This window comes from Tiliqua scincoides, chromosome 14 (assembly GCF_035046505.1).
Source record: "Tiliqua scincoides isolate rTilSci1 chromosome 14, rTilSci1.hap2, whole genome shotgun sequence".
Taxonomy (NCBI): domain Eukaryota; kingdom Metazoa; phylum Chordata; class Lepidosauria; order Squamata; family Scincidae; genus Tiliqua; species Tiliqua scincoides.
Genome location: NC_089834.1, coordinates 13,487,922 through 13,558,617, shown reverse-complemented (window position 1 = coordinate 13,558,617; position 70,696 = coordinate 13,487,922). Strand labels below are relative to the sequence as shown.

General features: G+C 47.4%; 1 protein-coding gene across 1 annotated transcript; it reads left to right on the top strand.

Moving 5' to 3' along the window:
* The first annotated feature begins 17,750 nt into the window (after positions 1 to 17,750).
* Positions 17,751 to 65,631, top strand: CUX2 (cut like homeobox 2). Its single transcript, XM_066609837.1, has 21 exons — positions 17,751 to 17,798; positions 33,329 to 33,407; positions 44,438 to 44,564; positions 45,062 to 45,077; positions 45,575 to 45,696; positions 46,861 to 46,937; positions 48,766 to 48,832; positions 50,244 to 50,292; positions 50,410 to 50,514; positions 51,363 to 51,554; positions 52,110 to 52,168; positions 53,152 to 53,200; positions 53,315 to 53,414; positions 53,700 to 54,359; positions 55,142 to 55,243; positions 57,514 to 58,292; positions 59,234 to 59,403; positions 61,501 to 61,766; positions 63,009 to 63,197; positions 63,848 to 64,121; positions 64,730 to 65,631. Exons 1-21 carry the CDS (start codon positions 17,763 to 17,765, stop codon positions 65,538 to 65,540), a joined length of 4,329 nt encoding a protein of 1,442 aa, XP_066465934.1. The 5' UTR covers positions 17,751 to 17,762; the 3' UTR covers positions 65,541 to 65,631.
* The last annotated feature ends 5,065 nt before the right edge of the window (positions 65,632 to 70,696 follow it).

The following is a 70,696-nucleotide window of genomic DNA, read 5'->3' as shown; positions in this document are numbered from 1 at the left end:
AATAGCATGTTGCTGTCATACCTGACAACCACTGATAGATTTGTCTTCCACTTCTGTAGTACCAAGCTTGGGGGAGAGGTTGGGGCCTTCGTGCTTGCCAGAGGTCAGAGGTCCACTCGCTGTGGCAAGCGAAATGGCAGAACCCTGTATTCAACCCCTGACAGGCCTCTGCCCCTGCTCCCGAAGCTGTCAGTGCCTTTTAAAAGTCTCAGCCGGTGGCCATCATGTAAACTCTAAATAAAAAGAGTAAGTTGGAGCGAGAAGCGGTTAGGGCGCCTTTTCCCTCCCCCAGCAAATTCTCGGGTGCCATTAGCCAGTGAGTTAAGATGTAATCTAAATCGTGTCTGCTCTCTGGCTTCAAAATGCAGGGAAAGCAGCGAGATACCTTGCGGGGAATAGAGCATCTTAGAACAGGTCTATAATGCAATCAATTCTGTATATCCCAAGTGAAACAGCAACATTTATTTAACGTCTTTTATGGAGCAGCTGAGTTTTATCACAAATCACATTCCATTTCCATTCACCAGGGACCCCTTGAAGGCTAAAACGCACTTACTTTTCCTCCAAGGAAATTTACCAATTCCTCAATAAAGACCCATTTGCCTCCGTATGTAAAATTGACACATTTATTGAATATTAAACATTTGTTGGTTTCTGCCCTGTTCTTTTTCAACTTTATTGGGTTGCCCTTAAAAGTCATTAGGGGGAGGATATATCAAAGTTGTAATAAAGGTCTATTTATATATGGCAAAAGAACAGTATTGAACTGCCTCCTCTCCCCTCCCCCTTTCATTTGGAAATTGATGCATGCTCTCTGTACGTGTGCGTTTTCTTTCTGTGTGCACAATAAAACCACTAGAATTTATTTAAGATGCCTCTCCCTTAGGTGGGGGTCTGGCAGCTTTTGTCCTATTTTGATATCTTTATAACAAGATTTAAAAGATAGAGATAGGTGCTGTTTTTTTTATCTGCATGAAAATCCAAGGAATTTAATCATGGAATCGGCAATGATCTTGCTGTTTGTCAGCCGTCTCAAACATCTGAGCTCATGAAGCTGTCTTATACAGAGTGAGACCACTAGTTCACTGAGCCTGGGTGTGTCAGCTCTGAATGGCAGTAGCTCTCCAAGGCCCCAATCAGGGTCATTCCAAGATCCATTAATTGGAGATGTCAGGGACTAACCCCGGGACCCTCTGCATGAAAAGCAGCCTGCTCTGCCACTGAGCTCCAGGGTCTTCTAGCTATCATTTCTGTTCCCTGTTCTGCAATAAGCTCAGAATGTTGTATAAAAGGTTTATCCCCTAATTTGATTTTTTTTGCAACAACCCTGCAAGATAGGCTTGAAGGGGTGTGACTGACCCAGTGAGGCTTTATTGCAAAGCAGGGGATTTGAAGGCTGACCTTTCACTCGCTGTCATTGCATGGGCACATGGTTGGCAACCTTCAGTCTCGAAAGACTATGGTAGAAGCCTACAGTAGCACCCGGTATTCCCAGGCGGTCTCCCATCCAAGTACTAACCAGGCCTGACCCTGCTTAGCTTCCAAGATCAGGCATGTGCAGGGTAGCAGTTGCAAGTTACACTAAAGTGGATGACCAGCAAAAGAGGGGGGTGTGAGTGGCTGCAGGGCAGAATGAGTTGCGTGAGTGCTCCCCCTCCAGCTGGAGCTTGGTCTGCGTTTTCTCATTGATCTGTGACTTTTGCTGCCTTGAGCTCAGGCTGATTTGCCAGCCTCCCTTTTTCTTATTGACTATCAGCCTCTTTGTGGCCAAACAATTGGTCTGAGCAACAAAGAGGTTGCAAAGCACTTGATATACATCTGGAGGCTTTTCCCAGGTAAAATGGAGGGGGGGCAGGTGCGAGGCAGAGATGGATGCGCCTGTTTTGGAAACCCCCAAGGGTTCAGATGAGGGGGTGGGTTGAAAGCAGGTGGAACAGTGTTTAAATTCTTAACGTGCCTTGTAATTGTGCACTCTCTGACCTGAAAGGTGTCTCATTAACATCTTAGGGGGGAGACCTGGTTGGTCCTGTTCCCCACAATGCAAAATTGACATCAGTGGAACTCACTGCCACAAGACGGGGTTCAGTGGCTACTGACTGTGAACTCACTTTCCAGAAATGACTCTAGCAAAGCTGTGAAGGAGGAGAGGTCTTTTGACAGCTTTTAGCCATGATAGCTAAATGGAACCTCCATAGTCAAAGGCAGCCTGTATCTCTGTTTATCAAACACTGAGAAGTGGCACTTGGTCTCCCCACCTGCAAGTGGATATGGCTGGGGCTGTGCTGCGCCAGTGGGCATGATGGGGTTGTACTACTCCCTGGCTTCTCCACAGAAGCACATCTTGGGGGAGGAGGGTGTAGAGCACAGCCCCACCTGGGGGGGCAAGGCCACCCACCCCTCTACAGAGACAGTGGTGGCACCTGTAAAAGCAGATCTTGCACCAAATTCAAGGTTAAAAATCCTTGATTGTCTTTGGTTTGCCTCTAGTATGTATCGCTTGTAGGTGATTTCTAAATAATACAGAAAAGCAGTAAATATAAATTTTAAAAAACATTCATGTCATTCTTATAAGAACATAAGAACAGCCCCACTGGATCAGGCCATAGGCCCATCTAGTCCAGCTTCCTGTATCTCACAGCAGCCCCACCAAATGCCCCAGGGAGCACACCAGGTAACAAGAGACCTGCATCCTGGTGTCCTCCCTTGCATCTGGCATTCTGACATAACCCATTTCTAAAATCAGGAGGTTGCGCATACACATCATGGCTTGTACCCCATAATGGATTTTTCCTCCAGAAACTTGTCCAATCCCCTTTTAAAGGCGTCCAGGCCAGTCGCCAGCACCACATCCTGTGGCAAGGAGTTCCACAGACCAACCACACACTGAGTTAAGTAATATTTTCCTTTGTCTGCCCTAACTCTCCCAACACTCAATTTTAGTGGCTGTCCCCTGGTTCTGGTGTTATGTGAGAGTGTAAAGAGCACCTCTCTATCCACTCTGTCCATCCCCTGCATAATTTTGTATGTCTCAATCATGTCCCCCCCTCAGGCGTCTCTTTTCTAGGCTGAAGAGGCCCAAACGCCGTAGCCTTTCCTCATAATCAACGAGGGGGAAAGCACTCTGTGTATGCTCAAGTATGCTCTCTCTCACCCATGGCCAGTATGAAGTGGGTTCAAACTTAGTAGGCTCTGGCTCTAGGCTGTGCCACCTAATCCAAGGAGGGGAGTGAGCTGTGGCCTGCCCTCCCTGCCCCACCCATGCCCTTCACCTCTGCCGAATCCAGTCTCCCTTTTCTGGCCATGGGAAGCGCTTGGCGAGGCTTCAAAGGGAATAAACAGCTTTTAATGAAGTTACAGTGCTTCGTAATGGGCTCTCATAAAATTGCCTTCATAGCGGAGGGTCCCAGGATGGCTTTTACTATCGACTGCCAGCAAGATGCAGTCCATGCACCTCCCTGCTGGTAGCTGCAGCCAAGGAAGGTGGCCTGCCTGGCCGGCTTGGTGGAAGGAGCTGGTGTGACCCCCCCGGGCGCCCCCCTCGCTCGCAGGCCACCAGCTGTTCTCCTGGTTCCTGGCTGGGCTGTTAGCTATGCAATTGATGGCTCTGGGCTGCTGGACCTGGGCGGTGGAGCCTGGGAGGCCCAAGCAAGAGCTGGCCGGGTGCCAGGGCTGCGCCGGCTGGGCTGCAGAGGCGCCAGCAGTGATGCAGCGGCCAGACGCTTCTGATTGGGCCATTGATCCGGCCCGGATTGCATTGATTGATTGAGAAAAAACAGGGCCCAGAAGGGGGCGCCGGGAAAACCAAGCTGGGGGGCTCATGGTCCACACGCAGGCAGGCAGCCAGGCAGCCCAGCCCTTGCCCCCTCCCCACACTGCCAGCAGACAATCGCCAGGCGCAGAGCGGGGACAGATCCATACATTGATGGCATTCAAAGCCTCCAGCATCGATTACCGTTATAGCCAAGAGGGGAGGGAGGAGAAGGCCTCTCGCAGCAGGGCGGATTATTTTTAGACCAAGATTTCTGCACCTCTCAGCACCAATTTTTAGTTTTTATATTTTGTGCTGAGCCCGTCACTTGCGTCAGATGCCTGCTCTTGATTGCAATTAGATTCAAGGGATGTGTGTGTGCATGCGCCCCTTTGGGGGGATAAAAGGGAAAAGAAATGCATGTAACACTCTCGGCTGATGGGTTATGTGATTCCACCCCCCCATGCACACACACTTTCCGCTTATTAAATCTCTTTTGTCTGTCCCTGTCTCTCACTACCTCCCCTCCCTTTACAGCTGGCTGGATGAAAGATTGCGTTCCCGCTAGAAGTCCTCTCTCTGCGCCTGGATGTAATCGCGTTACAGATCATTGGATTAAAGTTGATATGCTTCAGATAATCCCTGGGAAATATGGAGCCTTGGCTTGGCCTCCTCCCCCCCTCAAAAAACCCTCCAAGAGAACAAGAAAGCCCTGTCTCGTGTCCCCAAAGCACCACTGCTCCAGCACTGCCCCTGTGTAATGCAGAAGGATGCCCCTGGGGTGGCTTTTCCCAAGACCAGTGTGGCTCCAGGAGGGAGTAGCGCTGGCATGCAGTTGTGCCACAGGATGTGCTCCTATAGTGGGACCTGGGGCTTCTGGGGCAGTGTGGGATGGAGCCACATCATGGTGGTTCTCGAGCTGTGCAAATGTTGGCACACTGGAGGAAAGGGCAACTGCAGGTTCCAAGTCACGATGACTGTATGCAACCTTCAGGTTTTAGAGGCAGCCCATCTCTGAATACCAGGTGCAGGGGAGTGGCGACAGGATGCAGGCATCTTGTCGTCTTGTCTGCTCCTGGAGGCATCTGGTGGGCCACTGTGAGATCCAGGAAACTGGATTAGATGGGCTTTTGGCCGGATCCAGCAGGGCTCTTCTTATGCCTCCTGCAAGGCCCGGCCTAGACATGGAGCAGACTGAGACGGTAGGATCCTCCTGAGGAGTCGGAATGGATTGTGCAGCTTGTAGTTCCCAATTTTGAATGCCCTTCCACGTATTTGAGGAAGGGGGAGAAAAAAAACACCTGACACTCCTTGCAAACATCAGGAAGAAAGGTTTCTTTGTCAGCTGTTCAGGTTTTCTGTTTGCAGGGAGTTCTTCATGTAAGAAAATGTAAAAAAACGCCACCTCCCCACTTGGTACCCCTGAAGTGGTACAGTCTCCTTTTCTACCACCTCATTCTGCAGAGGGACCCCACGTGTATCTGTCTGAGGAGCGTGTTCTCAAACCTGCAGGCAAGGGGTGCCCCCTGGAACAAAGTTACTTGACCAAAGACTGGCAGTGCCGTCCTCTGCCCATATGCTTGGAAGAGCCCCAGTAGGGCTTACTCCAGGTATGCATGCCTAGAATTGCAGCTTGAACTGGAGAGGATGCCTGTCAAAGCTCTAGCCCACCATTCTTCCCTCCACACTTCCCCTTCTGCTTCCTTCTGCTCTTTCGAAATCTGGGAAGCAAGAGGAGAAATGATGCTGAAGGATGAGCTTCCCCTTCTAATCTGCTGCCTGAGGTGACTGGGCAGGAAAGCTCCATCTTGGGCTCTTCTGGGTGTCTTTTTCGAGAGTTGCCCCAGCTGGGGCTGGATGCAGAGCCAGGGAATTCACAGAACAGAGAGATCCTCCAGCTTCCTAACAATGACCTCAGCCTGTGCTTGTTGAAAGCTCTCAGAGCCCAGTGGAAAAAAAGAAAAAAAAGCCCAAACTCTTTGGTGGCGGCTGCTTTCTTTCTTTGGGAAATCTAATATATTGATTAGCTTTCTTCGGAACAGCATCAATAAGTATATAATGGCATGGCTGAGCCCCATGGCGTCTTCCTCGGCTGCTTTGAAAGCCCCCCTCCCAGGCAGGAAGCCGATGTCAGCTCTTACCTTGATGGCTGTGACTGGGCATGGCTCCTCCTGGTCTGACCGGCCTTGGCATTTTCCAAGCAGGCGCTGTCAGCAATTTATTTAGCGAAACCTCAACTGTAGGGCTTGGCAGCTGGCTGCCTCTGTGCCTAGCCTGCCAGGCTGATGAATGTGTTCTTGCCCCCAGATTGCCAAGCCAGGAAGAAGAAGGGTGAGCAGAGGGAATGGAAATGTGGCTATGGACCTCTCTAGTAGTGCACTTTAATGGGGGGGGGGTGCAACTCTGGCTGCCCCCCCTCCTTAGCACAGCTCTGTAGAAAACATAATTGCAAACCAAGGCTGTATTGCAAGACTGACGGGAAGTGTCTTCATGATCTGAATAGGAGCTTACTTCTGAGGAGATCTATGCATGTCTGTGGGCTTGCAATGCATGTGATTGGGCATTAACTCTCTTCAAAGAGTGAGTCTTCTGTCTCCTCCTCTGTTTAGCAGAACTGGTAAAACAGTTAAGTCTAAAAAATAGTTTAACTGAAAAACTTTTTTCTTCTGTCTGATTTGCCACGTTGAAGATCAGTGTTGTCAGTGGGACCTGTCACCCAAAGAAGGTGATTAACACAGAAGGCTCTATTGGTTTCGGCCTGTGCTCAAGCAAAGTATCTTTTTTGCTTGTCTAGCTAGTAAAATGCTTTCATGCCGAAATGGGCATTTAACTTGTAAATGACAAAGCTATAGCCCAAGCCTTTGACACAAGCACATTCTGTTCTCTTTGCTGTTTTCAGAGCTTTGAATGAAATAATTCTGCAGCTCATAGAGGCAGCTTGCAGAGTTCCCTCTCTCTGCCTGCTTGTGTTTGATTCCCCTGGGTCGGGCTGATCTTAAGCCCGGGGTGATGCAGGGGATAGACCACCTTCTGTCTTGTAGTAGAGGTTTTTAATGAGCATGCTTGACCCATAGAGGGAGTTACAAAAGTCCCATTGTAGTTGGCAACCTTCAGTCTCGAAAGACTATGGTATCGCGCTCTGAAAGGTGGTTCTGGAACAGCGTCTAGTGTGGCTGAAAAGGCCGATTCGGGAGTGACAATCCCTTCCACGCCGGGAGCAAGTGCAGTCTGTCCCTGGTCTGTCTCCCTGGCTATGGGCCTTCCTTCTTTGCCTCTTTGCCTCAGACTGTTGGCAAAGTGTCTCTTCAAACTGGGAAAGGCCATGCTGCACAGCCTGCCTCCAAGCGGGCCGCTCAGAGGCCAGGGTTTCCCACTTGTTGAGGTCCATCCTTAAGGCCTTCAGATCCCTCTTGCAGATGTCCTTGTATCGCAGCTGTGGTCTACCTGTAGGGCGCTTTCCTTGCATGAGTTCTCCATAGAGGAGATCCTTTGGGATCTGGCCATCATCCATTCTCACGACATGACCGAGCCAACGCAGGCGTCTCTGTTTCAGTAGAGCATACATGCTAGGGATTCCAGCACGTTCCAGGACTGTGTTGTTTGGAACTTTGTCCTGCCAGGTGATGCCGAGAATACGTCGGAGGCAGCGCATGTGGAAAGCATTCAGTTTCCTCTCCTGTTGTGTACTGCATGACTCGCTGCAGTACAGAAGTGTACTCAGGACGCAAGCTCTGTAGACCTGGATCTTGGTATGTTCCATCAGCTTCTTGTTGGACCAGACTATCTTTGTGAGTCTGGAAAACATGGTAGCTGCTTTACCAATACAGACGTAACAAATGTGTATAGAAGAATGTGTAGAGGCTTTCTGGGATTGCACCAGAAACCAAAGACAAAGAAAGCTAGCTAGTAAGCAAGGCAGCCTGAAAAAAAGGCATTAAGACTCATCTGGTATGCTGGCAGGGAGAGTACCAGCTGCACCTCACAAGAGAGAGAATTCCAGATGGAGGGAGCCACCACTAAGAAGGTCCTTATCCCCATCAGCTGTCCCTCAGAGTGAGCCTTTGCAAGGTCACAAATGGTCTTAGGGAATGGGAAGCAGTCCTTAAGTTCCCTCTTCCCCAAGCCAAACTGTTTAATGCTTTTAAGGTCATAACCAGCACTTTGAATTGTGCCCAGAAATGACCTGGCAACCAGTACAACTGGAACAGCCAAGAGTTTGCATGATTGTGATAACCAGCTGAAAAAAAAAGAATAAAAGCTAGCTACTTCCAATAGTTTTTAGTCATTGTGCCTTCATGTTTTCAAATCTTCTTCTGTTCTGAGGGCTAGAAGCTTGGGTTTTTATGTTAAGCGCAGAAGTTTCTTTGCAAGGTCTGTTTGAATCCTAAAGCCTGTCTGTCATTGTGGCTCACGGCCTTCCCACCAGGACTTGTCTCCCCTCCCGTCCCACAAATGGTAGAGCAACATCCTCCCATTAACTCGTTTCTGACGGATTTATTTCTTGCACAGCTTGATGGATGAAGGAGCACACTGAGATGTTTTCAGAGCGAAAGAACAATTTGGCCATAATTAGAAATTTATAAAAATGCCTTGAAATGCAGGAGCAAAGCTGGGTAAGGAAGTGCCGCCTGCCTGCTGCCTCTGCGCAATCAGCTATTAGCAGATGATCAGCTATCTTGGTGGATCATTGCTGCCGGCGCATGAAGCATGCAATAATAGGCCTCTTGATTAACGGATTTACATATCTTTTGAGGAGCCACATTCTGAATTCTCTCTTCTTCTCTGCCATTGTCACAGAGCGTGTACATCTGTGAGATCAGTGCACAGTGGCTACAGCCGCGCAGGTTGCTCTTCAAATGTGCAGTGCCATCGCAGCCATGAAAACATCCTCCCCAAGAGTCAAGGAAACAGGAGTGGGGGAATATGTGTTGCGTGTTAAGGGCCTGGGAGCAGCATCACCATGCAATGGGCGCTTGCCAGAGCCAGGAGAGTGTTAGCATCCTACCTGACACAGGAAGACAGCAGGGGAAAGAGAGGGAGGTGAAGGCCGTGGGGCCCATAATTCATTGGGAGGTCCCAGCTGCTCCCAGAGCAATGTTGATTTGCAATTCCTGCTCAGCTCAATCCATTTTGCAAGGACTTCCCTGTTGGGCTGGGAAGGTCCTTCGGGTGCATGGCTGGGTCATCAGAATTGATGACGGTGTCATAAAGTGATGTCTGAGATTGCAGGTGGTAGAGACAGGAAATGAAAAGGATCCCAAGGTCTCAACGAGCATCATGGTGGTCCGGCTCCCAATCAAGCCGGTGTCAAAGGTCTTCTAGATTTTGGAGCATATGTTTGGTTTAGCTTTGTTATTAATCTGTTTAATTACTCTCATATCATCTGTTTGCATGGCACTTTACAAAGGACAGCAGGACAAGTCCCTGCCCCAGGGGCTTACAATCTAAAATCTGACACAGGGAGACAGCGGGGGGGGGGAGGTGAAGGCAAAAGAAGAGGGTGCAATTGTTTTAGTTCCACATACTGAGACTTGATTTTGCAGTTCAATTTGAGGACTGAGGGATTGTGCTAAAGGCTTTGTAGAAAACATGGACTTTGAGGAAGAAGGAAGTCAGTTAGGAAAGTGGAGCAACATGGCAGTGGGAGTCATGAGTAGGAAGGGTGGAGTTGTTTAAGGGATCAGGACAGGAGGGAGGTGAGGGAAGGACAAGGTCATAGATGGCTTTGAGAGTAAGGAGAAGGAGTCTGGGCAGGTTCCAGGACAGGAGCAAGTGAAAGGACTGAAAGAATTGTCAGAGGAACAAGAGAGGGGAGTGATTTTGAAAGCAGACGCTGGATGGAGGTTCTCCTGGAGAACGCTCCAGGATAACGCACACCTGGAGACCAAGGTGTGACAGTCTGGACCCAGAGAAGAGAAGGCTGCAGTTAGGATCACTGATGGGAGAATGTTCTCTCTGCCTGGATGTGAGCCTCAAATTCCTTCTTGCAGAGATGCAAAACCTTGGCAGTTCCTGACAGTCCTTTTATTTCCCTACCTGGAATCAACAACCCAAATCGGAGCAAGTCAAATTGGATCACCTTTCTGTGCCTGATGACTTCTCTATTCACATCCAGGAGAGGTGAGGAGAACACGGGGCATCACTAAGGCAGATGAGGAGTCCTTGTGGAATGCTGGGGCTTTAATATGGATGCCCTGTTGGGCATCTTGCCCAGAATGCCAGGTTGCAGCATTGATGGAGATCAGGAAGGAAAAGGATGGATTTTGTACATGTGTACACACACACACACAGAAGCCCACTTTGTGTCAAACTGGCCGGGCCTATAGCTGGCACTCAGCCCTTCGTAAATGCCTTTGACGTAGGTTGTTAGCCAATTAATCTGGGATGTTGTCACTGTTCCTACTCACTTTTAGTTTGGGAACTTAATAAAAGTAAAATGCCAGTACAAATATGGGGCAAATTTTTGATAATTGGGCTAGGATGCTGTGGGGAAAATCTGGATTTCTGCACATTTTAGACTCCAGCCTTGCAAGCCAGAAATTGGCCTCTCAAAAGTCAGTTACAATTTTTGTTTCCCAGATATGCTTCTCCCTCCCCAAATTAAAATTTGGGCAATGTTTTGTTTCTACTCCCGGAAAGGTTTGCTTTGGAGAATAGAAGTACCAAACTAGAGGTGAGAGTTAGAGGCTGCCTAAGGAACTCTGGGTAAGCTGCCTGGGGCTCCTGGGAGAAAGAATGTAGTATAAGTGTAGGACAAGCAGTCCTTACAACAGCCCTTTAAGGGAGGCAGATCAATATTGTCTCTATGTTGGAGATGGGGAGGGAGGACTGGGGTGAGGAACCCCAGGAAATTGACTTGCCCAGGGCCATTTTGTGCTGTGCTACAGCTTTTGATGGTTCAGCCTGATGGAGTAAACACTCTGCACGTTCACAAAGACCTTCTGTCTCCTAATGATTTAATATGATCTGGAGCTAAGCCTCAGTGCACTTCGGCTCCATAAAAATCCCTGTTTGTATCTCATCTTGGAATTGGTGGGCCACAAATGTTGGGCCTTTGGAGACAATCCTGCACACTCTCACCATCATCTATGATCTCCCCTAATCTAAAATGGAATCTCTGCCTTCTGGTTCTTTATCAAAACAGTTGTAATGGGATCTCAGGAAGGACAGCGATTTTCAGAAGCGTGTTAGATGTTCATTCCAGAGGAAGATATGAAAGTTGATTTTTGCGGGGGGGGGGGGGGAGAGGAAGCTGGGGAACAAGAGATGCTATCTTTATTTCTTGTAAAATAGCTGTATGTACTCAGGAGCTCAGAGAGAGACAGGGCAACCTCCACAAACACAAAACCTTATTTACCCACTCCAGTGGCTCTCTCGGCCCTCAATGCCACATTAGTAAGACTCCATTCCAGACATAGTGCTGCCCAGTCTCAGCAACTATTGTTAGACCATTGAGAGTACCATTTTGTCTCTTGCCCTCCCTTTCTCCTGCTCTTTCATATACTCTTACGTGGATGTTTCCCTCCTCGCTTTCAGTTTCAGAGTGAACCATGGTTAGTGTTCGGTCTGCACCAACATTGTAATGAACCATGGTTAGGTCTTCAAACTACAGTTTGCAACCATGGGCAGAAGCAGGTTTTTTTTTTCTTCCTTACATCTGCTCTCACATGGGCATTACTCTCCTCCCTGCCAGTTTCAGAACTAACCATGGTTTGCATTACTGAAAGTGTTTTTTACCTGAGATTCTTTTTGGTTTGGTCTTCCCCCGATTTTACGCTGCTGCCTCCTTTGTGTTATTTCCTAGTTATTAGAATTTTTAGTTGTTTCCATGAAATTACGATAGCTGTTTTGGTAATTATATGAAGAGCAGGATGCATGTTTGGCAAATATTTCAATGGAGCAGTTCCCAATCTTCTTGGCACCGTGACCCACCTCATCCTCCGTAGTGGGTCGCTACACGGGAATGACTTACTGAGAGAGTGGGGAGGTGTTTGGAAGCAAACCGGAAGTGCCTCCACTGCTGTTGTTGGAGTCCAGGCAGCCAAAGTGGTGAGGCTGCCCGTTGCACTCTGTCCCGTTGGCCACAACCCCCGCGCTGAAGCCCCTCCTCTCAACTGCACTGTTTCTGAAATGTGCCGCAAGGCCGTTAAAAAGCTGCTGACTCCTGTTTCTTTACCCCTTTTCCCGTATACACACTGGGACCTGGTTTTATCTGCTTCTTCTCCAATATTTTTTTATATCTAACGGTGAAATATTTATATGGTCCAATAAAAGGCAGAAAGCTTGCAATCTCTCTCAAATTCATTGGAGGCCGAGAGGAGCTTCATTGTGCGGATTTAACACCCAGCCGTGACCCCTGGTAATTGACTCCATACATCTTTAGCATCCGGAATTTACATAATACGCAGGAAAATGATTGATAGCTCCTGGAAAACGGCTTGTCTACCAAGAGGCCATGTGCCTGGCAATCTGTCTTGTGTGCCACGGCCTGTCTCACCCTGCCCTGCATTGCAAACGTGGCCGTGACACTTTGCCGCCTACGTGTCACCTTCCCTCGCGTCCCTGCCACGGAGGGAAGCCATTTTCCCCCTTTTTTTCCCCAGCAGTTGGGGGCTGGTGCCAAACCAACAGCACTTGTGACAACACACAGCTCAGGCTTGGGGCAGGAACCAGCCGCTACACACTGAGGTGTCAAATCGAGAACTTGATTGAGAATGATAACAAGTGCTTTGTCCTGGAATTTTCTCCTTTGGTGTTTCTGTTTGGCCTGGTGGTGGGGGCCTCTCAAGGTGTATATTTTGAAGCGGCTGTGATGTGCCCCATGTCTGATAGTGGGAAGAGAGTGACCCTGGGATTTTCCATCTCATGCACCAGAACGCTTGTATGTGCTCTGTCCACATCCAGAACTGCACATCGGCCTTGGCCTCACTTCAGGCAAGGAGCCTCTTTCTCCCTTGACACCTCTAGTGCAAGGATGACCATTTCTCCCAAGGTGACTTGCTGGGCATCCAGGGAGGGGCCATCGGTCCCTGCTTTGGCAGAATCTGCAGGCAGGGCTGGGAAAGACCCCTCTCTGTCTGCAACCCTGGAGAGCTGCTGACAGTCAGGGCAGTCAGTGGTAAAGGAAAGGAACCAGGCCGCAGACTCGGGGACTGGCGACTTCACACGTCCTCTGTTGTCTCTGCAGCCCCAGGTGCAGGCCTGTTTACTTTGGACACTCTCATTGTGCTTTTGAACATGCTTTTGTCGTTGATTCAGTGTGTTGTTTTTATTCACATCTCTGCAAAGCTGAACATCAGATCCTCGGTCAGGACTGTACCCCTGTTTTCTTCACTGTTTGCTTCTATGATAAAACTGTCTCGACTTCTGGTGCCTTTTCTGGGAATGTACCTTGCTGTAAGTCTGAGGAGCACCTGATTGAGAAGTGATGTGACAACAGATAAGGAGTGTGCAGCTGTGCTTGCAAGCCTGTGTCTGGCATTCATATGAACATGAGAAGTTACCTTATTCTGGGTCAGATCAGTCTATCTAGGACAGCATTTTTCAGCACTGCTCCCCTGACTTACCACTTGCTGGCGCGCAGTCCTCAGAGGTACTACCGGAAGTAACTGGCCATGACATCATCACCAGTTATTTCTGGGTCTGGAGACCGTGACAGGAGCTTCCAAGATCAGTAAGAGGCTCAGGTCAGGCGGGAGAGCTTTTTCTTGCGCTCAAAACCATCCGCTAGCGCCTGGCCTGCCAGCTCTAGCTACCTATCTCTATTGGAAGCTTCCGTTGCAATCTCACTGCCGGGTGGAGGGGGCTGTGTGTACCACCAAGCACCTTCTGGGGTACCATTGGTGGTATGTGTACCACCGGCTGAGAACCATTGATCTAGGGCAATGTTGTCTGCGCTGACTGGTAGCAGTTTTCTGGGGTGAGGGTCTTTCCCAGCCCTGCCTGGGAAAGAATTGAACCCAGGACCTGTTGTAGACAGAGCAGGGGCTCTGCCACTGAGCTGAGACCTAACTCCCTTAAAAAGATAGATTTAGCCAGTATCTATCATGCCAGTGTGTTTTAAAAAAATCTTTCCCTTTTTTTATTTATTTATCAAGGATAAACTTCCCCATCTCCTGAATGGGTTTCATGCATGCAGCTTTGTGTCCTCCAAGCCAGCATGCCACGAATCTATAATTCGCACTTGAAGTGAACTGTGCTTGATTTACAGCCCTGTACACTAAAGGTCAGTTTACTTAATCCCCACACTTTCCTTTCACCCCCCTCCAAATTCCACTGAAATTAAAAAGCCATACAGATCTTTAAAAGCTTATTTATGAACACTTAAAAGCATAAGTAAGTTACAGTCTGGACGTCTTCCGTCTCCACTGATAGACCTCAGCTACTGGCATGGACGGCGTTTTTTAAAAAAGCATCTCACACAGTACAATATGTTACTCTTTTACTATTTTGACACTATCTCTGTGTTTTTCTGACAGTTACTGGGGGGAAAGGAAGGGAGGGTTATTAAGAATATTGATCAACCAAATGCTCCATTAATTTGAACCCTTCCCATCTGTATTTGTTTACACGAAAGCCTCTCTAATCGGGATTCTTTTTTTTCAGCCATGTAACATATTCTCCTTTGTTCAAAATAATTGGGCACGCTAGAGTCAGCTGGCACTATAATTCAGACCATGGCTTACAGGTGGGGGGGGGGATTCAGGGGAGGTGAATTTGGCTCCCAGAGAGCCAGCCCTATGCCCCACTGAGTGGACCAAGTGCTTGGCCATTGCCCTTATTAGTTGTGGAAGCATTTGCACCATGCAGAATTTTATTTTTATTTTATTTTCACATTTTCATGCTGCCCTTCCTGCAATGAGCTCAGGGCCTTGGTTACCAGTGAATGGTTACCAGTGACCCTCCCCATAAGGTGGAGGTAGGTGGGGTTGCCAGGATGGTGCCTAAAAACCTGAAATTCAAGAGGTAGGCCCTGGTGTTATTGCATGGTTGCCAGTGTTTGATTATCACACACACAACATTTGCCTCCTTCCAGCTAAATTGGAGGAGATGGATGCAGGTTCCATTCAGTTTGGAGGAGGGGAAGTGAGAAACAGCAGCGCAGAACCTGTGGCTGCCCTCCAGAACCAAAGCATTGAGCCAAAGACCTGAGAGCTGGCAACCTCAGGTGGACAAAAGGAGCTGGTGTTCTCATGATGACATGCCTGGAACTGAATGGGAAGCCCATATGCTTCTTCACAGAATCACCCGTCTACCAAAGCGGCAGGAAGTGACCCACACCCCCCAGGGTCAGTCCTGGGCACCTCCACGTAAAGGTGCTAGCAGGAGGTGATGACCTCGTTCTGCCTGAGATCCTGGAGAACGGCTGTCAGTACCATCGCTTAAGTACTACCTTTTGAGAATCCCACTTTTGCAGCTGTGCACAGGAATTGGGGCACCACTGGGGCCCTGCTCTGCATTGTTCCTTCCCTAACCATGCCTCTTTTGGAAGGCCAAACAGTTGCACAGCTGCATGTTGCCTGCCTGTGCGCCACCTTCACTTCCAGCAGGATCAGGCCAGGCGGGGCAATGAGGCCAAGTATCCCCTGCCATACTGTGGAGTATCACTGGCAGTCCTGGTACCCCTGGCTGGAAAACACCGAGGGGACCAGCAGTCTGGTTTGATATGAGAGATGTTTACAGGTCTCAGGCGCGTGTCTTCCGTGATTCTGGAATTTGTCACTGTTGTGTATGGCTGGGCACCTTCACTGATTAGCGCAGCAACCCGTCGTAAGCCACAGTGCCCGTCTTTGATGGAGATCTCTCCTTGGAAAATGTGATGCATGAGAGCTGGAAAATGCCCTTTTATTTTATCCTCTCTCTCTCTCTCTCTCTCTCTCCCTTCTTGTGTGTGTTCTGTTTTGGTTTTGTTTTCTTCCAGAAGGAGCTTAATTCCATTGCTTCTGAACTAGCAGCACGGCAGGAAGAAAGCGAACAGTCTCATAAACATTTAATTGAACTCAGCCGGGAATTTAAGAAAAATGTACCTGAGGTACAGTATACTTGCTATTATAGAATTAACTCGGTGGGTAAGCTCCTTTTTTCCCCTCCCTCTTGCTCAAACGGGTTGATTTTTTTATATATTATAAAAACAAACTCAAGACATTTGAATGACTAACAAGAGAAGAAGGTAATTAGCCCCAAAGACAAATAGCTCTGAAAATGTCCAATTATTGCTGATTACCAGTGGCCCTGGTGGCGCCATTGTGACTTCCGAGTCCTGATCCTAAATTGTGCTGAGGGGTACATGGGGAGGGTGTCGGCGGAGGGAGCGCACACAACCATCCAGCCCTCTTGGAGCTGTGGAGTGTATGGCAGCTCAGTACTAAGTATCCCAGCCCCAGTAAATGTGTTTGTGTTTTGTTGTGTGCCTGCCTGGGTGGTGTTTGGTGTTCCTTCCTCAAGTAGTTTATAAAAAGCAAATGTTTTTAGACCTTGTTGCAGAAATCCTGGCACTTGCTAGTCTGAGCAGATGGAGAGTTGCTTTCCTGTTGCTGTTTCATTGCTGTTCTTCTCTCTTTTCTGCCCCCAAATACATTTTGTTTGGTTTGGTTTCACAGTGGAGGGTTTCCCTTCCACAACACCCACCATGCGCCAGTCTCTAATATATGTTCCTTGCTTGCAAGTACAAGACCAGGCTGGGGCGGGACATCAAGGTAGCAAAATGACTGATACAAAACAGAGTTTCTGGCTCTTTTGTCCGAAGTACCTGAGAACGGATTCTGTCATGCCTCCTGAGAGGTCGGCATCTGGCATCAGGAGGGTAGGTCCAGCTCTCAGGATGTGGCCCCTGTCTGTTTAGTAGGGACCATCTCAGAGCCAGTTCCCAACTTTGTGGAGAGGCTCTCCAGCATGCCGTTGGTGAGCCCCAGTCCTCTCTTCCTCACCACCAGCAGCTCCAGTCCTCTTTGCCAGATCTCTACCAGGGAGAGAGCAAACATGCCAACAGAAGTAGCAGTAATATGGTCTGGGGCACATCCTTCCAAAATTGACAAAGCCTCCTGGGGACCAGTTTTCTCTCCTGGTAGTTGCTTTTCAGTAGAACGTCGTTGAGAGTTGGTGCCAGGGACCCTCCTTAGGTGCTAGGGCCTCAGCTGCTACCCCATGCTACTGACCACTGATGGCAACCCTGGACAGTCCCTATTTTTTTCCTGATAAAGCATTCTCCCCAACTTGTCTCCTAGTTCTGCTTTGGGGATGGCCTTGTTTAAATGTATGTTAGCAGTGCGCTTTCTTCAGCTCTCAAGTTGCATCTCCAAATAAATAGAGATTTGCTTATTTCCTCTCATGGAAGCTGTACATTCAGGAAGGGACTCTGGATTATCCTAACAGCAGGAGCCTTTATGCCTTATCACAAACTGCATTTAGAGCCCTCTTAATTCCCACCCAGTGTTATCGGGGAGATGTTGTTTGAGGAGTGCAACTCCAAAGCCCCCTTGCACTCATGGAATTGGTTCTGTGGCTGTTCAGATGCAGTTGTGGTGTCTGAAAATTCATCCCTGACCCAGGGCAATGCGAAACAGCCTGAATATTAGGGTCACAAATGATTGGTTAAATGAATTGACAAAAACCTCTTGGTAGATTAAAAAAAGAGACTCTACACTGGGTAGCTGTTGTGAGTGTGTGTTTTAAAGGTTTAATTATTCCTAATTCAAAAAGTATGGCAAGCACCATCTTCAAGAGGAGAGAGAAGGTCTTCTTACACAGGAGGGAATTCCTCTTCTGAAATGTCACCTGTTGTGATCTGTGTATGCAACATCTAAAACCCAGAGAAAGTTTTTTTTAAAAACTTAATTAGTATGCAAATATAATTGATTAATTAAAACTCCTATAGTTAAGTCTGCTAAGATATTCCTTTGATTAGGTGAAAGTCTTAATATAGGTTAGAAACTTGTCCAGATTTTGAGAAGTGCCAGTCTTTGGCCTTGTTCTAATCAAGAGCTTCTGCCCTTTTTTCTTTCAGGAAGTCCGAGATATGGTGGCTCCTGTCTTAAAAAGCTTCCAAGCAGAGGTAAGAAGCTGTCTATGCCCAAGGTGCTTTCTGGCCACTGCAGAGGCATCTGTGAGCCACTCAGCCAAAATACAAAGGAACCACAACAAAGTCTAAACCTGACTGCAGCTCTTGAGTCAGGTTATGTTTCTATTACAGCAACAGAAATAGTATTTTTTTTCTGGATCAGACTAAAGACTCATCTAGCCTAACATCCTGCCTTCAGCATTAGCTGGACATAATGGGAGTTGCACTGAGGCAACTACTGAAACTTCTTCTAACAGGCCTTGTACTTCAGTGTAGGCCCCAATTCTGGAAGCACAAGTCTTTCCTTATCCTGAAGAGTGGAGCTTGTGGAAGGAAAGCACTCCACCATCTGATGATGGCTTCTATCTAGGTTTGCCTCTGTCCTTGAGGCCCAGGAGGTGATCATAGGGAGTACTGTGGCATATTGGGAGTCCAGGTCTGGGGCAGTGTCCAAGTAGCTGTATTTAGTGGGGTCCAAGAGAGGACATTCTTCCAGGAATTCCCATTGGGGGTGTGTGCAACTAGTCACAGAAGGTTTGAGCAGTTCTGACTCGAGTCCCAGGAGGTGGCCACAGCTGTCAACTCTTTTCTGGGGCGTGGAGGTATAAGAACTGTTCCAGCTTCAGGTATTGCCAGCATTCTGGGAGGTTTAAATTCTTCCACAGCGGGGTGGGAAGCAGGCCTGGGAGAAAAATCAGGCTTTGGAATGTTCCTAAAACGATCGCTTTTCTTAGGGGGGAAGACAAGGTGTTCTACCTTCTGCTCTGCTTTTTCTCTATCCTGCTTAGCTGGAAACCCCCAGAGAGACGTTGGCACTTGGAAACGCATATTAGGGGCTGTCATCTTGCAAGCTTTGCGTTACTTTTAAATCTGTCTCTTTGGAACGACGTAATGGCACAAGGAAAAAAAATTAAAGTAAACAATAACTGGATTTACACAAATGTGGGCTGATTTCCATATTTTTCATCACTTCATTTTATTACCCAGTTTTTTTACTGGTATGCTTATTTATTTATAGGGCAATCTGGTATTGATTCATTCTGAAATGCTCGGCATAAACACATAAAAGAGAATGATAACAAAAGGCATATATTTCCAGTGTTGTTTAAATACTGCCTCTTTTCCCAATAGGTTTCATGAGATCCTCTGGGAGAGTGTGAGGGACAGGCTAAATAATAGCAAGTGGGGGCAGACTGTAGTATATTCTGCTGGGTTAGGGAGAGAGCCCATGATCCTGACTGATGGTCAAGATTTTGGCAGGGCTTGGCTGGGTTCGCAGGCGCCATCTGGCTGGGTTCACTGGTGCCATGTCTGAATCTGGAATCTTAGCCTTTGGGCCTCTGAGGCCAGTTACAAACATGAAAAGAGCCTGGCTACTGGACCAGTCAAAAGCTCAGTCTAGTCCTGCTAACCAGAAGCTGCCAGGAAACCCTGAAGCAGGGCACAATGCAGGCAATAGTTTGTCCCCTCTTGTTTAACCTGGTAAAGGTACAGTGCCTCTGAACATGGAGGTTCCACCTGGCCATCATGAGAAATAGGCATTCAATAGACCTTTACTGGTAGGCCAGAGTAGAGTGTCCTTGTGCCATGAATGGTTGGCTCAAATGGAAGAGTAGGCTCTTGAGGCCAAGGCTTTATAGGAGCTGCTGGGCAGGGATTGGCTCCTGGGGGTCAGCTGATGGAATGCTCAGGGAGTCTGGTATGGCAGCCTAGCTAGTGTCTTTGAGCGACAGGATAGCCATGGGCACAGGGCTTGGGTGCAGTGCTTGACTGCTGGGGGTCATGGTTTGAAGGACATCCAGCAAGGGAATTTGGTTCAGTGGGTCCCTTTTTAACTTCTGGGTCTCAGAAGGAGTTCAGAGCAGCTCCTGGTGCTGCCTGGGGACAAGGACATTCCCATTGCGGAGGAAGTGGAAGATGAGAAATGGGGGGAGGGGTTTCTTTTGTAACCCGATTAAATAAATAAAAACCCAAATCTAATTTTCTTTGGCAAAGAAGACAAAAGGCTGCCCGTGACAGGAGCGAAGCAGTGACAGCTTGAAATGGCCAAAGTTTTTGAGTCTCCTTGCAGACGGGGAAAAGAGCAAAGCCAGAACCCCGCTAATTACAAAAGTTGCTTTATGAAAGATAATTCAAAGCAATAATTTAGCAAACATAATCAAGTAGCACAGATGGGGATTCTGATGAATAGTTTGCAACATGCAATTAGCAGCTCTTGCAGTTACATATCATTAACCCTCAGAGCACAAAAATTATTTTCTCATTATTAGATGAAAAGGTAAAATTAAGCTGACTAGACAGTTAAGGAACAAACTACAATTAATTACCTTCATTTATTACAGTCATTATTCGAAACTTTATTTTTTTCCCTTCATTTTCTTCTCCTTTTTTCTTCTGTTGGGTGGCTGAAATTGTGCATTTGGGTACATTGAAATTAAGGTGAAACATTCCACAAGCCTGAGCATCTCAATGTGGGAGGAGGTGGAATAGTGAGGGCTGGAGTGTCCCGGCCGTCCTATCTGTGCTCCCAAAGCGTCTAGGTTTGAGCATCCATGTGACTGACTGCGCGTGACCAAACTGCAGTGACAAATTGGTGGACAAAGGGAGAGGCAAAGATAACATTTAAAGAGTCCCTTCTTTGCTACTTAAGCCTGCCTCCTTCCCAACTTTGTTGCGTGCTTGAGGATACTGAGGTCACTTCTGAGCTATTGCCCTTGAGTGACACCAAGGCATCCCTCTTCTGTCATACTTAGAAACAGAATTAAAACAGAGGTTCCACACAGCACTTAATATTGCATGATTTTATCCAGTTGTGCCTTGCTCCATAGCCAAGAGCCTTCCATAATGTTTACTCTCAAGTAAGTACTGCTCATTCAAGGTCCCTCCCAATATTAATTAGAAGTTTCCTGTTTGCAGATCCTGTCCATTTCATTGCTTCCTGTTGTTTACAACTGAAGGATTTGTGATAAATGGGCTCTGAATTGTCCCAATGAAAGTTTTTGTCCCCACAGAGGGAGGGGGAGGTTTTAATTATTGGTTTCCTTGCATTATATTTTTCTTTTCATTTTTTATTGCTAAATAGTGCTATTCTACTAATTAAAGGGTCTCCTTCTACTCCATGAGAACAAAAACTTACATTTGGGGACAATTAATAAATCTATTCAAGGGACAACTGCATAGTTATATTTTACCCATCACTAGTCCCTGAAATGTGACTAATAGGAAGCAATAAAACAGGAAGCATCTGCAAAGAGAGAACCTGCAGTTAAAGGTGCAGGAACCTGAAATGCCTCAATAGTTCACATAGGAAAAGCTGGTGCTGCAATTATTGCCTCCTCTCCCATGAAGAGATCCGTCTGATCTGGTCCGGAGATAGATGCCTTCTGTTGCAGTTCCAAAGGCCTGCTTCAGCAGGACAGCGAAGAAAATCCCAAACAAGGTTGGTGCAAGAACACAGCCCTGCTTCACTCCGCTTCGGATGTCAAAAGGGTCTGATGTGGAGCCATCGAAGACAACAGTGCCCTTCATGTTCTTGTGGAAAGATCTGATGATGCTGAGGAGCCTGGGTGGACATCCAATCTTGGGGAGAATCTTGAAGAGGCCGTCTCTGCTGACCAGGTCGAAAGCCTTTGTGAGATCTATGAAGGCTATAAAGAGTGGCTGTCGTTGTTCCCTGCATTTCTCCTGCAGTTGTCTAAGGGAGAATACCATATCAGTGGTGGACCTGTTGGCTCGGAATCCACACTGCGATTCTGGATAGACGCTCTCTGCAAGTACCTGGAGCCTCTTTAGTACAACTCGGGCAAACAGCTTTCCTACAACGCTAAGGAGAGAGATGCCGCGGTAGTTGTTGCAGTCACATTACAATCTCTGAGCATGAACTGGAGGTTGTCCATGACTTTGTGTACCTTGGCTCAACGATCTCCAACACTCATTCTCTCGATACCGAGCTAAACAAGCGCATCGGTAAAGCAGCTACCACGTTTTCCAGACTCACAAAGAGAGTCTGGTCCAACAAGAAGCTGACGGAACATACCAAGATCCAGGTCTACAGAGCTTGCGTCCTGAGTACACTTCTGTACTGCAGCGAGTCATGGACTCTTCACTCACAACAGGAGAGGAAACTGAGCACTTTCCACATGCGCTGCCTCCGACGCATCCTCGGCATCACCTGGCAGGACAAAGTTCCAAACAACACAGTCCTGGAACGTGCTGGAATCCCTAGCATGTATTCACTGCTGAAACAGAGACGCCTGCGTTGGCTTGGTCATGTCGTGAGAATGGATGATGGCCGGATCCCAAAGGATCTCCTCTATGGAGAACTCGTGCAAGGAAAGCGCCCTACAGGTAGACCACAGCTGCGATACAAGGACATCTGCAAGAGGGATCTGAAGGCCTTAAGGATGGACCTCAACAAGTGGGAAACCCTGGCCTCTGAGCGGCCCGCTTGGAGGCAGGCTGTGCAGCATGGCCTTTCCCAGTTTGAAGAGACACTTTGCCAACAGTCTGAGGCTAAGAGGCAAAGAAGGAAGGCCCATAGCCAGGGAGACAGACCAGGGAAAGACTGCACTTGCTCCCGGTGTGGAAGGGATTGTCACTCCCGGATTGGCCTTTTCAGTCACACCAGACGCTGTGCCAGAACCACCTTTCAGAGCGCGATACCATAGTCTTTCGAGACTGAAGGTTGCCAATACCAATACCTCCCATGAAAAATCTGGCCATTATATTCTCTCAGAGTCTGACTTCCAAAGCAGTCCATTAATTCTGGAGAGAAGAATGCATCCCAAGCTCCTCCTGAACCCTTCTCCAAATTTTTCATCTTCCATGAATTATGTTTTTCTCGGTTTTCTCTCAGGACCCTCTCTGTTTCTCTGTTCCACCCTCTTTCCCCACCACCCCCACCTGCCTCGAAGGCTGTAAAACTGTTCAAAAAGGATACAGTAGAGCAACCGGCCTCCAAACTGACCTTTCCTTGGCCCCAGCCATCCAAAATCAATCTCCTGCTCTTCTGCCCAAGGAGGCTTCCTTGGGAGCATTTTGACTTCAGGTAGGGCATCTGCACAGGAGGCCTGCAGTGGCAAGTTGTTGGTGGATATGCTGATTGCTGGAGGAAATGTTTTTAAACTAATGCTTCTGTTAAGAACTATCTTTTCCATGGAGCCATTTAGTATAACCCCTCAGTCCCCCGATCTACTACTACTACCAAGCCAAAGTACATGTAATGAAACAGATGAGTGTTCCTCCTCTGTTTACCCCATCTCCATTGCCTTCCTCTTCCTCTGTTGACTCCCTTGGGTCCAGTTTATAGACTGTAAGCCTCTTGGGGCAAGGACCCGGCCTCCTTATATCTCCTAAAGTGCCTAGCTTAATTGTTTTAAAGTTTTTCTCCTTTGCCTACTTTCAGCGCTCATCAAGTTCCTCATTGCTAAGACAAACTTATTTTATATCTTAGACTGGAAGCGCCTTGGGGCAGGACCCTATTCCCTTTGTGCTCGGTAAAGAGCATAGATGGCACTCAGTAATGAACTAGATTACAAAGTGCACGGTCTTTGAACTGCCAAAAATGCTTTTCTCTCTCCTGCCTTGGTTGGAAGAGGATTCTTGAGTCTCTGGTCTCGGCTGTAACACCCCGACTGGAGGCTGTTGCGCTTTGCACAAGGCCTGGGATTCCCACCAAGCAGCATTGCGTCGGTGTCTTGTTGCACAACAGGCGAAGGACTCCTTGAGAAAGTTCTAATGAGATTAACGTCCTTTGGCTTCTAATATCAGGAACTTTGCCAAGGCTTCATTGTGCCTGTCAGGAAGTATTAGGACAAAATTAAGAGCCAGCAGCAATTTTCTTTCATTCACTATCATCATCTGGGCAAAGTAAATTATTTAAAGCCCAGTGATTTTTTCCCTTTTGTTTTTTCTTCTCTCCTTAGTTAAACAGTCCTTTGCAGCAGGTCTTTGGTATGTTTCTCATTAGGAATAATATCCTCTAAAGGATAACATTCTTTTTTATATATGTTTGAGCAACATACTCAAGGTTTGCTCTGTAGCTAAAACTCTCTAGTTTCAAGTATTGATCTTTCTGATATGAGTTGCCGGGTATTGTTTTGTCTTTTTGCCTTGTGAACATGTCAGCAATTGTCTAGGCCTTCCATGGAAGTGTTGGAACTCCTGCTCTTGGCGGGTCTTGAACCGGTGACCTGAGGGACGTCAGATTGATCCAACATGGCAGCCATGTTGCTCACTGGCTTGTTTGCTGGTTTGTTTGGTTTGGTTTTGCTGTTCTGCCTTTCACCAGCACTCTGAAAAATATATGTATGCCTCCACTCAATTGAACTATGTGCAGGATGGTTTAGTGATTAAAAACTCAATAAAATTAAAAACAAAACCCCACCACCCAAAATAGAACAGTACAGTAAAAAGCATAAGTTAAAAGTGGCATGAAGATAGTTGAGTAAAAGATTAAATATCCTGGGAACAGTCAAAGGAGTCCATCGTAGGGGTAATGTGCTACCTCCTGCACCAGGGGATGCAGACCCTAGTGACACCACTGCCTGAGGCCAGTTCCAAAGTCACTAAGGCTACAATCCTATGCAGACTTATCTGGGAGGGATTCCCATTGAATTTAGTGGGGCTCACTTCTGAGCAGACTTCTGAGCAGCTTCTTGTGCTGACAGACAATTGGCGATGAAGCCCTCATAAAATACATTGCTGCTGCAAAATGGCAACTGTCTTTTCATAAGGTTCTGAATGCATTTTGGAAAAGGACTTTATTTTCATTTCTCAGTACCAAAAGACCGGCAGCCCAATCCTATGCATGTCTGCTTAGAAGTAAGTCCCATTTGAGTCAATGGGGCTTACTCACAGGAAAGTGTGGATAAGATTGGGCTGTGAGGTGGGTTAACCTCCCAGGTTTCAGCAACAACACTACATCTGCAACATCACTATGTAGAAGGGTCTATTATAGGGGTGCCCTAAATTCAAAGGTGGCCACAGCCTGACCTTGGTCTCCCCAGAGGATCTGAGACTTCTGTGTGGAAGAAGGGCATTCCTTGGCGTTTTTTATTTCTGTGTCATCTTGTGCAAATGTACCATACAGAGTAACATAAGCAAGGACTCTGTGACCGAAAGAGTTGTCAGTTCATCCGCTCTTGTTATGATTTTAATTTATGGGATCTCACCTGGAGTACTAGATCTAAGTGAGTTAAGACTTCAGTACCTCACCCCAAACAAACCAGCCCTACATGCCATGATTGACCAGGGCGATCCCTTCACCCACACAGGCACAGCGGCTGGAGAGGGGCATGACCAGGGCTTCTCAACAGCAGTGCCCAGGCTTTGGAACTCATTGCTAGGGAAACTCAATACATCTTACTGAGTGCAGTCCAATGTTATGTTAAAACAGCACTGTTTAAAATTGTATCTTCTGGCATTGGTCCTTGGTAACTTTTGTGTGAATTGTGTGTAGATGCTGCTGGTTGTGGTGGTTTTTCATTTGAGTATTTTCTTGTATGTGTGGATTGTTGTATGCTGTTCTGGGCGCACTGTTAGAAGTGCACTAAAAATGACTCAATGCGTACTTGAAAAGACTGTAACCCTAAGCATGCTTAATAGAGCTTGAACTAAGTGGGACTTCCTTCTGCTAAAACATGCTTAGAATTGTACCGACTGGAATTATTTTCAAGTGGGAAATCCTAAGAAATTGTGGGAGGGGCAAGGGGAAGAAGGAGATATTCTCTCTTTCAGACATGGTTGCTGCCTCTGCGGCTTCAGAAAGCCCTCCAGAAGGGACCGGAACACAGCTCTGGTCCCCTTTGGGAAGCTCAGGTGGAGCCAGGCCTGGCTCAATGCGGGTCCCAGGGACCTACGTATGTTGAGCCAGATCTTTGGATGAAAAATCAGTGGTAAACAGGCTCCACCTGTATAATATTTGTCAGCCTGGTGTTTATGAAAGGCTGAAATAAGCTAAGTGCAGTCCAGAGTGTGATTAGATAAGGCTGCTTTTCTACCTGCTGTATTTAACTGTGCCTTGATTTGGGACAGACTATGAACGAGGAGGGAGAGAGTACACAACTCTTTTTACCCACCCACCAATCGCAATAATATTTTTGCATCCCAATGTTTTTTTTTTTTCTTTTTCCAAAAGTTGGCCTGATAAGGTATAATCATAGCACAGAGGCTGGCCTGACAGTAGTAATTAATTAGGCCATTATGCATTCTACAGTGATAATTGCTTTGCTGGAAAGTCACCAGCCATGAAAAGGACCCAGCACCGAAATGTAATTCATCAATCTCCAGTCGTTGCAGAGCACAGTTGTGTTTTCTCACCTTGAATCGGTTGCACGTGGTGGGAAGGAAACAGAAAGAGTGAGAGAGAGAGAGAGAAGAGTCAATGATACATCAGTGTATAAAAGTGAGAGAGACTGAGGACCTGAGTGGGATTTTCACAGGGGCTAGCAAGACACAATATGCAGAGAGTTCATTATCTCAAATGGACCATGTTATGGAGAGGGGAGGGGTCCTACACTCTGCCTGTTAAAAGAGTCCTACTGGATGAGACCAAAGGCTCATCTGGTCTTGCTTCAGATAGTGGCCAGCTAGTTGCCGTCGGGAAGCCCACAAACAGGGCATGGAAGCAAAGGTCCCGTCTTACTCTTGCTCCCCCAAAACTAGTTGGCTGTCTCTGAATGTGGAGGTTCCACTGAGGCATTGGGGCCACTGATAGACCTCTCTGCTACAAATTTGTCTAATCACTTTGTAAAGTCATTGAAACCAATGGACCGCACCCCGTCATCATGTGTCCAACAGTGCTATAAATTCTGCATTGTGATAAAGATTTCTTTCTGTTCTAGCTATTGTAGTAGATAACCCTGAGATCTAGTAGTGTGAGAGAGGGAGAAGCAAAACTTCTTTTCTGTGCGCTTTCTTCAGTGATCCATAATTTTATAAGCCGCTATCCGGTGGGTCCCTCCCTCATCCTCTGGTCTTCCTTTTTCTAAAATAAAAAGGCCCAGGTGGCTCTGCCTTTTCTTCTCCCATGCCTGTGACTCAAAGCCAAGGCTTAATTTAAGTGGGGGGCTTGGTCCAGGCACCTGCTTTTCAATGGCTTTTCCAAAGTGACTATCAGATGACAGTTGGGGAGAGCCTCCTAAGTCACTTCTTGCTTGACTTTGCAGTGGAAAACTCAGGCATTTATGTGCTTCTTAGCTGCATAGCTGACCCACATGCTGAAGTTACTGATGCTGCATTAGACTCCATCCTGACAAAACAGCCAGAAGGAATCTTAAGTTGGATGGAGGAAGGCTTAAACAAGACAAAAAATCCACCTTTGGTTCATTAAACACTGAATGCCAGACTACAGTTGCATTGTGACATTTAACTTTTTTTAGTTGTTATTGAGGGGAGTGAGATAAGAACTCTGGTAAAATACCAGTCGGCAATCCATCAAGTCATGTTGCAGAAAATGTAGCATTTAATCCCAGTGGTTGAAATGTACAGAAGGATATTGTGAAGATGGAAACTGTGCAGAAGAGGGCCACCGAAATGATCAGAGGTCCAGAGCACCTTCCTTGTGAGGAACGGCTACAAAAGTTGGGGCTTTTTAGCTTGGGAAAAAGATGATGGAGGAGAGGCATGATTGAGACTTCAAATTATGAAGCATAGTTTGGAGAGAGAGACATTTTTCTCCTCTCACAACACTAGAACCAGGGGTCATCCGATGACACTGATTGGGGGGCACTATAAGATGGGCAAAATTTGGAGTTCCACAGTCTTGGTTCACGTCCCTGAATTCGGTGGGGAATCCTTAGTGCCTGTCCCAATGTCCCCACTAGGGAAAGCATCTTCTCTGGGTTCTTGCTGTACAGGGGATTGCAGAAGGGCTCCTCTTCTCCTTTTAAGGATTCAGACTCTGGGAGCTGGCAGGCCCTGAGTGAGAGGCTGTTCACTCTACGCCCACACCTGTATGTATGGTTTTATAAAAATGCCCCAAGGGCCATTTTGGTTCATGGAAATTGATGAAGGAAAGCATCTCGCAAAATTTCTGTTCCAGCCGGAAGCATAAAGAGATGTGGAAAAGGGGGGGAGGGAGGCCCTGTGTACTCAGATGCTAAAAAAGGGCCGTGTCTTATGCAATGTTAACAATAGGGCAGGGGGAAAATAGAAAAAGATCTTTGTGCTGCGATGCCCAGGAGCAGCGAAGGAGGGAAGGCAGTCTGTTCAGGTGGCTGGTGAATTACAAATGTCTGGTGCGGCTTTTGTTCTGAATGACAAGCAATTTAAATTCAGCCTTGTGTGGAGGGCTTGCAAGCTTTTTTGAGCAGCCAAGAAAAGAAGAAAAAGAGGCAGATTCATCTTCTTTTTCCCTTTAGAGTCAATAGATTGGCTTTGCTGCTCCTGCGCCAGGGATGGACTTCATCTGATCATTATAAAAGCGGCCACTTGGGATTGCTGGCAACAGACAAGCACCCCTTTGCTCGTGACAGCACTGCCGGGTTCAAGTGGGGCTGGTGTCTTCGGGGTGTTTTTTCTTAGCTGTGTCCTTTGCAGCTTAATATATAAAGCAGGAGTCCTGGACACACGTTCTAAGCGGGCATATCTGCACCACGCCAACAGAAAAGCCTTTTTTAGGCTTAGAAGTGAGCTGCTCTTGCCTTGTTTTTAGGCTCTGGAACCCTGAAATATACACTTGTCTCTTGTGACAAACCCATTTTGCCTTTGTTTAAAAATCCTCCGCTCACCTCAGCCTATATGGAACCACAGGGGCAGCACATCCTGGTCTGAATAGCAGTTGCTGGGCCGCGAGGCATCTTGATGGCCACTCTGGGAAGCAGCATCTGATCTTGCAGGGTCTTGTGGTCTCTCTGGCTTGTCAAAGTGCGCTGGAGACCACTGGAGTGCACTGAGATGCTCTGTGGAGTTCTGTTTTTTAATTGTCAGCAGGTGGAGTTTTGATTTTAACTTGGCTGCAGAGAGTGCCGTAGTTAGGGGAGAAGCAGTGCTGCTGGTGGGGCATTTCCCAAAATGTTGCAAGGAAAATCCTGACACAAATATACTGTGTGACAGCACAGCCATTGTCAATATCCCTTTCCATGTTGCAGTCCAGATCAGCAAGGAATCCATTCAGCCCTAACGTAATTCTTTCTCCCTTTCCTTCCCCTGCCCTGCCCCCCTCCCCATCTCATTTCAGTATTATTCATGGCTGGTGATAAATTGGACATCTCACCAGCAATATAAACACCCCAATTCTATGGTAGAAGGGAGAAATTTGTCTCTTCTGCATCTTGCTGTGCTTCCTGGTTTAATGCAAAGCCATTTTTTTCTACCTGCCCAAGAACTGAAAGATGGCAGGTGACGGTTCTCGCACTTCAGCAGAAAGGAAACAGGGCACCCTGGGAGCCTGGTGCCAGATCCATCATGGATGACACGCAGAGTTGGACCCAAATTGTGAACCAAGTTTTAATATAGTAGTTGGAGCTTGACAGAGTTGTGGAAATCTCCTTCCTCCCCCCATCCCTCACACAGAGGAATGCTGCAGGTTTTACGCAGAATAAAGGGCATTAAATTTGGCAGTCACATTTGTGTGTCTCTAGCCTTTGCAGGGGTCCACAAATGACCTGCAAATTTGAGGGGGAGACCTGAGCAAACTGGTGAGAGGAGGGGTTCTGTTCTCATCCACCAACAGCCCTTGTTTGTCTCCTTTCCAGACAGTGCCCGCAGAGCCTTGCAAGCAAAGCCACATGAAGTGGAACAGGCTGGGCTGGGAAATACAGAAAAGGTGGACAGGAAGCCCCTTTGGCATGCCCCATTATTTTTCTTTTGTCTGTTTTCTGCTGCTGCTCATCTAGTCTAAACAATTCCCCCTCTGCCTGTTGTATCCCCGAGCGGCAGTTCAGTGCAACAATCCAGAAGTTAGACTGGCAATCCTCTGGATTCCACTCATCTGAGCGTTCACAGGTTCATGCGGAAGGAGGCAGTCCTTCAGGTATCGTCAGTGCATCTCTCTGTGTGTGCATGTGTCCTACCCACTGAGCATTTTTCATTTGTTGTGTTGGAGAGGGTTTTAATTTGTAAAAAACTGAGAACGGAACCTGTCTGCTACTGTTTCCCAACTCTCTCTTTAAAGTCAACATGCGTTCTGGCTAGTTGAGGCGAAAAGCAGTGCCCCTCCCCATCAACTTAGGATTTTTGTTTAAATGTTTGAAGGGAAAAAATAAAGTGGAAGGGGAGGCAAAGCTCTGATTTTTAAAATTTAAACTCCCGCATTGAATTATAATTTTCATTTACACAATGCACATCAAAGATTTATGATGGCTTGACATTAACAGGAGTTTCAAAAGATTTTTTGCCCAGGGCAAGTGGGCATTGGTTTTTGAATGGTGCACTTGGCACAGACCACAGGCTGAAATTCACACAGTTTACCTTGTGTCCAGGTGGGGCTTGGGAAGGAAAGGTGATGCTCTGACTACCAAAGTGTAGTCACCCAAGCCTCTTGTTTTCAGACTTTCTGATGTGGCTTGAGTTGTCTGGATCATTTCTACTTATCCAGACATCTGGATGTTCAGATTTAATGGTGACTACAGACTCAGGACAGATGAAAGAAAGGGGTCAGGGCCTGTAGCTCAAGGTAGAGCCCCTCTGTTGCATGCAGGCAGTGCCATGTCTGGTCTCTGGCAGCGTCTCCAAGCCGAGCTGGAAGAGCCTCTTGTCTGGTGCTACCAGTACATGGTGACCACGCTCAGTGGTCTGTCTCACCGTAAAGAAGCTTCACATGTTCAGAGTATATCTACACATAGTGCAGAATTAATTCATGGATTCCGCGGCCACAAGATGTGATGATGGCCACCAGCTCTGATGACTTTGAAACAGAGTCTGCCAGATTCATGGAGAAGTTTGTCTCTGGTTATTAGCTAAGTGAAACCTCCATGTTCAGAGACGGTCTGCCTCAGATAACCGGGGCTGGGGAACAACGGAGGGAGAGGCCAGTTGCCCTCAAGCCCTGCCTGTGGGTTTTGTGAGGGTTTCTGATTGTCTGCTCTTGAAGACAGGATGCTGGACTAGAAGGGCCTTTGGTCTAATCCATTCGTAGGTTTATTGACTATTTGCCATTACAGGCAGGGCTTCTGTTACTGAAGAAGAACCAAGGGAAGATAGACGTTCTCCCAGTGCTACCTTTCCAGTTACAGTGTTGTGGTGCATGCTGTACCTAAAGAACATCACCCTGCTACAGAGCTATTAAAAGGACAGAGTGGAATACTGTTATCCTGGGGGGGGGGAGTACAGGTGTACACACTTCTAGCCCACTGGTAGTATTGCAGCACCATTGATGTGGTATGTATAGCTGAATATGTGTGGAGTTGTTTTTCTCTCATTTTTTTGCCTCTAGCTATCACAGAAGGGCTGAAGAGGAGGCTGGTCTGCATGTCCGACATCTAATTACAGGAGATTAATTATTTCTTGGGTCTTCCTGCCAGCTTGAGTGGCAGTATTGGAAGGGATTTGAAACACAGACTGTGCTAGCTTGGATGGAGATTTTGCTAAGCAACTTAACTGCAGAGAGAAGGGTAGTGAAGGTGGAAGAAGGCAGCCTCTGTCCTACGCCAGTCCCAGGTCCAATACATTCAAATGCAGGGGAGTAAATTAGTTGTCAAACCCAGCACTTCTGAAAGCTGTGTTATAAGACAGGCAAAACAGGCTCCTCATGGACTGAAACATCTGTAGCAGAGCAGACAATGTTGTTAAATTACTAGGCTGAGTCTGGAATCATTTTGAGTTGGCTAAAACAACAAGACTCAAAATGTGAAATAGCATTCATAAAAAAAAGCATGGCAATCAGCTTCTTCCTCATTTTCTGGTTTCTTAGCTTTTATTGTCATTGCCTTTTAAAAACTTGATCTCTGGGCTAAGAAATTAAATTTCCAAAGAAAAGAGGGGGTTAAATGAGGTGAATGTGGCCTGAGGCATTTGGCTTCCTGCCCTGCTTTGGGGAGTGAGAGGTGAAGGACTGGTGAATCAGACCGTGATGATGTAATGGATGCTGACCAGTAGTACCCTGTCTCTCAATATGGCCAGTGTCAGTTGTCTGAGGGCATACATATGGAATCAACTCCAATAGGTTTAATAGTGATACATACGGAATCAACATACAGAATAGTGGTACATACGGAATCAACTCCAATCAGTTTAATCTTAGCGACTAAGGTGATTACTGGGCTGGAGCACCTTCCTTATGAGGAAAGGCTACGATGTTTGGGCCTCTTCAGCCTAGAAAAGAGGCGCCTGAGGGGGGACATGATTTGAGACATACAAAATTATGCAGGGGATGGACAGAGTGGATAGAGAGATGCTCTTTACCCTCTCACATAACACCAGAACCAAGAGACATCCACTAAAATTGAGTGTTGGAAGAGTTAGAACAGACAAAAGAAAATATTTCTTTACTCAGCGTGTGGTTGGTCTGTGGAACTCCTTGCCACAGGATGTGGTGATGGCGTCTGGCCTGGACGCCTTTAAAAGGGGACTGGACAAGTTTCTGGAGGAAAAATCCATTACGGGTTACAAGCCATGATGTGTATGCGCAACCTCCTGATTTTAGAAATGGGCTATGTCAGAATGCCAGATGCAAGGGAGGGCACCAGAATGAGGTCTCTTGTTATCTGGTGTGCTCCCTGGGGCATTTGGTGGGCTGCTGTGAGATACAGGAAGCTGGACTAGATGGGCCTATGGCCTGATCCAGTGGGGCTGTTCTTATGTTCTTATGTATTAGTCATATTTTCGGGAGCTGCTGTTCTGTGAGGGAGTTCAAACCACTCTCCAGAATTCTCACCAGTCTACAATTCCAGAGTTCCTTTGGGGGAAATAATTTCAACCTTGAATAGCTCTAAGACCAATGCAGTATCTCAGTCCATGCATACGCTCACTCACACTGAAAGAGCCGCAATTGCAGGAAGATATGGGATGGAGAAGTCCTTTCTGTGTCCCTCCTGGTTAGAATAAGAGTCATTTGGCTAGGATTTTTTTTCTTTCAGAAGCCTACTTATAATAGTTGACAAAGCTGTATTTATGGGTGACATTTTAATCTGACTCATCTTCGAAATGAGTTCTTCCCTCCCTGCTTTTGTGAGGTATGTTACGCTGATGGGTGATTGGACCAGATCCCTGGCAACTGACTCCGTGAATGCATGGACATTTGGGGCTTCCTGGTTCTAGCTCAATGCCCACACCGCTATGTCATTCCAAAGGGTGAGCCAGTAGATTTGGGGGCTCTGTGCAAAGGCTGCAAACAATCTGTTATTTCCCTTTATTATTGTATTTCACCACTTGGGTAGAGGTTGTCGCTTGGATTTTTGGTCTCCAAGCATCAAAATGTCTTGTGGCACACGGAGTCATTTTGCGTGACCTTCTTTCACATTTTCCTGATGTGTGAGGTCTTAACCAAGAGCATGGCTTCATTCCCAACAGCTATCTTTTTCCTTGATTTTCCAGCTTCCTTGTCACCTGGATTTATTTATTTATATTTTAATATCCCCAATCAGGTGGTGGCCCTTAGCAAAAGAAGCAAGGAGGCCGAAGCAGCGTTCCTGAGTGTCTACAAGCAATTAATCGAAGCACCAGGTACAGAAGACCTTGCCAACTTTCCCGGCATCAATTTCACAAGAGGATTTCCCTGAGTGTCTGATAGGGAGGTCCCAGCAGCCTCTGTCCCTCGCTGTGAATGTTAAGTCTTTCTATAGGGTGACCTCGAGGTGTGTTTAAGCCTGTCATTTATGAAGAACACTTGAAAGAACTTGCTGCGTTTAGCATGGAGAGAAGACGAGGAGGGTGGCATGGTAGCCATCTTCAAGCGCATGAGGGGCTGTCACATGGGAGAAGGGGATGATCTTCTCTCAGTGGTTTCTGAGGGCAGAGCTAGAACCCATGAGTTGAAACTTCAGGGAAACAGAGTTAGGCTATGATGAAGAATGTTCTGTCTCTAAGTGCTGTCTGTCAACAGCACAGTCCGCCTTGTGCCTTTATGGGCTCAGTGGAGGTTCGTGCTGGAAGCTGGATGGCCACCTGGCAGGGGTGTCTATGCCAATAAAGGTCTTATGTATGTATGTATGTCGGGGTGCTATACTAATTGTTGGCACAGAGTTGGGGGTTGGCCTAGAAGACTCCCAAGGACCCTTCTGGCTCTGAGATTCTGTAATTTAGACCCTCACATCATTGGTCTTTCTTTCCTTGATGATAAATAGCAATGGGGGGGGGGGGTTCATCTCCCAATCAGGAATTTTCCTCCTCTTCTGTCCCAAGCTGGGTCGGTACCCTGTGCAGCTGCTGTTTTCCTTGAGAGGAATAGGCACATGGGTGAATGGGGCAGCTGCATCTCTTTACCATGTCAGAGAATCAGCCAGTTTGTCTGCTTTCGGGACATGATGCAGCAAAGGTGAGGATAAGATTTTGTTGTTTCAAAGGTTAAGGTTCTTGCCAGAGGCTGGCAGGGAGGAAAAAAAGTGTCTTCTTCTTCCTCATGGCCCTTGTAGTCTTTGCCAACAGGAATTTTAGAGGGGAGGAAAGCATATTGGTCTTTGATTTTCAACAGTGATGCACATGTCTATAGCCAGCATAGGAGAGGCATTCCCCTGCCTGCCACATGTGTGGGAGAGAATGCCTCTTCTAGGGTGATGTGTGCCACCTGCAGGCTTGCAATAAGCATTTATATTAAAAATGATTAATGTTAGAGAAAACAGATGCATCAGGGGTGGCAGCTCTGTTCCTACTGCATCACAGTCTCTCCATGTGCAGCTACTCCCAGTGCAGAACTGTGGGTTTCCTTGGTGCCAAGTCTTGATGGATTAGGTTTTGCGCGCTGCATCCATGGCTGTGTGGCTCTCACAGCCGCTTCCACCATTAGTTGCACTGTCGTGTTGCCCTCACCCCATGGCTCCCTACATGGCAGAGAGGACTTGCAGTGAGCCAGCGTCCCCGTGTTCTTCTTTGAAGTGCTGGAGCGACCGATAAGTGGAAACATCTTTTGCTATTACTGTATTTCAGTGCGTGAGCCAAATCTGTCTTGACAATAAAAAAGGAATACATTTGCTCTCGCCTTGTAATAACACGGCAGTGATCCGCACTTATCTCTTTGACGGCGAGTTAACTAAGATGACTGAACTCCCTGTGGAGCAAAGGGGCAGATGCTGGAGTTTGGATTTGATGGGTTTGTGGAGTGGGTGGGTTGGGAGCGCTACATGACCATACCTCTCAGGTGCGCTGTCTTGTATGAGCAGCGGTTATGTGCTCTGCCGTTCAAAGGACTTCAGAGATACAAGCAGGGTGACAGCATGCATTCAGTTCTTCTTTGCAGCTGTGACAAGCACAAGCTTGGAATTTGGCTTCTGGAAAGCCTTGGCTTTTATTTTGGGGAGAAACAAAGCTGCTAGACCTCATGGCTCAGAAGATCACCTTGCAAACAGGTGAGCTTATGCCTGTTATTCAGGTGCAAGGAAAGAAGCTGAGGAGGATTTTCAGAAGTTAGGAGCACTGTTCCCTTTAAGCTGTGCGGCTGCACAGCTCACGCTCCTTTGAAGCTGAGCTCCATGCAGCTTGGAGATCAGCATTCCCAGTTCAGCAGTGACATTTGATGTCATCACCCTGCCTTCAGAAATGCTGCCATGCAGATGGCAAAGGGGGGTTCATGAAGCGGCACACAGGGCAAAGTTCCCTTAGCCAGAATATTGGTTAGGAGAAGCAGGGATAGGGTTAACTATGGCAAACCAGTGGGTTGTACCTTCCAGTGTGGAAAAGTGGAGCTATACCATTTCATCCCCCTCCCCCATTTCTCTATTCAAAGCTCTGTGTGTGTATTGTGATCCCACAAGTTGCAGCAGAAGTTTAGAAGTGTGGCACAGCTTGTAGATTTTAGCTTCCTGGGAGTCTGAGCTTCTTTAAAAAAAAAAAAAAGAACAAAGCAAGTTTCTAGTCCATGATGTGCTTTGCAGTGTGTGTGGCAGTCTCAGTGTTCTGGGTGAGGATCTTCTCCATGCCTAGAAAAACCAGATTAAATGATATGAAATAGTAAAAAAAAAACTCTACAGAGAGATGCAAAATAAGAACAATGTCAAGAACAATTGGCAAGATATTTGTAGTTCTCAGAATTTAGTGCATGTTGGTGCAGAATTTGGACTAACCCTGATGGACAATATAAATCTTTTTAAGATCATGCTCAATGTGCTCTCCTATGCATTTTACTCATAAGTCTCACTTATTTCAGTGGCAATTTTACTCTCATGTTAGGTGTGCATGGGAGTTCATCTGCAGCCTGATGGGTATGTAAAATCTCCTGGTTTTAGAAAAAGGCTACCTCAGATGCCCAGGTGTAAGGGAATGGCAACAGGATGTAGGTCTCTTGTGGTCTTGTGCGTTCCCGGAGTCATCTGGTGGGCCACTGTGAGATACAGGAAGATGGACTAGGTGGGTCTTTGGCCTGATCCAGCAGAGCTCTTCTTAAGATGGCACTCTGCAATCTACAGTTTTTGTAAGGACGGGTACTAGAACTCTTTTTGATCATGACCAAGGAAGTTGGAAAAGCAGAATCTGGGAAGCAGAGAGCACAGTCCATGAGTCTGGAAGTGAAAGGAAACATTGGGGGATGAATCGGGAAGCTGTGGCCTGAGGCTGGGGACTAGGCGAGTAAAGGATTTGGCGTGCTCAGGCCCCAAATCTGAAAATGAAAAAGCTTCTAACCCCTGTGTCCTTTGAAGTACCGAAGGAACAATTGTCAAGTGCAGACATGGAGTGCTCAGCATCAGTCCTTGTGGCTGGCAAGCAAGATGAAATGTCCTGAGCAAGCTTTCTGCCAGCTTTTGCTACTCCCAGGCTTCAGCACCAGCTGCAGTGACTCTGGGCCGGAGAACATGCATTCTGGGTCTGACCACGCATGGTCCTGGCCCAGCTTCAGCAGGGAGGCCCTTTGTTCTCTTCCTTATGCTGTGACCAGCCCTGTGCTGCCAGTGTGCTGGCATGCTGAGTCTGGAGAGCTCCAAACAGGAGGAAATGTGCGAGGGAGAGAGCTGCTGTGGGGATGTTAATTCATTTTCCAGACATTTAGGAATAACAAAAATGTTTTAATGGTTTCTTGAGGGAATTGAAGCAAGCTGAGTGTCTGTTCTTTTTTCCCCTTCCTCTTATTTTTGCGCTCGTTAAATTTAATTCTGCAACATGAGAAGCAGAGGATTGTACTCTGCCCTTCAAGACCGCCTTCCCCACTTTGTCCCAGTTCACCAATGGATCCTTCCTCATTTCTTCCTCTGCCCCCCACTCTTCCCCCCTAGCCTGGGAATGAAAGTTCCCTGCAGGTACGACCTATAAATACTTGTATATTTGTTGACAAGGAGCCTTTTCTGTAGGAGCTGTTAGAACCAAGGAACGAGGTCCTGATTCAACACTTTTTAAAGCAGAGTTTTTTTCATTCTTTCCTTCCTTTTTCTTTTTTTGAATGGCTTCTGTCAATGCAAACCTCAAGCGGAGAGAAGCGGAGAAAGGGTGATTGCTCAGCAAGTATTTTGATAAAGTGAGCCTGAGCTCATGTGTCTGTAATTACGGAAAGAAGAAAAATCGTAAATCTTTTTGATATTGTTCACACAGATGTGGCATGAAGAAGCGGGGTGTGAATCTCTGAGCTGGGCCGGGAGCGGCAGGGGGAGGGGAAAGAGAAGCTGTAAAATCATGTTAAAAGCATAATTAATGTCATTGTTGTTGAGGATGCTTTGATTTAAACCTCCCCTTTGACTTTCTGCAGCAGTGATGGCTGATTTTCTTCATTGTGTTTAGGTGCAGTATTCCTTCCGCTGGCCCCCCCCCCCCAAAAAAGCAACTTGTGCCGCAAGACCCAACTAGTTAAGTAAAGGTGGGGGCTTTGTTTGTGTGTATGTTTGTGTATGCCCAGCAGGAGAATGGGAAAAGCAGAACTTAAGGAATGTTTTGTAGCAGGCAGTTTCCTAGAAGTCTTGGCTTTAAAGATCCTAGACCACGGTGTGCTTGGAAATGTGTGGATGTAGCTTAATGTGCAGCAGTTATGAGAGAGAGAAAAAGGCCAATTCTATCCTATGGATTGTTAGGAAAGATTTGGAAGCAAAGCAGTTGCTACTGTAATGCTTTTTATGGACATCTCAGTGTATGGCTGTATTTGGAACACTGCGCTGTTCTGGCCTCCCCACTCCAGAAAGGGTATTTTGAGCTTTGAGAGACGCCAGAGCAAAATAATGAGGGGGTTGAAGCACCCTCTCTTTGAGGAAGTTCCAAAGCACTTGGGGATCTTTAGTTTAGAAGAAAGGGTGTTTAAGGTGGGAGGTGCACACTCTCCAGGTTTATAGTGTTATAGTGTGCTGCTAAGTATTTTTTGCTCCCCATTTGGGGTACCTAGTGATGGTGTTTGGCAGAAGATGCAGTATAGACAAAAGAGAGGTTATTTAGTCATTGGGTGGCTGTGGTTTTCTACCCTGTGATTTTTCATGGAGGACGGGCCTGTCAGTGGCCACCAGTCATGTTGGTTACGCGTGTCCTCCAGGCTCAGCACAGTCTGCCTATGAATGCTGAAGAATGCTCTGAATAATTGCAGAGGAGCAATGGTAGGAGAGAAGCCTGCCTTCCTCTCCTGCTTGGGGGCTTCCCAAAGGCAGCGGGTTGGACTAGATGGGACCCCTTGAGCCTGATCTAGCAGGGCTTTTGTTCTTATTTTGTAAATTGTGAGCCCCTTGAGGGAACCTTTTCGCACTGAAAGGTGCAAAAGAAATGCTCTGAGTAATAGCTAAACCACTTGCTACAAGCATTCTCCCTGCTCGTGACCTAGAGCACCTCCACTTTCTTCTCACTCTGGCCTGGGTGCTCTTGGAGGACTTGGGCTGAGCTAAGCTCCACTATAGCAGATTACATGTAGGATGTGGTGTTGTTAGGCTGCACTAACTGCAGATGGCATGCAAAGATATCTGTTAACATGGAGCGACAACAGAGTGTGACAGGTCTTTTGACACAAGCAGCAGGAGGGTGAGAGAGAGTTAGGAAGGCCCAGACCACTGAGACCAGCAGCGACGTCAGGACACCTGGGTGCAGCTGAAGAGTGGATGGTTGGGAGCAGGGGAGATGCAGGATTTGAGGGGGAAGCTTACTGGCATCCAAAATAAAGGCCAGTGTTTTGGTGAGATGTGGGAGGTTTGTCACAAGATGAGTGGCTTCCATAAAGGTGACTTGTGGGTGGGTGGTTTCCACAAGATGGAAATTCTTTGTGCTCTCAGAAAAGGGGTCACCAAATTAACCAGAGTAGTGAGTACTCTACTCTGTTGAGAACACAGAGTTGAGAACACAGGAAGTGCCCTGCTGAATGAGAGTAGAGTTCCATCTAGCCAAGGATCCTGTTTCCCACAGAGGCCAAGTGGATTATGCTTCCAGGAGGCCCAGCAGCAACAGCCCTCATGTTCGGTTTGCCCTGCAACACCTGGTAGTTCAGGTACATTGCCTCTATCATGGAGGTTCCACTTAGGTCCTGTGGCTAATACCCCCACTGACAGAGCCCTGTTGGCCTGTCACCTTGGAGAGCCTGTCAGAGGAGACAGCACTGGGCTTATTGGTGCAAAGGAAGCATCCGGATAAGGGAGCTTTATGTGTTCAGTGGGGAAAAAACAGTGAGTCCATGATGCAACTCAGCGTGAGTCTGTTCCTTTATGTTAAGTGAAGGAAAAGTTAAATGAAGATGTTTTATTTTTCCTTCTGTCACCTGTCTTTGAAATCAATACTTTTGCTTTTCCTGGAACCGTGAACAGTCAATCCTTTATTACCCCAATCCAGAGCTTAACAGTGATGGGAAACCGGTTGGTCCAAAATCGGGTTCTCCGGGATAAATGGCAGGTTGCTAAGAGTGTTCAACAGTGCCTCTCAGTGGCCAGATCCCAAATAGCTGGTCTCTGTTTAATAGCACTGCTGTTTTCTTTCAGAGTTAGTTTGCTGTGCTGGAAAGTATTAAAAATAAAAATAGAAATTGTTTGTGGGTTGGTCTCTCATGAGCATTCTGTCTCAGACGTGAAACACAGTTTGTGATTTTATTTCTTTAGGCAAAAAAGTAAAAAAAAGTCACATTGACGCTCCAAAAAGTTCCGTATTTTGGAATGCTCCGTATTTCAGAATTCCAGATAAGGGTTGCCCAACCTTTACTTGTTTTGATAGCCAGTAGTCATTGTCCCATTTTGTGGCAGCAAGTGCCATGAAACAGTGGGTTGTGTGCTTAAGTCCTCCTTTTGGTCAGTGCTGAAGTTTGAGTGTTACTTCTGTGTGTGTGTGATGAGAGAGAGAGAGAGAGTCTTTCATTCTGTGTCCACTTTGCTTATGAACTGAAAAAGAAAGTCTGGTCTAGAGCATCTGCAGCTACTACTGATCCTTACTGCCCTCCCTTCACCTATTGCATCAATTTTCAACCACTATGCCATGGCACATTGATGTGCCACAAATGGTCCCCAGGTGTACCACAGGAATTTAGGAGAGGGTCATTTATTAGTAGGGCCATTGGGGATGTGACCCCCTCCCCCCACATTGGCAGCACAGTGTGCCTTGTCCATTGTCAAAAAACTGATGGTGGACCCTGAAAGTTTTAGCCACCTTCTCAGTGTGCCCTGAGATGAGAGAGGTTGAAAATCACTGCCCTATTGTCTCCCTTGCATCTCTTTTTACATTGTGATCCCTTCTGGAGAACGCAGTGTCTTCTCATGCGTATTGATGGCGCTATAGAAATGAATAACATGTAATAACAATGAATTATCGTTGTCTACTCACTGTGCCTGTGGCACTCCCAAGACCAGCAGCCTTTTTCAGCCTCAGTGCTACCTAGATGCCCTTGAGTGGAGATGCAGGAAGTCTCAACCTGTGGCCTTTGACCTGTGATCGCCTTTGATCTGCTGCCAAGCTCCAACCTCAGAGTGAGAAATGTAGACCCAAAGCAGAAGTCTTGCCAGGTCACCTGGAGGGTGGGCGGCAGCTGGAAACCCTCCCTGGCCAAGCGCGGTTTCATCAGCTTGCCCCCTGAAGCATGAGGTTTAATTACCCATATTGTTAGCTTGCATAGCTGCAAATATGATTAAATATCCCATCCTTTAAAAAAAAAAATCCCTCCATTCATACCTAGCTATGCTCAGTTCTCTCACTGATGTTCCTCTGCAGCTGGGAGTTCTACAGGTGGATCAGAAGCCAGGCAAATGATGCAGCTGCCCCTTTATTGCTCTAGGTTTGTTGCCTTCCAGTTTTGTGGGGTTTCTTCTGCTGCAAATGAGTGGCAAGACACAGCGGGAAAGCTGCGTCTGCAGTTGGCTGGGTGTGAGGCAGGAAATGTTTGCTGTCACCTTTCCCGTCGTCCTTGCATGGAAGAAAATAAAATCCATTTGCTTCTTGGAGGTGTGTCTTTCTGCCAAATCATATCGTGCTTCAGAATGGTTGTTGTGTGTCACATCCATGTTCTCTGTCATACTCACCACAACCCTGTAATGGTACGATCACCAAATTGCAGACCTGGAGGACAGAAGTGAGAGTGCTGCTGCTTCCTAAGACCACCTAGTGGGTTTGTGGTTAGAGTTGGTTTTATCGATCTGCTGGCTGACCTGTACATAATGAGCAGGAAATCAGTATGGTTTCTGTAAAGGGAAGTCTCACCTCACCGGCCGTCTGGACTTCTTTTGAGAGTGTCAGCAAGTGTGTGGTTGGGGTGATCTGGAGGACAGTGGTGCTTGGGACCGCCACGTTGAGAGGTGGGTTACCACTGGATGCTCACGGTGGCAAACCAACATGTAGGTGGGCTCTCCCCATGTCACCCACTTTTGGTCTTCCCTTCGGGGCGTCTGGCTGGCCACTGTGGGAAGGCTGGTCCAGATGGATCTGCTTTGGCCTGATCCGGCAGCCAGGCTCTTCTCATGTTCTTATGTGTTGGCTTGGTAACTACTTTCAGGCCCAATCCACACATGACACAGAGTAAGGTGGTAGACTTCTGGGCTGTTCCACCTCAAACCAGGTGGGCAGTGGTCATGCTTTGGAATGCTTTCCCATGCAAAAAATGTACACAATGAGTGAGCACAATGGAGGACAGGCTGAGTGTGGAGACAGCTCCTTGGCTTGTTGGTGTGCTGTGCGCAAGGTGTTATTTTTCATGGGGGGGGGGAAATTCCAAGATCTGACTCCTGACGAACAATGTCCCTCATGTCGCATTGGTGCCAACAGACTGTATGTTTTCCCTGCCAATGATTTGGGGCAGGAATGGCAAAACACAGCACATGTCTTTCCCTTCCTCCTTATGAAATGAACATGGTGGAGCTTTGGAAGGACATGGTCCTGCCTTTCCCACCCCATGGTGTTCCGCCCTACACGGCAGTCAGGAAGGTGTTATTTTCAGGATAGCCCCTTAACACTTGGACTTCTGCCTTTCATGTCTTCATCACCCCCTGGAGAATTAGGCCTTCTGTGGGAAATGAGTGCCTTGATGCCATCATTCACAGGCGCAGGGCAGGATGGCCGCCTCTAGCACCCCCGCCACGCCTGCCATTATTCCACTTTGGGCACCATTCTTTGGCTTTATTGCAGTGGCCGAGGATACAGAATAGAAAGAGTATCTTGCAGTTTGAACAGGAAGAGTTTGCTGCGTCTCCCTGAACGTATCGACCTAACTTTTTGATCCTTGAAAATTTGACCCTCCTTTTTTTCTTCTTTAAAGAGAGAGAGAGAGAGAGAGAGAGAATAGGAGCCTCTTACAATAGGAGCCATTTTCTTGAACTTATTATGAAAGATTCAGACTTGTAAATTAATTTGTTCGTGTTGTACACTGGCAGTGCAGATGGACTCATTAGCATGCACACAACAAATAATTATAGATGAATTTTTTAGCTGGCCTTCCTAATGGGCTTGCTGGGTTAATTATGTCAATGTATAATTACATCGGCCCTGGGAGGCATAATGGTGCCCCCCTGCTGAGCAGACGCCGGCTAATGACGGCGCGTTGCTGACGGAGAGGAGAGATGGCCTGTTTGTAATGCACCTGCTTACCTCGGCAGAAACCGCTATTGTCTACGCTTGCCGCGGCCTAAGTAAACAGGCATTATCGGCAAAACGTGCTGTTGGATGGTAACTGAGGCTGGCGGACGGCAGGGAGTGGGCCTCCACAGAAAATCCTCTAAACCTGGGATGGAAGAAGCCTACTTTGCGCGGCTCTCTCTTCCGTAGGCCCAGCAGCGTCGCCAGGGGATGGTGAGCAGTTGCGGAGGGCTACTGGAGCTGATCCTCTGTGGCCGTCGTACCACCTGAGGGGCTGCACAGACAGGTGCTTTAGCCTCCCCCTCGGGCTCTTCTACTCTTGCCTCTTCCTTTGCTGTTGTCACACACCTGGCTTATTCCCAGCTCCTGTATTCAGGGATGTGTACGCCCTGATTCTACACAAAAACTGCAGAATCAAAAGTCACCTAGAGGCTTAGACGTCCAAGTTTCTAGCCCTGATGGCTCTGAAAGGATGTTTGAAAGTGGGCGGGCAGTGCCTTGTGGAGGCACTTGTGGTGCCTTGTGGTGGCCAGTAGATCTGGATAAAGGAAATGTGCCCCTGCATTACCTCACCTGACCCTCTTGCTCCCACCCCCTTTTCATATATCTCTGAAGAGCAAAATATATTCTGCGCAGAGGGTGGTACAGGCTAAAGCTCTGCCTCATGGTTTGTTTCAGTTTTTATTTCTGTCATCATATCTATATGTCAATTTATGACTTTTTATATGTGCTGTGTGGCATCTAATTCTTTTCAAAGAACAAAAATACTGCTCGAAAAATAGAAGGGTGCCCAGAGTTGCGATGAGTTCATGTCGCAGGATGGCTTGTCCCACAGAGTGCAGCATTGCAGAAGCACTGCTGCCGGGGCACTGCTGGCCTCAGGGGGTGTGGTGTATGGTCAGGGGGACATGAGGTCTCCATGTGCTGAGGAACAGTTCCTTGCAGGGAGGTCAGATGAGCCTCCCTGCACGTTAAGATCTTCTGTCTCTCCCTCCCAGAGCCTCAGCAGAAGCTGCTGCTGAAAGGGTGGAATTAGGAGAACCCAATTTTCATGGGGGACAGATAAAAAGCTTCTAAGGGCCGCATCTGGCCCCTTGGGCCTTGTTTTGCCAAATTTCTGGTCCAAGCTTCGCCTAGAGAACCCATACCCACTTTAAGCTAATTAGTTCCCCTTTGTCCCCCCAACAACGGCCCTAGTTCTGCACTGCAGCACTGCTGGACCCCACCACCAGGTTGGCTCAGCTGTTCAACCTGCAGTGGTCCTCCTTCCTCCCCTCTCCTGCCAGTTTGCTTTCGGAGCAAAAACAGCACGAGGGCCATACAGAGCTTTCTCCCTGTCTCTACTTAGCATGTGGCTGTTTTTATTTATTTTGCTGTTTACATTTTAGCAGCTGTGGGTTGTAGCAAGTGTGTATATTGCCTGCTGAATAGTTTGTCAGTTGCCCAGGTGGCCCCTTTGGAGATACGGACACACAAATGCAGTAAAAGTAATGACACAAAACTCAATAGCTTCACTGTGCGATGGATGGCCTTGCCACTCATGCTTACTGGGTTGAATTGGTGGACGGTGGGCACTGATCCTCCCTCTTGTTTTCCCTGCTTCCATCCAGATCCTGTCCCTGCCTTCGAAACTGCCCGAAGTCTCGAAGATCGCCTTCAGCAGCTGCATTGCCTTGGCCTGGAGAACCCACCTCTGAAGGAGCTGAACAGGCCGTGGAAGAAGAACTCGGAGGCCCTGTGCCCTAAAGGTAACAGAAATGGCCTTGCTTTGCGGCCTGATTGGGAGCTCGAGAGGTGCTGGAATAGCTGGCCCCTTGGAATAGGGCTTTGGTGGGTACTGTAAAGAGAATGCACAAAGGTAAATTGCGCACACTTGCATCACATATACAGAGTTCAGTTTGTTTTAATGCCTAGCTTGGAATACCTGCAGCTGTTCGCAGAAGTAGGACTGAAGCAGACACCCCAGCTGGCCTTACATGAACATCAGAAGAGCCATTGGTGTCAGTCCAGCCTGTAGCTGCTTCAGGAACTGGGGCTGTATCCCCAGTTTCCCGGGGCCAGAAGACACTGCCATAGACACCCCCACCTATCCCGCTAAAGTGCATTGTACCTGCTTGTGGATTTTTGCTGTAAACTGCTTGTGGCAACCAGTCATGGCTGAAAACAGGGATGGAAATACAATCAGTGGGTTGGTATTAGCGGAGGGACTGTAGGCAGCCGCCCCACTTTGTCAGCTCTGAGGCCAGGGAAGTCCATTTTACAACTCTGTAAATGGTTAACAGAAACAGCAAGTGGTGGGGGGGGCGAGTCCTGTCAGTTGCCTGGGGAGTGCAAAGATGCAGAAGATGAGCTAAATTGCTTGGCATGCCTGACGTTGGCATCGACGAGGCCTCTTCTCTCACAGTTCCAGCAGCCTCGTGGGGCCTTTCCCAGCCACCGGGAGCCAAAGTGGTTCTGAGGAGGCCATTAGCCGAGCAAATCCAGCCAGGAAGATGCCACTTCGGTAGACGCCAGGGCTGCTCTCAGAATCCCACCCCCCTGCTGCGTCTCTGAAATGCAATTGACCGGTGGAAGCGGCAGGATGCCTTAAGGCCGTGGCTGGAGGCCCTGCCGCTCGATCTGCTACCCCTGCGAGTGATCTCTTGGCCTCATATGGCATCCTGCCCCCCTCCGCTCCTATCCTTTACACATGCATACATGCACTTATGCCTCTCATGCTGCTGATGTGGGTTTTTACACCTCCAGAGCAAAGAGAGGGGACGCCTCCAGCTGGGCTTGCTGTTTCGGAGGGAACCAGGCTTGCCAGCCTCACTAGCAAAGCACTCCTGGCAGAAACCTTGCTGCAGAGAAATGAGGTGGAGAAGCAGAAGTACGTGAGTAGCTGGGGAGATGGGTGGACGTTGTCTTAGAAAGCCAGTCTAAGGACATCACTCCCTCCTGTGGGCAGAGACTGCCGTTACCTTGCACATCCGTGTATTCCTGTGAACAGTGCATGATTCTGCTTCACAGGACTAGGAGGAGAGGTGAGGAAATCCCAACTCCCCGCCCCCCCCCCCCCGGCTGAATCCTCCACGACATCTCATCTTCCCCACCACAATTAACCCACCTATTATTTTGGAGGGTCTGCTTGCATTGGCGTGGCTTGATCCCAAATGAGCAAGTCCACTTTGTTAAGGTCTGCTTCAGGGGCCTTCCTTCCGTCGCCTGAAAGTAGGCAGGCATCTCCCGGAGAGAGTGGCTTCTTGGTGGTGGCCTCCGAACTACGGAACTCCCTCCCTGGAAGTGTGCCTGGTGCAGTTCCCTAGTAGGTTGTCCGCTTCAGCTGATGTCTGGCCTGTTCTCTCTCACCTTTGACAGCTTTTAATTCATTTCATAGCCTTTTTTCTTGTGGTGTTGTCCGTAGCAAGTTATTGGAAGCCACCTTGAGGCTGTTCGTATACAACAGGAGGCTGTAAATTTTATAAATAAATAAGTTGCGTTTGCCACAAATCCTCTCTCCCTTGTTAGGGTGCTGCCCAACCACTCTGGGCAACATTGCTACAAACCAAATCAAAAATAGGCCTGCCCCCCTCCACCCCGAGTCTTCTGTATATGAGGTTTTTCTTGGGGGTGGATATAGCACCAATCTCAGGTGCTGCCGACTCCTCTCCTGAAATTTTGGGGTTTGTGGGGGACTCTGAGATGGCAGGGTCACCTCTGGTGAGTGGATTTGCGGAGCACTGTGCTCTTCCAAGTGGCCTTGTTGATTGACAAACCAGTTTCGCAAATTCTGCTGCTGGGTGGAAGGGGACAGAAACTGGGAAGGATTTTTAAGATTGTGCTAAGGTGGTGGTGAATCTTTGTTAAGGTACTACGAGGACAGCATCTCTAGGTATGTGCGGAGTTCACTCTAGGAAGGATCCCCTTTTGTTTGTGTGTTTAGTCAGCCTCTTATCTCTGATAAGCCTGGAGGACTGACCAGAGGAGTGGTGTCTTGTTCTGGGCTGGGAATTGGCAAACTTTATAACTCAAGTTTTTGCATCCCTCCTTCCAGGGGCATACAGGAAGCACAGATCACTTTGTCTGCTCGGCTGGGGGAAGCAGAAGAGAAAATCAAAGTGCTCCATTCAGGTACTTTAAAGATCGAAGCTTGGCTGAGCCTCTCTCACTCAGCTCCTGAGACTTCCCCTTGCTTTGTGTTTAACTCTCTCAGGATTTGTTCGCTCATCAGCATGGCAACCCCTCCGTTTCACTCCTCAAGCATGCCTTGCTCATATTTCCTTCAGTTGTTGCTGCCCTGGGCCATTTCTATTGCCCTTGTCTCCTTTCTCTTCTTCTCCTGCCTTTGCTGTGGTGAATCTTAGAGTGCTAGACCCTCAGGGTGGGGACCCGTCCTCCTCTACGTTGAAATACCACACATACAGTGATGGTGCTTTGTAACTAATACCACAATAATCATGACTTCTGGATAAGCAACCTTAGCATACGGGATGTCCCATTTAATCAGCCTTTGACTGAGAGATGGTCCCAGGACTGCCTCCTTTCCTCTTCCAACTCTATCACCCTCAGCCACCTGAACACCCTCTCTCCCCTCTCAACCAACTCTACCCATTCTCCCTTGCTTCTCCTTCCATCTGGTGATTCTTCCTAGAATGTGACATGGAATTGGAAATCTTCAGCCTACCCTCCTAGTCCTCTTTTCCCCAGTTAAAACTAAGAACTGCCTCTCACTGAGGGGGCAAGCCTGTGTCTAGGGTATACCACTTCAGATTGCAAGTAGGGGCTGAAGTGGAGCTGAATGCTCCATGATACTCCCCACTTCCAAAGTGGCTGAAAATTAAAAAAGCAAGCAAACAAACTAGCATGTCAAGGTTTAAAACTGACACCTAGGTTTCTTGATGCAGGGAATGATTTTGTGCAAAATCAGGGAGGAATGTGCAAATCACAGAGCAGTCCGATGTGGTAGTGTCTAGACATGAATTCACCATCTCACTGAGAACAAGGCCTAAACCTTGATACACGTCTCTCCCTTCCCTTTCCTGGGACAGACAGCTGTCAAAATTTAAATCTTGTGTCTCTTAATTTGGGGCGCTTCTGACCTGTTTTTCAACCAAAACTATTTGTTTCCAAAGAAGCTTGCAGCTAAAATCCATCAAAGTATGTTTAACAAAATGACAACATTTAAGAAAAATTTGAAACCATCAGAATGAAAGCTAAAAATCAAGAGGATGCTGTAAGCTCTTCAGGGCAGAGACTTGTCCTTTGGCCGACAATATTCTGTGAAAACTCTATTGACAATGATATCATGTTAGCAAATCAACCAATCCCAAAAAATCTTCGCTAATAAATTGTATGAGATTTGGCCTATTGATTCATCTGTTAAATCTAAATAAATGCTCATATGAGAAAAAAAGACAAGGATGCTCTCTCTTCCTTTTTAGATGCTTTGCGCCTCTTCCTTGTGGCAAGGTGTAGAAAGGTGTTCCCCCCCCCCTTTGCTCTTTCACAGCAGGGAATGCTGCTTCTGAGGTGGTATTTATCACCTGTATTTTTGCTTGTACTGTATTAAAATTAGAAATCTGCTGCCTGCTTAATTTTAGTGACTAAAAAGAAAAGTTTATTCTAACCACTGAATTGACTAAACATTTTAGGCCCACCCCAGCCCCCAATCCTCCTCCTCCTGCAGCACCCTCCCCCAATCTGCCACCCAAAGTCAGGAGCAATGTGCACCTCTCAGCCCTCCAGGAGATCCCAGCCACAGCATGCTCCATTTGTGCGGAGATCTGGTGTACTGCAGAAGTACACATGACCAGAGAGTGGTGTGCAGGGCATGGCCTTCACGGTACATCATCCTGCTGCGCTTCAGAGCAAGCATGACTGATCGGCTTCCAATGGCAGCACCTGTTTTTCTTACCTACTGTTGTCTTGTTTTGTCTCTCCCCCACCCCTTGCTGATCAGCACTGAAGGCAACACAGACGGAGCTGGTTGACTTGCGCTGTAAATACGATGAAGAGGCAGCTTCCAAGTAAGTCTGCTTGCGCCACTTGGTGCCTTTCTTGGTTTTAAAGCCATTTGGAGGAATTCTGCACAGGTTCGGATCAGTGCAAAAGGACCTGCATAAATAGGTCTGTCATACTAGCAATTTAGCACAGGTGCGCGTGCAACATAGTGGCTAAGAGAGCAAGCTATGAATCAGGAAGTCTTGGGTTCAAATTAAGCACTAAGTTGTGGAGCACTAAGTTGCAGAGCCAGGTGTTCACCTCCATTTTGCTCCCACCACCTGGAATGGCTCTGAAGGGGAGCGAGAGGGGCCGCTTGCACACCGTGGTGAGGCTCCCTGCAAAACTTAGTGCTTTGCACCCCCTTAGCTACGCCGCTGTGTACTCCCAGAAACATTTGCTTCTTTTTTCTGGGAGATCCTCGGGGAGGACAATTATGTTTCAGAGACTTCATTAAACGTGCTCTTGCTGCATGTATTTTTGTTGGTTGCATGCCACTTTGCCTTTTTCATAATAAGGCAGGGCTATCTTTACCTACTCTTCCCCCCCCCCCCCGGCTTCCTTTTTCTGGCAGGCACCAACCATGAAAGACTGCCAAAACGTGGAGGGATTTTTTTCCAGCTGTTCTGAGCGTTATGCTGTTCTTGCTGATGCTCGGTCCCAGACGCAGCCCCAAATTTCTCCTTCCTCTTATGCAACCAAGTCAGAATGCGTAATCATATCGCACAAAGACAGATGCTATTTAATCACGGCATTTGCTTGGCACCGGGCAGCAAATAATGTCGCCTTTGATCACAATTGTAGCTGCCATGCATGGATTGAGGGTCATGTGGCAAGTTCCCTATCCCTGTTGGCAATAATTTGCTGGCCAGCCAAATGTGCTTGAGACTAGAGAGGATGACAGATCAGAAGCATTGTACGTCCGCCTTTGCACCATGCACTGATCCTCTCATCGGGCAAGGTGGTTTTTTCCCCAACAGACCTTAACAAGTGTTGAAATGATGGGAGGGAAGCAATTACTTGACTGTAACTATTCCCCAGTTGACAAATGACCTCAGCAAAGAGAGGGGAGAGCGTAGTCTGGAAATATATGAACAGAAGAAATGGCCTCCTACAGAGTCAGGCCCTGAGTCTGTCCAGCCCAATTTTGTGTCCTCTGACTGGCAGAGACTCTCCAGGATTTCAGGCGCTCCACCTCCTCCTCACCTGCTACACGAGATCCATTAACTGCAGATGCCAGAGGTTAAACCTGGGACCAGAGGCGTCACCAGGTGATGTTGTCTTTGGCGGCTGGATCCAGGCCGCCAGCCAACTGTTCCTGGCACTGGAGGCTTCCTTACCACCCCACACATTCCCACCAGCAGAAGCGGCTCCCTGCTTTAGCTGCATTTGCATCCCAGCTTATCCTAACCAGTTGTATTTCATTTGCTGCCCCAGGACAGATGAAGTGGCCATGATCATGACGAACCTGGAGAAAGCCAATCAGGTATGAATGAGGGGGCCGGGAATCACTAGTGAGCTCAAGCAGAGAGTGTGGGGAAAACATCTGTGAGGCCTCATTCCTCATTCTTGGCCTTGTCCTGCCTCTTTCTTTCCCTTGCAGAGAGCTGAGACTGCCCAGAGGGAGGTGGAAAGCCTGCGGGAACAGCTTGCATCAGTGAACAGTTCCCTTCGCTTGGCCTGTTGTTCGCCACAAGGACCCAGTGGGGTGAGGACAAGAAGGAGACGTCCATCAGCCCTTAGCCAATTGGAAATGCAACCTAAGCAAGCTGGCCTAGCTGGGTCTAATTGCTAAAAGGCAATGGAGAGTTCTAGTGCATTGAGGATTTGAATTGAGAGCCTCTGGCATCTGAGGCTGGGGTGTATCCTTGTGAACCACCTGGGACTGTGCATGTGTTCAGGCCCCAGAGCCCTCTTCTGTTCAGAAGGGACTAGGGACATGCAACATCAGTGTTTGGCAGGCAATAAGAAGCTTTTGGATTGGCCAGGCTTGGTACAAATACCAAGAGCTTGACCTTCTGTCCTTGCTTGGTCAATACAACAGGGTTGGTAGAGGTACTAGTTCAAGCCTCTAGGACCAAAGTCAGGGACAGCTTCCCGCATGGCTGTTTTGACACTGTGTGTATGTGTGCATGTTCACAGATTAAATGTAAGAAGAGCCCTGCTGGATCAAATCAAAGGTCCGTTAGTCCAGTATCCTGCTTCCTACAGTGTCCCCCAGATGCCTTTGGAAGTCCACAAGGAGGGCCTGAGTTCAATGGCCATCTCTTGCTCTGACTCCTTGGCAATTCCTCCACTTTCTACACACCTACTTCTTTGTGTAAAAGCTCCCACTACATGCTGAGAGCAGCACAAAGTAGAAGGAAACATGAAGCAGATATGGCTGTTTTCCAGGGTATTTACCCCACAAGACCTGTGGAAGACCAGAACATACCCAAGACCTCGCCCCTCCCCAAATCCTGTTGCCATTTTCTGGGCTTCCACTGAGTTCCCTGATGCTTTAACCAGAGAGTTTGATGTTGCTTTAATTCCCACCTTGAATCTCATCTTTTGCAGGACAAGGTGAATTACTCGCTCTGCCCAGGGCCGCGGCTGGAGGCAGCACTGGCTGCCAAGGACAGGGAAATCCTCCGGCTTCTCAAAGAGATCCAGCATTTGCAAAACTCTTTGCAAGAGCTGGAAGAGTCTTCAGCCAATCAGATTGCAGACCTTGAGCGGCAGTTGGCAGCCAAGAACGAGGCTATAGAAGTACGTGATGAAGGGTTTAGCCAATGGGTTTCCCCAGAGGTTTCGTATTGGGTGGGGTGAAGTTGTATCCCCATACCTCCCCAGTATATCTTTTCAAGATTCAGATACCTTTTCTTTGTGCTCCAGGATTATCAGGCCCCACAGGGGATAGAGGCTGTGGGATAGAGGGGCCTATAAATTGGGCCCATAGCCCAGGTTTCCCCAGAACCTTCCACCTTGGGTAATTTTCTACTGGTCAGCAGCAGATGGTCTGATTTTTTTTAATTTGTTGCCCAGTTAATCAAGAACACCTGTTTAATCAACCAAAAAGTTATTCATCAATTAATCTAACTAGCCAGTTGACTAAATTTGTCATTTAGTTATCTAGCCATGTAATTGTTTCAGTGTTGGTAACTGGGGCTTGAGCACCATTTCAGTTGAGGATGAGATTTAAATGGGTCTTGAGCAAGGCTAATTGTGTGCTGAATTGTACTCATTGTCATTGCCTCTGATTAGTTTCAGGCCATAACATCCATCTCTGATTTAGAATTCTTGTTTGTCCCCCCCCCCCCCCAGAAGCTGGAAGAAAAACTACGAGCCCAATCAGATTATGAGGAGATCAAGACAGAACTGAGGTAAGGTCCCTCTGTTCTGGTGAGTGCCTGTGCCTTCTCTTCTACAGCTTCAAATTTTTGGGCACAAGAAAACAAGATCTGCAGTCATGTCTTCGTGAACCTGGTGCCTCTGTGTCCTTTTTGTTTCCAAACGTTTAGCCTTGGGACAGCCAGGCTGCAGTGCATTTCTCAGCCCTGTCACTGGATCAAGTAACAACAGCTGCATCCAGCCACATCTCCTAGCTTGTGGATTTAGGAGTATTGCTGCACATCTCTGGAGGTCACCATCACAACCTGCCCCAAGCAGGACTGTCATATCACATAAGATTTGTCCTCTTGATGACAGTGTAGTGGGGGGAGAAGCTTTGCCCTTGTCTTGTCAGTGCTGGCTGTGGGTTCTTGAGCATCTGCCTTTCAAAGCTTGTGAACTTTTCAGACTTTTAAAGAACTGGGACCACTTCACAAAGTCCCCACTGACATGTAGATGGCACCGATTGAGACACGCTCTTGAGCTTACCTGGGAATTGAACCCGGAGTCTCTCACACTTGAAATTAGTATTATAATTCTCTGTATGCCTGAAAACCTATGGCGAGGCTCCAACCTCATAGTGGCAAAACCAGGGTTTACGTTAACCGTTGTTTCCTCTGTTGAGGAGAGAGCTGTGCTGTGGCTCTGCATCTGCTGTAAAAGAAGAATTCAAGGCAGGCAAGGAGGGACAGAGAACTTTTCCTCAGTTTGGCATACTGGGAGTTGGGCAGCAATGTTGGCTCCTCTTCCTCTGAATTGCAGTGCTTTGTTTATAGATGTTTATAGATAGCCGCCCTGGGTCCCTTTTTGGGAGAAGGGCGGGATAAAAATAAAGTTTTATTATTATTTATTATTATGTGCAGCCCTCCAGTTTGGAGACTGCTGGCTTAGAGGGCCAAGCCTACCTGTCCATTGAGGAACTGGTGTCTGCGCTCTGCAACTCCATCCCTAACGCTGCCCTTTTTTCCCATTGCAGCATCCTGAAAGCGATGAAGCTGGCCTCCTCCAATTGCAGCCTTTCCCAGGCAAGTCCCCATAGCATGAAGAACTGCTCCCGCCATTGCAAAACCTCTGCCTTTTTTGAGAAGCATTTTCCAAGCCTTGCTCTTCTTTCCCCTCCCTCATTTTAATGTTTTTAGAGCATATCCAAACCCAGTGATGCGTTGCTTCTGGGAAAAGATGCCTTCTGTCCGTCTCAGAAGTACCTGCTGGAGAAACCAGGCCTCGTACCCAGTCCCGGTAGGTTGGAGAGAGGTATTGGACGTATTTCTGTGAAGGTCCCTGTTGGCCTTTTGGGGAATGGGAACAGTTTTCCTTAGAAGAATGCTTTCCTACTGTAGGAACTGGACAAAAAATGTGGCTCAGGCACCCACCAGTCTAACTGTTACAGTGAGTTCTCTGGCAACTATGTTGGTTCCTTTGAGGGCAGAGAACTGAGAAATGCTGCGGCTTCCAAATAATACTGATCCTTTTAGGGGAGCTATAGTTGGTTTGTGTATCTCTTCCTTTCTCTTTGGTCTCTAGAGGAGGATCCCTCGGAGGACGAGTCAGTGAAGGACTCCATGGGCACGGACCAGTCCTACCCTTCCCCTCAGCAGCTCCCACACACGCCCAGGGATGACTCCGCCTCCCCCTCTCTCCTGCAGCCTCTTCTGGGCCCCTCTGTGGCTCAGGAAGTACCAAGGACCTTCTCTCTGTCGCCCTTTCCTAGCCTGGGAACTGCTGAACGGAGACCAGTGGACTCCCTTCTCCCCAAACAGATGGGGCCTCCAGCATACAAGAGTGAGACCAGTGGCATGGTGGCATTCCCCTCCACCTTTTATGCTGCCAAAGGGGCACTGTTGCCAGGCAACCCTGGCCCAGCCACCCCTGCCAACGAGGCAAGCCCACCCAGTGATCAATCAGAAGGCAGCAATTCCAGTTCCGCTGACGAGGAGCAGGTAGATACAGCTGAGATTGCTTTCCAAGTAAAGGAGCAGCTCCTCAAGCACAACATTGGCCAACGCGTCTTTGGGCATTATGTCCTGGGTTTATCTCAGGGCTCCGTCAGCGAGATTCTGGCGAGACCGAAGCCTTGGCGCAAGCTGACCGTCAAGGGGAAAGAGCCGTTCATCAAGATGAAGCAGTTCCTCTCTGACGAGCAGAACGTCTTGGCTCTGAGGACGATTCAAGTGCGGCAGAGAGGTGAGTGCACCAGCAGGGTGCTGATGCCAGGGTGGATGTGGTTTGGGGTTTTTCCTTTGGGCCTAGAAGAGGGGCACAAAGAGCTGCTGCTGCTGCTTCAGGTGTCATTCTGCCCAGTCTTGAACAGTGAGAAGGTTGGGAGAAGAACTCAGAGACTGTGCCATCTTTCTTTTCAGTCCCTTAGTGAAAAAATGTGTGTGTGTGATGCCACATACACATATGAAAGGGTCTTCCAGCATGCAGAGCACACCCCCCATCCTCAAGTGGTTTTGCCCTGGGTCAAAGGAACAGTTTTAGTGCCCTGGTAAACCCAGATACGCACACTGTGAGGCTGGGACTTCATAGCTCCTGCTGTTCAGGGATTGGCTTCCTTGGGGAGGTCAGCTGACAGAACGATCAAGCAGACTGCCATTTCAGTGCCCATGAGCTACTGAGCTTCGTCTGCTGGGTATGTCTGCAGGGCAAACAGAGCACTAGTGTCACTGAATGCCAGAGCCTGACCACTGGGAGCCCCAGTTTGATCCAGCCTCTTTCAGATTCCCCCATTTTGGACCTGAGTGACAGCTGGCTCATGTGGCTTTGCCTTCTATTCCTTCCATTCATTCTTTCACCAGCCACAGCTGCACAGAGGCAAAACCTGGCAGCCAGATCCTGATCTTCAATGGCAAGAGACATTGCCTTCAAATATAATCTTCTCAAACGCCATGTGCTGCTGTCAGTAAATACTTCTGGTAGAAAATGGAGGCAAGTGACAGTGTATGGTGTTCTGCTTCTTTGATCAGGTAGCATTACACCGAGGATTAGAACACCGGAAACTGGCTCTGATGATGCAATCAAGAGCATCCTTGAGCAAGCCAAGAAGGAGATTGAGTCACAGAAAGGAGGTAAGGGCATTCCTGCACTTTGGAGCCTGTTGAGGAATTTAAGAGTATAAGACTGTTGCTCAGAATTCTGGATAAGCGTACTGTGAATCTGCTTCTCTGCTTTGGCAGTGTTGTCCAGGTCAGGGTCAAAAATATGGAATTCCGGATATAGAAACTGAAATGCTGGCAGAGTTAAGTTTTGAGAATAATCCATTCTGTATTTGGAGTGTATATATTTGGAGTATATATTGGGGGCTGGGGGATAAGAATAGGCCCTCTGTTTGGCTGTACTTGTCGTAAGAGGCGACTAAACAGCCACCGAGTAAATGGGACTTGTTAGCCTGGGAAGGCAGCTCATCTGAGAGAAGGAAAACTCTGATCCCAAACCTCCACTGCCTTGTGGCTACATCCAGTTATGGAAAAGGCTTCAGGAGTCAACCTTGAGGCAAGATCCAGAGCCGGAGCCCCTGAGGCAGTTCATGGCTGAACACAGTCACATTCTGGCAACTCCTGCGACGCCACTGGAACCAACCGTATTGGCCTCTGCCTTTCCATTGGACCATTTCAGTGACGTGGAGAGGGGGGATTTGCTGCATGGGTAACAGTCTATCCTCCATATCTACTTTACCCAGGCTTTGCGCACTGGAGAGGACACTCTGTTCCAGGACCACTATTCAGAGCGCGATACTATAGTCTTCCGAGACTGAAGGATGCCAACAACATATTTGGAGTACTTGGCTTCTTTATGATGTCATTAAACAAATGTCTAGGCCAGTTTTCTGTCCTGTTAATGGAACCACCAATAATATAACCATCAAACAATATTAAAACTCATTTTTAAACTCAGCGCCAATAAAAATAAAACCGTGCAACAGAGAGCAGACACAGAAACAACATCAGCAATCTATAGAACTAGAAGAATTCTGAGAAAGGCTAAACAAAGCAAAAAATGTAATTTGTCAAGTTGAAATTAGTGTGGTGTATACTGCCCTCTGCTGGTCTCTTCCATGTAGGAATATTCAGTAACTTCTGAATAACCTCTGCTCATTCTAGGTCAGGGGTGCCCAAACCCTAGGGCCACTTGCAGCCCTCAAGGCCTCTTAATGCGGCCCTCAGGGAGCCCCCAGTCTCCAATGAGCCTCTGGCCCTCCAGAGATTTGTTGGAGCCCACACTGGCCCGACACAACTGCTCTCAGCATGAGAGCAACTGTTTGACGTCTTGCATGAGCTGTGGGATGAGGGCTCCCTCCACTGCTTGCTGTTTTTCATCTGTGACGCAACAGTGGCAGTGAAGGAAAGGCCAGCCTTGCTTTGTACAAGGCCTTTTATAGGCCTTGATCTATTGCAAGTCCTTCATTCATTCATTCATATAAGTTCATATTTAATATATTCATTTATGTAAATTTATTCAAATTTTAAATGTAAATTAATTAATTCTTTTTCCCCCCCGGCCCCCAACACAGTGTCAGAGAGATTATGTGGCCCTCCTGCCAAAAACTTTGGACACCCCTGTTCTAGGTCTAGAACAAGGGAAATGTTCTGATTGCATGAGAACAGTGAAAGACAGTGTTGTCTAGTAGGTACAGTGCTGGATGAAACTGAAAAAAACTGGTCATGACTCACTCTTAGGCCCATGAGTTCAGTTCCTAGTTTCCTTTCAGCGTGATGTGGTTGTTTTAAGAGTGGAATTGCCAATCTAAACTGAGCCCATCGTTCTCAATAGACAGCTTGCAGTCAGATTTTGGGGTGTTTTGTGAGGGGCCTGGTGAGCTAAATCAGCCTTGCTTTTTTCTCTTCCTTCTCTTTCCACAGCACCACTCGGAACTCCCATAAGAATACATAGTATGTAAAGATGTGGTGTTGCACAAAATGGGGGTGGAGGGGGGGGAAATGGTGTCTGCTTGGAAAGGTACTCATGTCATCATATCCTGCAGGGTGTGTTTTGCCACCATGCCCAGATTTTCCCCTTTGCCCTCCAGAAGTGCCAGAGAAATTCCACACTCTGTTTTCAATGTGTGCAAATGGGGCAGCGAAAACGGGACAGTCATCTCTCTCAGTTCCAGATCGACCTTTTTAGTACGGCTTCATTCCAATTCGGATCTGGCCCACGGGCCATCGGCCATCTCTGCCCCGAGAGGTCCCGAACCGCCACACCTCGATGCTAAGTGGCATGGAGCAAGCAGGTGGCAAGGAGGGGGTGGGCGTTGACATTTCCTTTGGGATTGCTCAGCTGAGCTCTAGCGGCCTCTTGCTTTCCTGCCTCATCCGTGTTTTTGGGTGTTCTTTGTCAGGTGACAGCAAGAGCTGCACAGTGCCTCAGGCCGTCACCAATGGCACTAGCACCAGCAACTCAGAGGACGCCATCAAGAGCATCCTGGAGCAGGCCCGCCGGGAGATGCAGGCTCAACAACAAGCCCTGCTGGAGATAGAGTCAGGCGGCACCAGCCGGACTGTTGCCACGCCGCCTGCAGAATGCTCTGCCCTGTCAGCCGTCAGCCAAAACATTGTCCAGGCCTACATCAAGCAGGAGGAGGGGATGCTGGGCCCAAACACCAGTGGCGGCACAGCACAGATGCCCCTGACGGTGCTGTCTCCTGCTGCCTTTGTGCAAAGCATCATCCGCAAAGTCAAGTCCGAAATTGGAGACGCCGGCTCCTATTTTGACCAGCACTGGGCATCTGAAAGGAGTGTGCTGAGCCGCCCGTACACCTCAGTGTCCCCCTCCCTCTCCTCCTCCTCCAGCTACTCCAGCATGGCAAATGGGCGTGTGTGGCCACGGGGCGAGCTTGGCGATGCCATTCCAAACGAGGAGGATTTTCCGACCTCTGAGGATGAGCCCCACAGGCTAGAGGTCAAATCGGAGGCTGCTGGCTCAGAGCCCCAGGGCACCGGACGTCTCTCATATTACCCATCTTACGTGCCAAGGAACCTCAAGCCTACTGTCCCACCCCTGACTCCAGAGCAGTACGAGATGTACATGTACAGGGAGGTAGACACTTTGGAACTGACACGGCAGGTCAAGGAGAAGCTGGCCAAGAATGGGATCTGCCAGCGCATCTTTGGGGAAAAGGTACCTCAGCAGCAAAGGGTCAGCGTTGCTGGAAAAGTCTGTGGTGTACCCCCGAGTGAAAGGAGAATTGGAGAGAGTGTGCAAGAGAATGTGATTGTGTGCATGTGTCTGTGCGAGGGAGTATTCACATGCACACCCACATGTGCAAAGGACTGTGTGTGTGCATTTTAGGTGTGCATGAAAGGAAAATACTCAAGGGGATGAGGGCATACCGTGAAGTAACAGGAATACAATAATATTATGTCCAGATGCAAGGGAGGGCACCAGGATGAGGTCTCTTGTGATCAGGTGTGCTCCCTGGGGCATTTGGTGGGCCGCTGTGAGACACAGGAAGCTGGACTGGTTGGGCTTTTGGCCTGATCCACTGGGGCTCTCCTTATGTCTGCTCATGGCATGAATACTTGGCTCCCTTGTAACAATGTAACAAGAAAGACTTTTCCTGACATGGAATGGTGGGAAAGGACTTCCCCTGCTTTGATTTTCACCTTGTCAGGCTGCTGTTCAAGGCCTGAAAGCAGGGCCATGGCAAGCCTTATCCCCCTGGGTTTGGTTTTCCTCTCTGCTCCCTCTACCCCCGGTTCTGTCAGAGCCATCCGTGTTTGTTTTTCCATTACTGTTCCATCCTCTCCCCGCTCAGTTTGCTCAGAGAATAACTGAGCCTGCCTCCTCCCGTGAGAGGCTTTTGACGATGTTGGCTTTTCTGGATCATCGCTATATTCCTCTCCCCCCCCCCTCACGAAAAACCCCCTCAATTGTTTTTGACTGCATGGCCTTCTTGGGGTTATAATTCTGTTACCCAAAATTCCCTCGGAATCTCAAGTGCACCTAAGAATGTCCTCCGTGTTCTGAGTAAGTCTCTTTTTCCCTTGTGAAGTGATAGTGGTGGTGTTTTAAGGGCCAGGCTGTGTGTGAACCAAGTCCCTCTTTCCTGTATGTTGCAGGTGCTGGGGTTGTCGCAAGGGAGTGTGAGCGACATGCTGTCCAGGCCCAAGCCGTGGAGCAAGTTAACCCAAAAAGGAAGGGAGCCTTTCATCCGGATGCAGCTGTGGCTGACGGATCAGTTAGGCCAAGGGATTAACCAGCAGACCAACCCACCTCACAGTAGGTTGCTGCTGACCATTGCCTGAGGGTCAAGCTCAAATGCCAAGTCCAGTTCTCTCAGCTCCAGCTTTACCCAGTTGCTCTAGCCTTGGAAGCCTTCCATACTGTAATATCTCTCAAGGTCACAAGGGAAGGCAGTAGCGTTTGTTGCCAGGATAGCTTCTGGGGCCTGCTTTCTCTTACGGTTCTGTCAGGGCATCAGAGCCCTTCAGGGCCTGTTGGTGCTGTGTAACAGAATGAGGTGGCAATCTGGAATGTTCCTCTCCTGGCAGGTATTGCATTTTGAATGGTCCCTTTTATTTAAAAAGAATAAGAACTAAAACAGGAGCAGGAGTGCTGAACTTCAGCCTCCTTTCCTGGTCAACTAGATTTCTTTTTGCTGGGAGCTTTTTGTGTTGTTTTTTTTCTCTCTTGGAGGAATACTTAAAAAATGGTTTTGCCTCTTTGGTTTCTTTGCTATTTGCTACTGTTCTGTCTTTGTTGTTAGACGTTTTGATAGTTTTAACTATTTTCTTTATTACTGGTATCTTTTAACACAAAGCAGGCCAATTTTCTTTTTTTCCTGCTCAAAAAGAGTTATATAAATGATTATTTATATGTATAATTTTGGCATACTTAGGGAGTTCCCAGAGTACATAGAAATTACTCCCTAATTTGGGGGTGGTCTGTTTTGCTTTCCTATTGCGAGGCACACAGTCTCCCTGAGTTTGCTACTAGTATATATGATGCTAAAAGTACATTTTAATCACCTGCAGATGCATCATCCTGAAAGGAACATAACAAGAAAGGAAGCTGAATGGGGGGGGGGAATTATTTTGAAGAGGAGAAATTTGGGCTCAGTTTTATTCACCCCAAATACTCCTTGTTTCTGTCTCAATTTGACTCCTGAGAAACACACATCCGGCTCAACAAAGAAACAAGTCAAGTTCTCCTCCCTGCACCGATGTGTGTGTCTGTGCGTGCACACAAAGTGCTGCCTTTTTGAAAAGAAGCCTCTTTACATCTTTCCCAGGCTAGCTGTTTTGACACATCCGCCTCTCTTCCCAACCTCCTTAATTAGTATGTTCGACAAGATAAGGCTGTTGCGCATCTCCTTTAAATGGTTCTGTGAAAAGAGTGTTTTCAAAACTTGACGGCGGAGAAAGATAGAGAGATGGAAAGCTCAACAAAATATATATTTTGCCAATTTTTTGCTACTTTGGCTCCACGCCTACAATTTTAATGTTCCTTTGGGCTGTGCAAAACAAATCAAGATTAATTGTGCTCTCCCGCCTCCCCACCCCCCATGAGATGTTCCCCCTCTCCCAGCTTCCTTTCACACCATTCCACCATGCTGGCCCAACCTCGGGCCACTCCACCCTAACTGGGAATGGTGTAATAACACTGGAATGGCTTGTGCTGATTCTCATTGAAAAAAATATTGGCAATGTATTGATTTATTTCCATGGGAGATGTTTTTATTCTGCCTTTTCACTACAGTAGCCCTCAAGGCTGTTAATTCAGCATTTTGTTTTAAAAATTTAATCCGCAAAAGCCCATTTGAGTAGGACAGTGTTTACTGCCCCCCTATAAGCGGGCAGCAAAGGAGCCAAGCCTATCTTTGGTACCCACCCACCATATGTCAGGTGGAGAGGGAGCCAGAGACAGGCCTCAGAAAATGAAGTTTCCAATCAGGTCATACGGAGAGAGGTGATTATTCAGATATTTGAATCCCAGACCACATAGGGTTTTAAACAGTCCTGCAGTTAGTTGCACTGGGGCAGAGTTCTGCACTGGGGCCCACTTGTTGCTCCCACCTGCCCCTATGCGTCATGGGGCACCAACACTGTCACTAATACTGAAGGTCCAGGAGGATCAACCAGATGGGCTCTCATGCTCCCAGTTCAGCTGCCCCTGGTGCCACTCCTTTGAGGGTCAGAGTTAGTGCCTTGAACTGGGTCTGGCAGCATATTGACAACCACTACAGGCTTGTAACTGCAAGAAAGACAAAACAAGCACAGACCCCATAAGCCAGCCCCTAGGTGATTTAAGCCTCACATGCGGATCTATCCAGGGTTGCTTGATTTCTTCCCCCGCCGCCCACTGCCTTTTTTGTGTTTACAGCCAGTCCTGGAGAAACACAGTCTTCTCCCTCCCCACCACCCAGTCCATCAGAGCAAGAGAAAAGTCCCCCAGAGCCTTTGAGTCTCAGCCTGGAAAGCAGCAAAGAAAACCAGCAGCCAGAGAGCAGGTCAGGCACTTCGCTGAGCGGGAAGATGTGCGCCAACAACCAGGCACCCGTGGGCATCCAGGAGATTGTGGCCATGTCACCAGAGCTGGACACATACTCCATTACTAAGAAAGTCAAGGAGGTCTTAACGGATAACAACCTTGGTACGGATACTTGGGGAGGGACCCAGTGGCCTCTAGCAATGTGGAAGTGGGGCTGGGGAGTGGGGGGGGGGGAATCTGCAGTCTACCTTATTATGTGGATGGAGGCCAGGATGTGATTTTAGCCACAGATCTTAGATCAGGGCAGCCAAACTACAATGCCAGGAAACCGGTATAACGGCCTGTGATATGAATGAACGTGTGCTTTGTAGGCTGTGTTCGTTTTCTGGCTTGAAAATAGTGGGAAGTGGTTAGTGATTCAAAAACAAACTACTTAGAAACTACACAGAAAACGGGGTCCAATTCAAAAATATATGGGGTCTTTTCCATAGAGATGCAGTGGCTAGAGCAGCACCATTCTGTCCCTCGTACAGAATCATTACAATGGTGGTGACCCTGTTTTCTGGCATTGAGCTCACAGGAAAGATTGCTAGTGTGGCGAGGGTGCTAGAAAGTGGAAAAAGGAATGCTAGCATGCTGGGGCTACACCCATAAAAGAGTGCTGCAAGGAAGAGGTAGTTGCCACTGTTTTGGCTAATATATGTTTAATAGTACATTACCCTGTAGCTCCTGTTGATTCCAAGGGTTTATATCAAAAGCTGTGCATATCCTGTGATCCTTTAGAAACTGAGAATGTTTTAGCTGCTGAAAACTGCTGAGACTTTCTGAGAATCAGTCTTTTGTTTTTAGCAAAGTAAGTTTCTAGACCTTGTGTGTCTGAAACTGTGTAGATATAAGTAACTTCTGGCATAACCTCAGAAGCCAGAAAGGTAATTGAATAAGAATTTTTTTAGGGGATTGGTTTTCAATGCCTTGTAGGTTGCCTTGCTTCTGCCCCACCCCGTAAATCCCTCAAAAAGCAAACCCCTCACCAATCATGCAAAATAAGAGGATACATGCACACTGGCATGATTTATGTAGGTCACAGATTCTTCCATGTCCTGGCACAGATTTCAGACTGCCTTGGTACAGTATTGTAATTTGCTTTAGCATGGAGAACACCCAGCTCTAATTATATCCCAGACTGCACTGGGTAATTCCTCGAGGAGCACATTGAAGAGGCTACGAGCAATGCCACAGGTCTGTAAGGTCTGGGCTCCTGTTGCCTCCAAGTTCACAGAATGTATTGAAAGAGCCCCTAATTGTGAATATAGTACCTTTTTGACTGAAAACCCCCAGTGTTGTGGTAAGCTTAGCACTGACGGCACACTCTGCTCTCACCTAGCAACTTGTCTTTCCTGCTAGGTCAGCGGCTTTTTGGAGAGAGTATTCTAGGTCTTACCCAGGGATCCGTCTCTGACCTGCTTTCAAGGCCCAAGCCGTGGCACAAACTGAGCCTTAAGGGGAGGGAGCCGTTTGTCCGCATGCAGCTCTGGCTGAACGATCCACATAATGTTGAGAAACTTCGGGATATGAAGAAATTGGAGAAGAAAGGTGAGGTCTGTGTAGGAGCTACTTTTGCTCCTGTTTCAGTACCGTAAAACCAGGCATGTATAGTAGTCAAAAGAGGAGCAGAGCTCTGGGACATTTTTACAGCATAAAAGTGCTGTAAAGCACTTATTTGCGCTTATTAACAACAACAAAAAAGCATCGGGTTCCACAGGAGACAAGTATGAGAAGTATGGGGTGAAATGAGCTAGATTAGGGGTGTCAAACATTTCATACTGAGGGCCAAATAGCACTCATGATGCCTGCTGAAGGCCAGAAGTGATGTCATTAGGCAGGAAGTGATGTCATTAAACAGGTCATAACCAAAAAGAAGCACTTTTTTTAACTTAGGAACTCATTAGCTGTAAATGACAGAAGATAAAATATATCTTGATCGTATTTCAAGATATGGAAGAGCCCAATTTTCATGTGGGCTGCCCTTTCAGCAGTAATACCTCAGCACTGCTCAGCAGCTGAGAGCCTGAGGGCTGGATAGAAAACTTCCATGGGCTTTATCCAGATCCCAGACCTTATGTTTGACACCCCTGAGCTAGATCTTCAAATCCAGTGCAAATGCGTCTCCCACACCAAGAGCAAAAGGCACCTGGTGCTTGTATCTAAAGTACTTGCCCCTTTTCTTTCTTTTCTGCCTCTAGCATATCTGAAGCGCCGCTACGGACTGATCAGTGCTGGCTCAGACAGTGAGTCTCCAAATACACACTCAGAATGCCCCAGTCCAAGCCTCCAGTCGCAAGATCTCAGCCTTCTGCAGATCAAGAAGCCGAGGGTAGTCTTGGCTCCAGAAGAGAAGGAGGCCTTGAAGAAAGCTTATCAGTTGGAACCATACCCTTCCCAGCAGACCATTGAGCTGCTGTCTTTCCAGCTGAACCTCAAGACCAACACCGTGATCAACTGGTTCCATAATTACAGGTACGGACCAATTAAATTCATTATTTCTTTGCCATTTTAAAACATTCACCTGGGTTGCTTTTACTTTAAAACTCATTCACTACAGCAGAGTTTTTGCTCTTTTTAGCTCCACCTGCCGATAATTTAAAAATTACTGTCTGGGGCATTGCAGAGTAGTTTAGTGCTGTCACTCTAATGCAGTCCAAATGCAGTCACAGAAACTGCTGGACAAAGGGTTACTGTCCAGTACCCTTTCTGGACAGGTTGCTGTCCAGTACACATTTACCCAGGAGTAAGCCCCATTGAACTCACTGGGACTGACTTCTGAATGTACACACCTTAACAGCTAATAGCCCTTGTAAATTGTCAAATAGCTTGAAGTCTTTATTTTCATTTGCCCTCACAGTAACCTAATGAAATAACCCTCTGTAATGCTCATTTTGCATTTAAGGCACTCTGGCTGAAAGTGGAGCCCCAGTTCACATAATGACTCATTAGCAGGGGTGGGACTTGGACTCAAGACCTCCACAGCCTAATTCCAGCATTCTGTCACCCAGAACCTACCGCCTCTCCTCCTTGCTAATGAAATCTGCTGTAATGAAATGCACTGATTAGCCTTTCATTTGCAGGTCCCGGATGCGCCGGGAGATGCTTGTGGAAGGGGCTCAGGATGAAACAGACTTGGAGCAGAGTATGACCCCAGCCGGAAGCTCACTCAAGGGACCAGAGCCTCGGAGTCCTGACTCGGAAGGAGAGGACAGGAAACCCACCTTCAGAGATGCTGAGTGTCAGGGGGAAAGTGAGTCATCCGTCCAGATCAAGGAGGAGCAGGTAGAGGCGGTTGAGAAGCATGACTGTTCAGATCAACGGGACTCCAGTAGCCTCCATGAGGAGGTGGAGCCTATACCCAGGTCCATCCTCAAAGAAGAGCAGGTGGAAGCAGCCTGTACAGGAGGCCTAAATGAGGCTCCCAGCCTTGTGTGGGGTGGTGCCCCACACAGTAAAACGCATGCCTCTGGGGCTCCTGATTATTGCTCTTTGCATAACCCCATGGAGTCGGGCCACGGCGAGAAGCCTCACCCCGACCCCATTAGTTTTAAATCCACTTCCGAATCCTCTCGGTGCAGCTTAGAGGTCTCTCTGAACTCTCCTTCTGCCGCCTCTTCTCCGGGCCTCATGATGTCCGTCTCTCCTGTTCCCTCCTCTTCTGCCCCCATCTCCCCGCTGCCACCCAATGCCACGGCTGCCAAAGTGCAGAGTCCAAGTCCTGCCACAGATATGGGCTGTGTGCCCCAGAATGCCAAACAATCAGCGACGACAGAGTACAAACAGAGTACAAACAATCAGCGACGACATGAGAAGATGGCCAACCTCAACAGCATTATTCACAGGCTGGAAAGAGCTGCCAACCGAGAAGAGACCTTGGAATGGGAATTCTGAGGGACCAAGTTATTAATTTTTTTTTAATTAAACCACCCAAATAAGGTTCTGATTCTAAATTCTGTGGAACATGCTGATGAAGCAGGGAATCCTCGTGGATTGTATATAGAAAGAGCTATATATATATAAATATACATATATATATATATATTTTATTAATTTCATCATATGCTGAAGAAGAGGCAGAAAACCAACTCCATGTGGTTGAAAAAGAATAATTAATGGCTACCCTGTTGCTCCTTTTTTAAAAACTCGTGGCAGGAAGATAAAACCAACGTTTTGGTTTTAAATGTGAAAACAAAAACTGGGGACACTTTTAGAAGAAAAAAATATAAAATAATATTTATAGACCTCTTTTAGATATTTTAATAAAAGGAAACTTTGGAATTTATAAACAGCCCAAGCTGCTTTGATATTTAAAAAAAAAAAAAAAGATAGCTATAAACTGTATCAGTTGTGTCATTAAATGTCCACTGAAAGTCTTGTAGTTTGCCACTGGATGAGATTAAAATTTAAACAATTCTAACCCAGACTCATTGATCAAAGCCATCGAGAAGCACTATGAGACTGACTGAAATTATACTCGAGTCAATCACCAGAGGGGGTGTGTGTGTCCCCTCCCCCGTTTGTCTGTAAGACACTGCATCTGCTGCGACCTTCCCGGAGACTTGTCTTATAGTCCACAGAGACTCTAAAATTTGGAATCTGCAATGCCATCCTGAGTCTGTTATTTAGTTCTGGTGGTATGTTTTGAAAACCTTATTTTGTTTTTGTTTTTTTTGTAATGCAGGAGGGGAAAGTGTTGCGTGCCGTTGTATATGTTGTAGAAGTATGTTTGCAATAGCCTTCCCGAACAAGATGTAGCATGGTTTCAGAACTGACTTCTTAGTCCTGACTCTTCCTCCTAGCGACCCGCCAGAAGCTGAAATCAAGGTATAAGCCAGAAACAAAGCAGCCACAGAGCAACTGAAAGCAAAATTCTTCCCTGTCCGCTCTAAAATCACAGCATCTTTTCTTTGGAAAAGGTGCGTCCGGCAGCTTGAAAATGCATTACTGTGATGCGTCTGTTTGACAAGGACAGACTATAGCAAAAACCACACAAAGATTTACTTTGGAGGGATGGGGTTGCATGGAAATCACCGTCTTTCGCATACCTCTGTGTTTCGTTTTAGAAAGGAGCAGTCGTTTGAGTGCTAAAATGTAGAGAGGCAAAACACTAGTTCACAATCCATTTGTGTTTTCAAATGGCTGACCCATCCTGGAGCCCCACAAGCGCTCCCCACTCTTGCGTCCTCATTTGTTTCAAGGGAAACAGCAAGCTCTGTGCGCATCAAGGAGTGCTCCTGGTGGGTCTGTGGGCACATTGGAGCTGCTGTGCATGTTAAGGCATCAAATCAGGACAAATGACTTTACCCAAGGCATGTTCAGGACTCTGCGTTCCTTGAGGTCCCATTAGATTGCTGCTCAAGCCAAGAATCTGCTGTCTAGCATGGAATTTGGCCTCCTGAAAGCAAATTCTTTCAACAGAAAGTCATTTGCAGAGTGGACCTTGAATGTGAGTAGGCAGTCTGTGCTGGAATCTCTGAAGCCAAGTGGGGTTATGCACAACTCCCACTTTTGGAGATGTGGGACTTCAGTAGGTCATGTAGCATTTCTTATAGCTAACACTTCATGAATCCCACCCTTACAAGCCTCCTGGTCCCTGTGTCTTCACCCCTCACTCCTCCTCTTTCGCCTGTACTTGCCAAGGAAGTCCACATTCTCTGAAAACTGTCTTTGAAAGCACACATCTATTTTGCATCCTATCTAATTGTATGATACATTAGATGATGTGATTGCATAATCTATGGTAGAATATGTGCATGAGAGCTAATGGCAGTGGAATATGCAAAGGAAGCTTCTTCAGACACCTATGGCTTGTTCCGATTGCAGAGTTTGGTTTTTATTTGGTGTGGAATCCTTTTTGGCAGAGGAGGGGGGAAAGGCAGCGAAAAAAGGCAGCACATTTCAAGGCAGTGTGTTTCAAGAGAAGTAGATCTAACAGAGGTGATGGTGAGAGGCAGAGTACAACCAGGGACAGATTTCTTGCCTTGAAATGAAGAGTAGGGTCCTCTGACTCATTATCCCACCCACCCAGCCACCTCACCCATCAGCATTGAGAGATTGCATGTTCCCAGTTGAGGTCATACCTAGAATCACAATTTGCTGAGCCCCTTCGGAACACGAACTAACTCTTGGGCTGCACTTCCCAGGATTGCAATTGATCTCTGCCTTGAGGATGTCAGCATTTCCCCAAAGAGACTTGGCTGTTCCATTAGCTCCTTTTGGCCACCCTAAAAAGTCCACTCTGCCAAGTGAGATCAGCCCCAAATGCCCCTCTGACTGGGCTGGAGTGTGGCTTTGCTATTAGCAATTTGGAGAACCCTTCTGATAGCTGAGACACACTGACACAATCTAAAAAAGTAAACTATTTTTCTGGGTAAGGTGAAGAATTCCCTGTTCTCCGAGAAGCCTTTCTGCTGTGTCAGTGCTCTGGACAGGGGGTTGTTAATTCTTCAGTGCCCCTGCAGTGGAAATAATGGAATGATCGCACATTGGAAGGAAGTGGCCTCCAGGTGGAAGGAAGCATAGCATGAAGACACACAGCAGGCAGCCTTGTCTGTGGGTAGCTGCTCTGAGCTCCTGAACGACCTCAGTTGTCTATTTCTCACTGGCCACATACTAGTGGACCCTGCCACGTAGTTTCAGAATCTCCTCTTTAATCATTTGGAAGCAAGAGATTCCCACCCACCCAGTTTGCAAATGCTTGTTCTTCTCAGGCTTCACAATGTTTTCAAGGTGAAAAAGCTGCTTTTGAAACAGACAAGGAGAAGCCCACTACTTAAGACACTGAAGCTTTGCGTTAACTGAAGTGGCCAGGTTGCTTTCTTTAGGGTATGCATCTTTGTCAGAATGGTTTACATATTGGCAGCACCCACCCCCATCTGCCCTAGTTCCAGCGCACATCCGAGGTTACCATCCACTTCTTAACCATTTGCAAGCTGGCAGGACACGGAAGGCTGAGTTGTACCTGTGGATGTTTCCCCTCTATGCGCTAGAGATTAGCTTCAGTGGAACGGGACTTGAACTAAGCACTTACGTATAGTCTTTTGAACCGGGAGAGGAATCCCGTTGTACTGAAAGCTGGTGGGACGTGTGTCGGTCACCTTTTTCTTAGGTTCATAAACTGTACTTTAAAAAGTTTCTACAAGATTGAATGAACTTTGTTAAGCGTTTTAAAGAAAAACAAAAAGGAACACAAGTTCTGTAAAAGAGCCACTAGAAAAAAAGGAAAAAAAATACAGAAGTTGTATAACAACTGGGCTTGGCGTCTCTTTTTATTGCGTTCCAAGATTTGACTGTGTAACCAACATCACTTTTAGCAGCTCATGCTTTCCTGGTTGCAGCTGACGCTCCTCAGCAATGCAAGGTTTGGCCTAGTCAGTGCAATAGAATGCGAAATACAATTCTACGATGTAGGAGGCAGAGACAACTCAAAAATAACCCTGCTCTATCAGACTGGAACTTGTCCCTGGGCAGTGGCTTCAGCTTGAGAGGCAGCACCCCAGTTAGAAGTGCTACTGGGTTTTGATGAGAGATAAAGGTGTCCCATTTCAGACTTTTCTAGTAACCAGAAGGTCTTGCATCCCAAGGGTCTCAAATTTCACTTTTCTATGTGTTGCAGAAGTACCATCACAGTTTAGATAACTGCATGAGGAAGTATGTTTGTGAGATCCAAGCATCTCTTTCTTACACACTCACTTACACAATCACGATGGTTTCGACGATGGAGACAACTCTTCCCTGCAGCCTACGACACTGCAAGAGCTGCCCTGGGTTTTGTAGAAATGGGGCACACAAACAAATCGAGCCTGGTGAAACAGCCTTGTGAGTGTCCAATGTGGTGATGTCACTGTCTCTCGCCAACCCCACCCCGTCCTGTTTTTCCAAGAACCTGGAAGCAGTTTCTGATCAGCAAGCTTGTGATCAGTAGCTTGTGGTTTTTATCTGGAACTGAAAATGTTTCCTTTCTAGCAAATTATACATGCAGCTTGTGTGTGCGTTAGATAAGCCGAGTACAACACCTTGAAATTGAGTTGGAAAGGAGCTTTTAGGTTGTGAAAAGAATGAAACAGATATATGATGTGTTCTATTTTGCTCTTCAGTTGTTTTCCATGTATTTTGCATCTGAAGGGATGGAATGAACCAGCTCTAGCTGTCACTTAACCAGAATACAACAGAACACAGGTGTACACAATGGGAGTGCACAGTTTGGAGAGGGTTAACTGCTCCGTCTTAACAACTACCTCAGGACACAACTGCGCAGCAAACTGAGCCTGGTCTTAAACTGGTTACCTGCCACAACCAAGGAACTCTTAAGGACTGAAGGAAGAACAGAAGATCCCTCACAATGCATTCTCAATATTCTCACAAATATACAATACCTGGCACATTATTGGCGGGGCAGCACTGGCAGCGCAGTTAATTTTAAATTGGTTTTAATTTGTAGTGTAAATGCCTGTCCCGTCCCCCCCCAATGGATTTGAAGGGATCAAACTGGCAGTGTTAACCAGTTGCAGGACAGGATTGATGGCAATGAATGAAGTGGGCAACAAAAACACATTTTGGACACACCAGTGGCGGAAGAGCTAAAGCAGATGAGGAAAGGATCATGAGGATAAATATAAATACATGGGCACTATTTCTGCCTACACAAGGCCTTTTCTTCCTCTTATGTGCTTGCTGACAGGTCCTCTTAAAAAGTGGCCAGCTGCTTCAAAACAATATGACAGGCATTATCCAAGTTTCCAGCCCTTCCTGCTGCAGGAACATCTCTGCTGAGAAGCCCATGGGCATTGCAGAAGATTCTAGAAAGCTTTTGAACTCTTTAGTGTGCACACAGAGGGCACAGGCCACTCCCATTTGGGGGGGGTCTCCTTACCCTGTGACCTAGGACCCACCCAGCATTTGCCCAGAACAAAAGACTGCAGAGGACACCCATCGGTGATGAGCAACCAAGCTTCTCAGTGGATGATAATTTCTGCCTCAAGGCTGTTGATAGTGGTTCTGTGGAACTCAGTTTGAAAACCACCGTGGGAGGGGGTTGGCTGGACACA

Coding starts and splice junctions, on each gene's coding strand:
- CUX2 (XM_066609837.1), top strand. CDS start 17,763: ATGGTGGCTCCTGTCTTAAAAAGCTTCCAAGCAGAG. Junction 48,833..50,243: donor GATGAAGAGGCAGCTTCCAA/GTAAGTCTGCTT, acceptor TTGCTGCCCCAG/GACAGATGAAGTGGCCATGA. Junction 63,198..63,847: donor GAAGAAATTGGAGAAGAAAG/GTGAGGTCTGTG, acceptor TTCTGCCTCTAG/CATATCTGAAGCGCCGCTAC.